The sequence below is a fragment of the Gossypium arboreum genome, chromosome 7 (assembly GCF_025698485.1).
Source record: "Gossypium arboreum isolate Shixiya-1 chromosome 7, ASM2569848v2, whole genome shotgun sequence".
Lineage (NCBI taxonomy): Eukaryota > Viridiplantae > Streptophyta > Magnoliopsida > Malvales > Malvaceae > Gossypium > Gossypium arboreum.
The window spans coordinates 71401801-71473889 of NC_069076.1; the positions used below are offsets into that span (position 1 = coordinate 71401801).

The 72089-nt window shown below is 34.0% G+C and overlaps 3 protein-coding genes and 1 long non-coding RNA gene across 7 annotated transcripts in view; 1 reads left to right on the forward strand and 3 right to left on the reverse strand.

The window, feature by feature from the left end:
- The first annotated feature begins 24706 nt into the window (after positions 1-24706).
- LOC108484094 (transcription factor MYB17-like) lies at positions 24707-26496 on the forward strand. The gene is made up of 3 exons (XM_017787751.2): positions 24707-25189; positions 25399-25528; positions 25603-26496. Exons 1-3 carry the CDS (start codon positions 25057-25059, stop codon positions 26225-26227), a joined length of 888 nt encoding a protein of 295 aa, XP_017643240.1. The 5' UTR covers positions 24707-25056; the 3' UTR covers positions 26228-26496.
- A 24853-nt stretch (positions 26497-51349) lies between these two features.
- On the reverse strand, positions 51350-55727 carry LOC108467584 (tRNA ligase 1-like). 2 transcript variants are annotated; one of them, XM_017768283.2, is made up of 7 exons: positions 55531-55727; positions 55092-55436; positions 54393-54475; positions 53720-53819; positions 53020-53098; positions 52610-52769; positions 51350-51775 (listed from the first exon to the last, which is right to left on the reverse strand). In XM_017768283.2, the coding sequence occupies exons 1-6, from the start codon at positions 55543-55545 to the stop codon at positions 52756-52758; spliced, it is 636 nt and encodes a 211-aa protein (XP_017623772.1). In that variant the 5' UTR covers positions 55546-55727; the 3' UTR covers positions 51350-51775; positions 52610-52755. The 2 variants fall into 2 exon arrangements, with proteins under 2 accessions (XP_017623772.1, XP_017623764.1); XM_017768275.2 differs by having other exon boundaries at positions 51350-51821.
- Positions 55728-68669: 12942 nt separating this feature from the next.
- On the reverse strand, positions 68670-70866 carry LOC108472879 (60S ribosomal protein L36-2-like). Of its 3 annotated transcripts, none has more exons than XM_017774473.2 (5): positions 70770-70866; positions 70634-70677; positions 69458-69562; positions 69022-69221; positions 68670-68915 (listed from the first exon to the last, which is right to left on the reverse strand). In XM_017774473.2, exons 3-5 carry the CDS (start codon positions 69557-69559, stop codon positions 68885-68887), a joined length of 333 nt encoding a protein of 110 aa, XP_017629962.1. In that variant the 5' UTR covers positions 69560-69562; positions 70634-70677; positions 70770-70866; the 3' UTR covers positions 68670-68884. The 3 variants fall into 3 exon arrangements, with proteins under 3 accessions (XP_017629962.1, XP_017630029.1, XP_052887094.1); XM_017774540.2 differs by having other exon boundaries at positions 70638-70677; positions 70770-70861; XM_053031134.1 differs by having other exon boundaries at positions 70662-70677; positions 70770-70802.
- A 1063-nt stretch (positions 70867-71929) lies between these two features.
- LOC108472814 (uncharacterized) overlaps positions 71930-72089 on the reverse strand; it is a 931-nt gene continuing 771 nt past the window's right edge. The window contains exon 2 of the long non-coding RNA XR_001869609.2: positions 71930-72089. This exon is cut by the window's right edge and continues 332 nt beyond it. This is a non-coding gene — a long non-coding RNA (uncharacterized LOC108472814).

Genomic DNA, 72089 nt, shown 5'->3' on the forward strand with positions numbered 1-72089 from the left:
ACTACCTTATGATTTAGTTCAAATCAAGCTCACATATAAACTTGGAGTACATACCTGTTTAACCTTTCGCATTGAATATATTTATAAGCAATTCTTATTACGAAGTCTTATAGCTTTAACCTCTACTCGGATTATCGGCAAGACCTTTAGCTTAGACGAAATCTCCACACGAAGTTATCCGGTCTTACCCGGACAAAATCTCCACACGTAGTCATCGGGTCTTGCCCGGACATACTCTCCACACGTAGTCATCGGGTCTTACCCGGACATACTCTCCACACGTAGGCATCGGGTCTTACCCGGACATACTCTCCACGCGTAGTCATCGGGTCTCACCCGGAATATATTTCCAAGTTTCATGTACATTTAATCACATGTTACAACATTCACATCGACTGTCATATTCGTAATTCATTTGCCTCATCAAATATCTAATAATACACACCTTTCACATTTGGTCGTTTGGCCACAATATACGCACATCGCCTACATATTTCACACTAGCCATTCGGCTTTACCACATATACATATCTCATATATATATTTCACATTGACCATTCGGCTTTACCACATATATGCATGTTCATATTCACCACATTGGCCATTCGGCCTTATCACACATATGCATGCTCACATTCATCACATAGGCCATTCGGCCTTATCACATATATGCATGTTCATATTCACCACATTGGCCATTCGGCCTTATCACATATATGCATGCTCACATTCATCACATTGGCCATTCGGCCTTATCATATATATACACATTCACATTCATCACATAAAATCCTAAATCAAAATATAAATTTTCATGCATTCACATCACAATTATCCACATATACTTCACATACCACATATACTATCATGTATACACTTTGTCTTGGCCGAATCTACATCAATCATTTTCCAATGAATAATTCAATTTCACGCCATACTATCATTTCATATTCGAATACTCATAAACTTACAATTTCACAAATTTTAATATCGAAGATCCGTCTAACACTCATATATCGTTTTACAATATCACGATTTAGAATTCACGTATGGGTTTAATCAATAGCTTATGAGCAACTAAAACAAGTTTTATCCATGTTTACAACAAAATCACATATTCACTACGAGCTGTTTTCCTGAGCAATAGTCACTAAATTATTTACAACTGGATCTACAAAACTCCAAATCACTTGCCGTTAATTTTTCCTGAATATAGACTCGTATATCTTCCATCCATAAAATTTCCAGAATTTTACGTTTGGCCAATCAGTACCAAATTTTTCTTAAAGTTTCCCCTGTTTCACTGTTTGACTAATCTGACCACTCTTCACTACGAATCAAATTTTTCATTGTACAGAATTCATAATGTGTTCTATTTGATTTCATTTGAAACTAGACTCATTAAGGAGTCTAAGCATATAAATCTTATCTTATAACCATTTTTTACAAATTATAATGATTTTCCAAAAACAAAATAGGGATTTCGAGTCATTCTCGACACGTCCCACACAACTTTAAATATCTCTTTATAGGAAATTTCTTTGCTTCCACGGTCTCTTTTATAAGAAACTAGACTAACTAAGATTTGATTACATATTTTATTCATCCTATAATTCCACAATTAAAATTTATAGTGATTTTCTAAAATCACGTTATCGTTGCTGTCCAAAGCAAATTATTACAATTTGCTCTTAAATTTCCAAGTCCAAACACTTATGAACTTACCATTTGAGTTTAAGACATATCATGGCCACATCATATCTTATTAAATCAACTCATTATGTCCTATTATGATTGAATTTACTCAACGTTTAATCACTTAAAACTTACCTCGAAGTGGTCGACGATTAGATGTCCACGGCTATTCGCTTACTTTCTCTTTCCCTATCCGACTTTGATCCTCTTTGCTCTTAAGCTTAAGTAAAACAATAGATTTGCTTCAGTACTTAACTAATATTATTCACTTAACAATCACATTTGGCAATCACATATCATTTAATCTTTGATTAACCAATTTAACACATACCAAAATCCAATCATACATCTAACCTTTATCTCAATACCAAACCGAGTTATAAGATCATACATTATACTAGGCATATCATTAAACATACCTATTCAATTTAGCTAATTTCATAGCAGATTAATCACCTTACCCCACATTACTCAATGCCGAATATTAACCCAACATCACAAGCATAATCACCATGAAACTTACCCTAATACACATTTTATCCCATTGCCGAATACATATATATATATCATCAAACAAATATTTATTCACATAACAACAATTCATTCACATCTCTATAAATGATCATAATCGGACATTATAAACAAATCAACTAGTTTAGCATTCAAATTCTTCTAACCATTCCTCAATCATTTACTCAATGAACAACAATCCAAGCACATCAAAGCATAGTCGAATGTATCGTTCTTCTTAAATTCAAAAATAAATACATGGGCTAACTTCAAAATCTATTTAACAACTCAACTTTATAAACACATATTCGGCTAGGAAGATTGATAATTTAACAACCTTAGCTTAACATATAATTTGTTGTGACGCATCTTTAAGCATTCTTTTATTCCATCAACTCAAAACACATTCATCACTCTCAACAACTAAATTCATATTCGGCAATGGCCTCCAATATAGTGACCGATTCTTCTCAACTAGCACCTAGTGTACACATATGATCATTTGTTTGATTCAAGCACCTATCCACCAAAAATTCATCCAAATTAACAAGAACAACAACCACATTCTTTGTTATCTACCATGACCGAAACCCATATTCATTCACCAAATATCAAAAATTTATCATCAATTTGACATATAAGGACATAACCGAATGTTTCTTGCAACACAAACTCAAAAATTAACACATGGGTCATGTTATGAGCACCAAAACAAACTCAACTTCACAAAAATTCCAAAAGAATCACATGATATCATACCTTAATTCCCCACACAAGATGGCCGAATGCCTTAGGTGTGCTTTCTTCCATTTCTTGGTTAGTTTCGGCTTGAGAGAGGTAGGAGAAGATGATGAACATTTTTTTCTTTTCTTTGGTTTTCTTCCTTCAATTCACGGCAATGGAGGGGGGGCATGGATGAGACAACTTTGTTTTCATCACGCCTCTCTTTTCATTACTTTATTACTAACCTCTTATTTTATTCTTTCTAACATAACACACTAACACAACATGTTTCCAACATGTTTCACCCCATAGCATGGCCGGCCACTAGCTCTAATTTTGGGTAATTTGACATGCAAACCCATCATTTTCATAACATGCATTAATAGGCCACTTTACATTTGCCTAGCACATTTCTAAATTTTCTCACATAAGTCCTATTTAATAAAATTCACTTACAATTAACAAAATTCAAACATGAAATTTTCACACATGCATATATACATATAATAAGCATCAACTATGACGGTTAATTATTTTTATGACTCGATTTTGTGGTCCCGAAACCACTTTTCGACTAGGGTCAAATTAGGGGTGTCACACGATGGATCGTTGAATTTTACGATGCCCATCTTGATGAACCTTTTGATTAACTTTTTAAATGTAGCGTAGTTTTCAATTGAGTGTCCTGTTATTCCTGCGTGATACTCATATTAGGCATTTACGTCATTCTATTTTGGGAATAGAGGTTGCACGAATTTCTAGTAGAACCGAGATACCATATGTGCGCCAAACAGATTCTGATACATCTCTGTATATGTTATCGGGATGGGTGCAAACTGGAGTCTTTCCGTATTTGGCCTTGGATTGGATTCTTACCTTGAGGGTCCTTGATAGCTAGTAGTTACGGCCCCCGGCTGGCCTACAATGACCGATTTGGGATACCCTTTAAACACGCTCATGTTATTCACTTCATTTTTATTTTTTTTCGGGGTTGACCTTTTGGCGCTTTCTCCCGCGTTTATCTTCCCACTCCTTACTGCATTTTCAATCATCTCGTTAGACATTAGTATATCTGAGAAGCTCATGGTAGCGCTTCCCAACATATGATTAATGAATGGGGCTTTCAGAGTGTTGATGAACGGCAATGTGGTTTCTTTCTCCAGAAGAGGCAGCTGGACTTGCGTGGCTATCTCTCTCCACCGTTGGGCGTATTACCTCAAGCTCTTATTTTGCTTCTTCTCTATATTCTATAATGTGAATCTGTCGGGTGTTATATCCGTTACATGACTATACTGTTTCATAAAAGCTTGTGTCAGATCTTTCAATGAATTAATTTTGGCGCGACTCAGTTGGTTGTACCATTTAGTGGCAGACCCAATCAGACTGTCCTAGAAACAATGGATCAGTAGTTGATCGTTATTAGCATATCCTATCATCCTTTGACAGAACATCGTAATGTAAGGTTCAGGATAAGTAGTCCCGTTATATTTTTCAAACTCTGGAGTTTTGAACTTAGGAGGGAGCACTAAATCTGGGACCAAACTTAGGTCCTTGGCGTCAATTTTGCAATGATAATCAACATTCTCCATTGCTCTGAATTTTTCTTCCAGCCATCTGCATCATTCCTCAAGTTGTTTTGGCAGTTCCACTCTTATTTTTTCCATTTCTGCCATATCATCTAGATCAGGAACAACAAGCTTGGTTGGATTACCCTTCGAATTAGAACCTAAGCTTGTTTGGTAGTTCATCGGCACCGAGGTACTGATTTAATACTGTTGAGGTCTGATTGTAACGGGCCCTTTGTGGGTACATCTCTGGTTGTGCCTGGGCGTTTATTAGGGTAAAAATCAGGGGATAAATAGGATCCTCATTATCATCCCCTGAGTTGGCCGCAGTGCTCTTCCCTTTTTCATGTTCTCCAGTCAGTAACTGCGCCAATTAGCTCATCATGTTTCTTTGGGATTCTAGTATCTGATCCCTCATCTCCTGTTGTACTTTCACTAACTGTTCTTGCAGTTGCGCTTGTAACTGGTCTTGCATCTCTTTTTGAAACTGTTCCAATCTTTAGTCCATTTCTTTGGTTTTGGCACGAGTACTATAACGATATTCGGTTGGTTGAATCTCGTTGGTTTCTAGATTGACTGAAATAATTTCGTTTAATTAGGGCCTTTTTGTGAAATTTAATACATATAATGCAATGTAATGAAATGCATGAAATGAATGCAAAAAGAGGCATTGACTCTGATTTAATTCTGTTAGAACAACTTTACAAGAAAATAAATTCCTTTACATAAAATAGATTATGTATATGGCTTTGCCCTAATACTTAAAGCCTTAATCTCCCTAAGAAGCCAAGCTAACTCCTAACCTCGATTCGAATCTAATTCACTTCAAACTTAGCATGTCAGCCTGAACTGCTAGGGTTTGCAAATGATTGGCCACTTCTTGTATTTGAGTCACTAATTCTTTCAATTAAGAGTAGTTCTCAGAGAATACTCGATAAGAAACCTTCTCTACCCTCCAAAAGTGGCTATGAAACCATGCTAATAGAAGTTGCGCACACCCGATGAACCTACCTTCACCTCTTCTCCAGCATGCATTCAAAGATATGAAAGTTCCGACCAAGATTGTCAGGACGGGTGTGACCCTTTTATTAAGCCGGTTAAACAAGCCTGAAACTGCCTCATCTATGTGCCCCAATGCTTTAGGGAAGATTACTAACCCGTAGATACTTAAAGCGAAGATATCGACCTTTTCTTTGCGTCTGGATACGCCAAAATCAGGTCTCGCAACTTTCTCAAGGGATATATTCGCTTTCTCCTTTTTGCTTGATCCGAGCCACGACCCATTGCTCACTCATCCCCATGATGCTCATTAGTTCCTTTAGAAAAATTGAGATATTAGCAGTTCTAGAGTAGGCCTTGTTAGCTTGAATCCTCGGGCATCAAAATAAAGTGGTATACTCTTCCACTGTAGGTACCAAATCAACTTTTCCAAAAGTGAAGCAACTGTAGGTTGGATTCCAAAATTGAGCTAAAGCTCGAAACAAATACTTGTTCACTTTGATGTCGAATAGATAGGGCAACTCACCATAATTACAGTAAAATAGCTATATGATTTCATCATTCCATTGGACCCATATCTCTTTCAATTCTTGGAGATTGTACTGGGTCATGTCAATACGAGTGAAGTCCCACAATTCTGATACGTACCTCTCTGTCAGACTATCACCTTTCTCTAGTTGTGTTTTCTCGAACCGTATTCGAACAGTCGCACTATCTTCCACTTTATCAAAAGATTCGTTTTCCATGGCAAGCTCTCTATTCAGTAATCGAATGTGAATCAACACCTCTTTTTTATGATGGAAATGCAATGCAATCATAACCAAAACAAAATGAAATAGGTTAGTACAAAGCAAAAGCAAGCAAAAATAGAGCACTTATTCGGATGACCATTAGGGTTTAGTATGGCTCTACCTAGGGTAAGTTTTCTAAGACTCATTATATGCGGTTTGGTTCTACGGTAAGGGTACCTGAACCGGCAGATTCTTCTATCCTCACCCATTATAGGCTCTTACAGACCGAGTTCAATTTAAGGGAATACATTTCCCTATGGCTACACGGAGATGAAAATCTCACAAAGACATAGGTATGAATGTATCCCGAAAGCGATCCACTATCCTACACGGAGGTGAGGACCTCAAGAAGGAATCATTTCTCACACCCACTTAAAAAGGGTATAATCGAAAGGTCGTGTAATGCAATATGCGAGAATATATTAAAAGACTCAAATAAAGCAAATATGTACAAAATGATAAAAATTGTAACAAAGACGAATGAAATAAAGGGATCGTATATTTAAACCAAATTTTTAATTTTCAACAAAAAGATAAAAGTTAATCAACTTGTGGCTTAACTTTCTTATTTTGTTCCCTAGCGGAGTCGCCAAGCCGTCGAAACCATTTGTTGAAAAGTGAGGTCGACTTGATTTTGAAAATGAAAATCGAATAAAAACGGGAGTCGCCACCAATCCTTTTTTTATGAGGTGTGATCGGGTTACCTCGTAAAAGTGGTTGTTTTTAATAAACAATTTTATTTATTTAAACAACGATTTTGGCCACGAAATTCAGAAAGACGGGTTTGGGAGTCAGTTACGCACGAGGAAGGATTAGCACCCTCGTAACACCCAAAATTGGTACCTATTTGATTAATTAGTATCTTAATATCAAAAATTGGAGAACTTTGAAGAAAAAATACTATCCATCGTTAAATTATTGCTTAATTGAAAATTTTCTGAGAAAAAAGGGCGTATTTCACTTTAATCGAGGAAAAGAATTATGTCCTGCAAGTTAGGACACAATATTTTAAATCTCCGACACGAGAATAAACATCAAAAATTATTTATTTTTTTTGAAAGATATTTGACTATCTCGGTTTTAGAAAAAAATCATATTCCGTAAATTAGAATACAATCTTTTCTTAATACCTTAGAATATTTAAAATTCGGGATTCAAAAACGTTTGTTTATTTGGATTTATTGAGAAAATCGAAACCCCGTAAGTTAGGGAACAACTTTTCGAATTTCCAATTGTGTGAAAATGAATATAACATTTGAAATGCCCTTTTTTTAATTATTCGAGACATGATAGAAATGAATAAATATTTAAATACGGCTCATGGCATGATTGTAATAATAATAAAGTTGTAGAAATTAGAGTAATTCTCTATATTTTCTTATCATTTCAATAGAACATATTACATCTTTTATATATACAAACTATGTCTCTAATTTAGGAAACTCTAAGTTAAGAAAGATACTAATATTAGGAGATATGATTCCTTAAAATAAGGGATTGTAATTAAAAAAATATTTACAGAATCCCTTAACTGAAGGGATGACAATAGTTCATATATTTCTATAATTCCTACACTCCCCATCAAGCTGGAAGATATACATTGTATAATCCCAGCATGAATAGGAATTTATTGAAAACAGGCTTAGGTAAAACTTTAGTAAGAATGTCTGCAATCTGTCCTTCTGAAGAAATGTATGAAAGAGTGGCTGTCTTTTTGTTGACTTGGTCAGTAATAAAATGCCTATCAATCTCAACATGCTTTGTTCGGTCATGTTGAACTGGGTTCTTGGCAATCTGAATGGCAAATTGATTATTACACAAAACTTCAAAGTGATCCTCTGATTAGTGCCAAGTTCTTTTAGTAATTTAAGTAGCCAAATTTTTCGCATATCCCCAAAGCTAGTGCTCTAAATTCAGCTTCAAAACTACTTCTTGAAACGACAGATTGTTTTTTACTTCTCCAAGTTGTAAGGTTACCCAAACAAAAGTGCAGTAGCCACTAATGGATCTTCTTTTAGTGAGACCTCCGGCCTAACTAGAGTCTGTAAAAATCTTAACAGTTTTGTCTTGTGTCTTCTTAAACTTTAAGCCGTGTCCAGGAGTTTTCTTCAAGTACTTGAGAATTCTATTTCCTGCTGCCATATGCTCTTCATGTAACACCCAGTACCCGAGACCGTTTCCGGAGTCGAACACGAGGTGTTAACGGACTTAATTCATTAATTAAACAGCTCATACAATTCATTTTAAAATTTCCAGACAAGCTGGCTAACTGCATCACAGTCGCTTTAAAAATCATATCTCGAGTTACGAAACTCGAAATCAAATTCCGTAAATTTTTCCTGAAACTAAACTCATATATATATCTACTAATTTTTTCTAGAATTTTGGTTGGGCCAATTAGTACAGTTTATTAGTTAAAGTCTCCCTGTTTCAGGGTTCAACTACTCTAACCTCTGTGTATTACGAATCAGATATCTCCCTATACAGACCTTCAATGACTATGCCGTTTGTCTCTAATAAAACTAGACTCAATAAGGAATCTGTACATATAAAGCGTGACTTCTAATTATCTTTGTAAAATTTATGGTGAATTTCCAAAGTCAGAACAGGGGATCCAGAAATCGCTCTGGCCCTGTTTCAAAAAAATTTAAACATCTCATAAAATATAGCTCATATACCTATTTCGCTTAATCCATATGAAAATAGACTCATCAAGCTTCGATTCCATAACTTATTCATTATTTAATTCCATTTCTACTATTTTTAGTGATTTTTCAAACTCACGTCACTTCTGCTGTCTGAATCTATTTTATGGTAAATTTTACCTATTTCATGGTTTCCATGGATTAGCTAGCAATTTGACATACATAATACCAAATATGATCATGATTAGCCATTCCAATGGCTAATCATTACCAAGCATTTCTATTTCCATACCACTCAATAACCATATCATAAGACCATACATATAAAATGATTATAATGCTATACATGCCATACTCAAAATATACAAGCCATTATGCCAAGATGGTATACTGGATAGTGTGAGCGTGCCTCCGACCGCTTCCGATTTCCGAGCTGGCTTTTCAACACTACAAGGAATGAAAAGGAGGAGTAAGCATAAATGCTTAGTAAGCTCACATGCAAATAGCAAGTAACATAACCATATAAGCAAACATAAAACATCATTTGCATAATCATCACCAAGAAATTCATATCACCTTTTCATTTATCATCTTACCATATTGTTGTTATATCGAGTTTTCAACCCGAGGGTTAAGTACATACCTGTTCAAAGTATCCATTTCACAACACTTACCAATACGTCCCTTTCATCTTGAGTATTCCTCCATTTGAGTAGAACTTTACCCGTTGAACACATCGGAATATAATTCGGATACATGGAAAGTTTGCACATAAGTGCCACATATGTAGCCAAGCTACCATGTAACCCGCCCATAAGTGAACTCGAACTCAACTCAACGAGCTCGGGCGTTTGCATCCATAAGTGAACTCGGACTCAACTCAATGAGTTCGGATGCCTAGTTACATCTCACGAACTCGGACTCAACTCAACAAGTTCGGACGCTCGCATCCATAAGTGAACTCGGACTCAACTCAACGAGTTCGGATGCTCAACCATCCTAGTGACATGTCACTTGTATCCTAATCTATTCCTAAGGTCCAAACGGGCTTTTTTCCTCGATCTCACATCTTTGCCGTCTTCCACGGAATATCGAAATCGATACTTCGGTGATAGTTCATACTCATCAAGTAATTCACATAATTACATATTATCAAACGATTATCACAAGTATAATATTTCATAATAATTATCATATCATTTAAAAAACATTAAAACATTTAAAATAATAACTATGTTACCAACATTTACATATGAACTTACCTCGTATGCGAAAATGGTTATTTTTACCATTTCGTCCACAACTTGGTATTTTCCCCATTTTAGCCCAAATTTCAGTTTTCCTTGCTCTATCATTTAAAATATAGTCTAATTAGGACTCAAATTATTCAAATTGACCCAAAATCATATTTTGGAAAAATTACAATTTTGCCCCTAAACTTTTGCATATTTACACTTTTGCCCCAAAGCTCGTAAATTAAAATTCAGCCTATTTTCTTATGTTTTATGACATGCTGATCATTTTTCCCTTCTATGGCAACATCAAATTCTCACTCTAACATGTACTTATGACTATTAGGTATTTTTACCGATTAAGCCCTTTTGCTCGTTTTCACTTAAAACCGAGTAGCACAAGTTGTCTAACATAATTTAAAACCTCACATTCTATCATAAAACACTAAAATACACAAATTTCACCTATGGGTATTTTTCCACATATAAACCCTAGGTTAAATTATTGCTAGAATAAGCTAAATCGAGCTACGGGACTCCAAAACGTAAAAATCATTAAAAACGAGGCTAGAACGGACTTACAATCGAGCTTGGAAGCTTGAAAAACCCTAGCCATGGTTTCTCCTTGCTATATTCGGCCATGGGGTTGAAGATGAGCAAAATTGGCTTTTAATTTTGTATTTTAATTCATTTTACCCCTAAATGACCAAAATGCCCTTACTACTAAACTTTCCAAAAATTCCTTCCATGTCCTAATTTTTGTCCATAGACTTAGAAATTGGTAAAATTACTCTTTAAGGACCTCTAATTAATAATCTAATTCAATTTTATGCAAAATACTTCTAGAACACAAGTTTTGCAATTTATTCAATTTAGTCCCAAATTTCAAATTAAGCACTTTATGCATAAAATTTCTTCACGAAATTTTCACACAATCATGCAATCATATCATAGACCTTAAAATAATCATAAAATAATTATTTCTATCTCGGATTTTGTGGTCACAAAACCATTATTCCGACTAGGCCCAAAATCAGGATATTACACTTCAGTAGGATTAGTCATGTGTTGACTTTTCACATTTACGAGAAAGGCTATATTTGGCCTCGCCAAGGATAAGTAAATTAGTTTCCCAACTAATCTTTGAAATTTCTCTCTGTCTACTAAGGACCATCTTCTTTGTTGAATCTCAAGTTTGCCTCCATTGGTGTATCAGCTGGCTTACAACCAAGAAAACCAGTTTCTTTGAGTAAATCAAGTACTTACTTTCTTTGGTTGATCATAAGTCCTCCTTTTGATCTTGCCACCTCCATTCCTAAGAAATACCTTAGTTTTCCCAAGTCATTGGTTTTAAATTCCCTGTTTAACAACTTCTTCAAATTGCTAATCTCTTCCTCATCATCTGCAGTAAGAATTATGTCATCCACGTACACAATTAGGATAGCTTTCTTATTTGTAGAAGTTATATTGATGAAAAAAGTATGATCGGCAAGGGACTGCTTGTAGCCGTTTTTAAAAATGACTTCAGTGAACATCTCTAACCAAACTCTGGGTGATTGTTTTAATCTGTTTAGAGACTTGTTAAGCTTGCAAACCTTGTTGTTACCTTCAACAAACTTTAAGCCAGGTGGCAATTTCATATAGACTTCTTCTTCTAGCTTGCCATTAAGAAATTTGTTTTTAACATCAAGTTGGTGTAATTGCCAATTGCAATTTATAGCCAAACTTAGGAGTACTCGAACAGTGTTAAGCTTTGCCACAGGTGCAAAAGTTTTTGTGAAATCTATCCAATATGTTTGCATAAAGCCTCTGGCCACTAGTCTAGCTTTGTATCGTTGGATACTGCCATTGGAGTTATACTTTGCAGCAAAGATCCATTTACGTCCAACAACCGTTTTTCTTAGAGTAAGGTCTGTAACGGTCCAAGTAACATTTTTCTCTAGTGCACAAATTTTCTCTTTAACAGCCCTTCTCCATTTTGGATCCTTTAGAGCTTTAGCTATGCTTGTGGGAACCTGTTCTTTATCCAACGTTGCTGTAAATGCTTGAAAAGAAGGCATCAATGAATTATAACCAGCAAATTTTTCAATAGGATGATTGGTGCACTGTCTAACCCCTTTCCTAATAACAATAGGGAAGTCATCTAGAGTAGTGGATTTACTGATTTCTTCTTCCATTTTGGCAGCTGGACCCAAATCCAATTCTCGGCAATAATCAGATTACAAAACAGTCTCGGGGATATAATTTCTTTTTCTTGTGTAGACACGAAGCTGTTTGGGTGGTGTTATTTTTGGAAGACTTTCAACGAGAGTAGGTGTATTTTCAAGAACGGTGTTTAAAGTAAGTGTGGTTGAATTAGTGATAGGTATTACAGGAGAATCAATGGGAGTACTCACGAGTGACAAATCTACAGGTAAAGGCGAAAATGGTGACAATTCTAAAGGTTGAGAATGAAGATTAGAAGTAGATACCTGATGTGGCTGATAGCATTTATAACCCTTCTTAAGTGAAGAATACCCAACCAGTACACCTTTCAAAGACTTAGGATCTAACTTGGACTAATTAGGAGCAAAATTTTGGATAAAAACAGTGCAGCCAAAAATTTTAAGTGGCAGAATGGAGGAGAGAGACTTAAAATGGGGAAAGTGCTGCAAAAATATAGATTGAGGTGTTTGAAATTTTAAAACCTTACTAGGCATTCGGTTGATTAAATATGTGGCAGTTAATAAGGTTTCCCCCCACAAATATCTGGAAACATTAGTGGTAAATAGAAGAGAATGGGTAACTTCAAGGAGGTGCCTATTTTTTTTTTTGGCAATGTCGTTTTGCTATGGGGTTCCAACATAAGAACTAAGCTGAACTATGCCCTTTTCCCTGAAAAATCACCCAAAAACCTAGCAAAAAATTCACTGCCATTATCAGATTTAAAGAGCTGGATTTTAGACCCAAATTGAGTGAGAACCATGTTATAAAATTGTGCAAAAACACCAGCAGTTTCAGATTTTTCTTTTAGCAAATAAGTCCAAGTTATCCTACTGTGATCATCAATGAAAGTGATAAACCACTTACAATTATCAGCATTCTTCACCCGAGAAAGATATCAAATATCACTATAGATCAAAGCAAAAGGGGAAGAAGGCTTGTATGTAGAAGGAAAATAAGATAATTTAGTATGTTTGGCAAGAGAGTAAACTATGTAAGAAAAAGAATTTGGCCTTTTATTAATGAATAGAGCAGGAAACAATTTTGCAAGGTATTGGAAACTAGGATGGCCTAAACGAAAATGCCATAACATAACAGTATCAACTTTTTTTAAAGCGGTGAAAGATTTGAAGATCTCAGTTTTAGGAGAGGAAAGGAGGATATAGAGACCATTCTGTAAGCTGGCCTTACCAATCATCTTCTTCGAGTTTAGTGCCTGCAAAATACAATCAAGATCATTAAAAATTACGGAGCAGTGCAAGTCTGTGGAAAGTTTACTAACAGAAATGAGATTTCAAGCCAGATTTGGTACAAAGAGAACATTTTTAAGTGCAATCTGTTCATTGAGAACAACAATGTCATGTCCTTCTATTTTGCACAAGGAACCATCAGCCGTTTTGACAGCTTTACCAAAGGTTTGGAAAAAATTGCAAAACAAGGCCTTGTTATCAGTCATATGATCCATAGCACCAGAATCGAGTATCCAATTAGGAGTGAACTAGGAGGAGAAAAATGTTGTAAAAGAAGGGTTACATTCTGGTTCTTTCATAACCAGATTACCCTCACAAGACCCCTGAAACTTTCCAAACAGTTTTTGAAGTTCAGCAATCTACTCTTTAGTGAAGCTAGTGACAGTTGTGACAGCGACAATGCTAGATTTATTATCTCAAGATTTCTTGGACTTCCAATCCTGAGGCTTACTATGAAGCTTCCAACACTTCTCCTTGGAGTGGCCGGGCTTTTTGTAATAATCACACCAAGGTCTCTCCTGTTTGGAAGAGGGAGATGATTGATGGGTCAGTAAGGTAGATCCTTCAGGAGTGGAATATGGTTCATCAGGTTGCATCACACACCATCGGCTTTCTTCTTTCTTGACCATAGAGAAAGCCTCTCGAAGGGAAGGAAGAGGAGAAATAGCCAGGACCCTGCCGCAAATCTCATCCAGGTTCTTGTTTAAGCCTTGGAGAAATTGAAAAATCTTCGCTGAGTAACAATTTGCTGATAAAGGGCAGAATCTCTTGGATCTACCCAATCATGTTGTGCATACAAATCTAATTGTTGTCAAAGAGTGGTAAATTTATTGTAGTAGAGAGTGACGGGCATGGTTCCCTACTTAAGGGTGGCTGCCTAATCTTCAACATGATAAAATTTGACAATGTTATCGCATAGAGTAGGTTTCATGATCGCACTCCAGATTTCAAAGAATGTGGTGTAAAGAAGAAAGTTTCGCTATACTGTGGTCATGGAATTAAGGAGCCAAGTCATAACTTGACCATTGTCACGCATCCACTTAGCAAAACCAGTGTCAGTCACAGCAGACTTCTTGATTTCACCAGTAACATAGCCCAATCTTTCTCTGCCCAAGAGAAATATCTTAACCGATTGGGACCATTCAAGAAAAGTGTTGCCATTCAATCGGTGATAGGTGATAGTTAGACCATACGAATCTAATTGAGCATTAGAACCAGAAAAATTTTCTGGATTTAAAGTAATCTCCGGAGTAGGAGAAGAAGATGTAGAAGAAGAAATGTCGGACATGGTCTAGGTTGGAAAGAAACCGTAACCTAATCTGATACCATGTAGAAATCAGAGTAATTCTCTGTATTTTCTTATTATTTAAATAGAACATATTACATCTTTTATATATACAAACTATGTCTCTAATTTAGAAAACTCTAAGTTAGGAAAGATACAAATATTAGAAGATATGATCCTCAAAATAAGGGATTGTAATAAAAAATATTTACGTAATCTCGTAACTAAAGGGATGACAAAAGTTCATATATTTCTATAATTCCTACAAAAGTGATGATACATACACATGAAATGATAATATAACTAAAATAATAAATAAACAATGGCATTAATCAATTAAATTTAATATTAATCAAGTAATAATAGTAATAAAAAATAAAAAATGAAATAAAATAGTGATAAGAAAATAGATGAAATGCATATACATGAAGTTAAATTTAAGTATTTTGAAAACGAAAGAATGAAAAATAAATAAATTAGTATAAACAAATATAAAATTTAGGTAAAAATGAACATAAAATATTAATAACAATAATAATAGTAAAAATAATAAAAATAAATAATATAAAATTTTGAAAGTATATAAAAGATATAAATAAATAGATAATAAAATGATAATAATAAGGGTAAAAGTAAAATAAAACCAATCTATAAAAATAATAATAAATAATTAAATAAACAAACAAATATTAAATATTAACTAAATCAGTTTAATAGTATAATAATAATAATAATAATAATAATAATAATAATAATAATAGTAGTAGTAATAGTAATAATAATAATGATAATAAATAATAATAGTAATAATAATAATAATAATAATAATGTTAAAATTAATTAATTTAATAAAATAGCCGAAATAACAAAAAAAAGACTGAATTGAACTTAAAGCAAACGTTTAGGGCAAATATGAAAATGAATAAAAGAGACAAGGAAAAAATTGAGTTCGCGAATAACAAGGAGGGACTAAAGGGGAAAATGCCTCCGCCCTCCAAAATGCAGCACTTTACACGGGGCTAAAATGAAATCAAAGCAAAATTCTAGGGCAAAATTAGAAATAAAAGAAACTTAATTGTAAAATTATAAAAACGCGGAAGGGCTAAAAGTGCAATTATCCCTTCTGTTAAAAACACGCTGATCCTAGGCCTGGAGTGGGTCAGGTCGCGGGTTAAGGCTCAAGACGACGTCGTTTTGGTACCTGAGGGAGTTGGCCAAAATGACGTCCTTCTGACTCCATATTTAAGTAAAAAATTTTCACAAAAAATCATTCCAACCTTCAAAAATAAAAATAAAAAACTGAAAAACTCTCTCCTCCTCTCTCTCAAAGCTCTTAAGAATCCTGCTAGAGGTCCACCATCAATCACACGCCGGTCACGGTCATCGGTGATCTGCATCATCACTACGGCTGAAAAATAATTTTTTGGGCAATCAAAAACAGGTAAAATCCCTTTTTTTATTTTTGTTTATTACTATAAATATATAAAAAAATCGTAAAAATAAAATAAAATAGAACACTGTTATATTTTTTAAACTCTCTTTTTTTTATAGTGATCGTAAAAAAGAACCTCCCTTACATTGGATTTGTAATGGCTTTTATAGCCATTTTACAATGTTTTTTTTTTAATTTATTTGTCTTTTCCGTTGCAGGCAAGTGGGCGGTGCAAGTGGCAACGTGACAAGGCGGCGTGGCAGACTGCTAAGGCTGCTGGTCAAAAGACCCTAGGTGCGACGCACCTAGGGTTTTGTTATTTTTGTTTTTTTCTGTTAACTTTGGGCTAGGGTTAGATTGGGCTTGGTTTGGGTTGTTTTGTTTGGGTTTTAATTGGGTTGATAGGTTTTGGGTTAGGTTTAGTTTAGTTGGGTTTAGGTTTGTTTTGGGCTTTGGGTTTTGTAATTGGGTATTGGGTCTGATTTGGTTTTGGTTTTGGTTTTGGTGGTTTTTATTGGTTTCGAGGCCTAGGCAGAATTTGGGCTGTACAGCCATGGCATGATTTAGGGAGGTACGCTAAAACCACCTATAAGGTATAATCTGGGGAGGTCCACTAGATTCACTTACAAGGCATAATCCAGTGGAGTTCCGAAAGATAGATCGCATATGTGAATCTGTTCCTATCTGTATTTTATGAGTCTATATATGAAAGATATGACAGTCCATTAGGACTATCTTACAAAAGGACAATCTTGCAAGTGAGAGTCGATCAGGACAGTCTTATAAGTGAGAGTCCGTAAAGACTATCTTACAAGTATGAAGCTGCCTACGTGTATTCTATTTCTAAGAGTAGGCCACTATATATGGGCTATCTGCTATTGCGAGACAGATGCAAATTATGACAATTCGCCAAATCTGTTCTTTAAGCTTAGTGTCAAAGTTGGACATGAAATTCTATCTTATGAATGTTCGCGGAACCACTCACATATTGGAATCCATTTCTATATGAAGATCTTTTCTTATAAATCTATATCTACATATATGAATCTGTAAGTCCGTATCCATATATTTATTACCTTCTAAGAAGATGGGAATTCGTAAAAGGGTATATTCTCTAAGATGGTCTATCTTTCAAGTGGAAGCTGCAAAAACTATCTGCCAAGGGAGTGTCTGTAGGATTTAACTATCATACGCTAATTCTTCATAAAATGGTCAGTGAAGGTATTTTGCATTTGTACTAATGGTAAGCCGTTAATACAATGTTAGTTATCTAATAATTAAAAATGGACAAGTGAAAATAATCCACAAGGGGTTCCATAAAGAGTAGCGATGAAAAGGAAGTTCATGACATAGAAGATAACATACCAATCTACGAGAAGTGGTGGTATGTGTGATGAGAAGTCTACGCTAGCAGGATTGATAAATTGTTCCAGTGCAGATAAAGTTAAACATGAAATCTGAATCATGAATTTCAAGCTTGCTAGTGTTACGCTAATACAATGTATGAACCACTCATTAAGTTGATTTGAACTTATGTATGTGTTATTATGTTTTTTAGGTAAAAAGGGAAATTCAAGGATTCAAAGAGGGACCAAGCCAAAATTTGTCGTGCTCAGGCAAGCTTGCTTTTTAGTTGTAATATGCATACAACAGGACGGCCTAAAGGTAAATCCTCAAGGTCATAGTCTAATTTGTACTTAGATATGGTTAGAAGATAAATTTCAAAACTAACTAAATATTCAATATGCCAAAGTTTGTGAAATTTTTGTATCTTAAATTAAAAGTGTATAATTGAAATAAATTTGTGTATATGGCAAAGTCAATTAGCTAATCGTGTTTAAATAATATTTGTATTAAGTGAATATGAATTGCGGAAATATTAAAGAATATGCTAGTTAAATTTGGACATGAAATGTAGCACCCTGTAGTCCGAATCCGGCAATTGGGTCGGGTATGGGGTGTTACATTATGCTTACTCAACAAGACCAAGACTTATCTCAAATGCAACAAATGTTCAGTCCATGTAGATGAATATACTAAGATATCATTAAAAAAAAAAAACAAGAATTGGCCTTCTTAATAGAGGTTTGAATACAACATTCATAAATGCTTGGAAGTTGGAAAGAGCATTGTTGAGGCCAAATGGCATTACCAAGAACTCATAATACCTTTCATGAGTTCTAAAAGCAATCTTGTGGATGTCAAGTTCCCACATCTTGATTTGATGGTGACTAGACCTCAAATCAAAGCTTGGAGAAATAAGAAGCCTTCCCTAATTTATCTAACAATCCTTTAATCACAGGAATAGGAAATCAGTCCTTGACAGTGAGCTGGTTCAATTTCCTATAATTGATGCATAATCTCCAAGAACTATATTTCTTTTTCACCATTACAATTGGTGAAAGGAATTGTTATTGTCTTTAATGATGCCAACCTGTAACATTTCCTTAATCGTTTTCCCCATATCAGTTTTCTACACTGCAAGATATCTATAGGGTTTGACTTTCACCACTTGTTGTTCATCTATCAATGGGATATTGTGGTTTTGTAGTCAAGGGTGAAGTAACCCTTTAGGCTTTTGAAAAAATTCAATGAACTCATCCAAAAGGAGCTGTGAGTCCGGTTGAAAAGAAGAACTTGAAACATTCAAGTCTACTTGAGCTTTAATGGCCATAACTATATAACATGGTCCCACTTCCTTTCCCAAAATGAAAAGACACCTTATTATCTGCTTCTTATACGAAAGATGTAATTGGTTCAAGAGACTTGCAAAAGAGTTATGGTAACTATAAACAAATCCCTTTTGCTTCAAGGAGATCAGATAAACTATAGGATCCTGAAATGTTTATGAACCAAATTAATCCCTCAAACTTTGAGCATAGGAATCCCAATCGAGCAGGTGAAATCCCCATTGCTATTGAGTGCAAAAATGGTGCTAGTCCAATGACTTCCCCTTAAGATGTAACATGATTGTATGAACATTGGCATTGCCAAGTACCTTTTCCCTTTTAAAATACTATTCCATCTTGGTTAACCAATATTGAAAACTAGTCCCATCAAACTTGGGATAATCCAACTTGAAAGGATAAGATCAACCCTCTAAAAATCCATACTATAATGAACCCAAACCCATATCTTCCTAGAAAATAACATGAGTAGTGGTAGGATTTTTAAGAGGAAACCTTGGAGGAGCATCCCCAAGAATGCCTTTGCCTTTATCCTAAGCAACACGAGAGCCAACATCAATGTTTGATTTGCCAATGTACTACTCAAATAGGGTCTTCATCTTATTTTTAAGTTCAATGTGGAAATCATCCTTGAAGCTAGCCAACCGAGCCTCTAGCTTCTTATCTAGATCGGTTTACAGCTTAGAGAGCTCTTGTTGCAATTTTCCCACCTTCTTCTGAGTATGTGTGGTAACCCCATCACCCACCATGAAGAATTAAGAGGCTCTAATACCCTTGAGTTGAAACTTTCTTGATATTTTTTCTCAATAACTTGACCAACAACATGTCAACCCCCAAAGTTTACTACAGTTGTTATAACAACCCTCTTACACCCTTAAAACACGATGTATTACTTAAATTATGCTAATGTCTAAACGCATCGTTTCATTAATGTTATTAAACAAAAATCCAATAATAGAAAATAACTAACTTTTAAATTCTATATCACATAACTTGTTTTTGGAAACCAAATTTATGAAAAGGTTAAAATATGCCATAAGTTTCTATATTTCTTGAACATTTAGAATTTAGTCTTTATATTTTTATTTTAGAAATTTAGTTCATCTATTTTTAGATTTCAAAATTCAAGTCTAACTGTTAAAATCGTTAAACTTTTTTTTTAAATTTATTGTTGTGATATTTTAAAATAAAAGAAAAACAACTCATTTGGTAGGTATGTAATTAAAAAAAATGCCATTGTAATTAACCTGAATTTAACAAAAAAAAATTAAGAATGTTAAAAGTTGGACCTGAAATTTGAAAAGTAGAGAAACTAAATTCCTAAAAATAAAAGTATGGAGACTAAATTCTAAAATTTAGAGGAGTGCAAGGACTTCTAGCATATTTTAGCCTTATAAAAGTATATGAAAACTAAATGTGACTTTAGTTGAAATGGTAGATTTGAGGGAAGGAAGATTATGGAGCCTTGGATTTAAATATTATTATGTGCATATGTTTTTAAATTGTATGTGAAAAGATAAAAATACTCAATTTTATATTTATTGGTTTATAAAAATAGATAAAATAGCCCTTGTTCATTTTTAGTTAGATTTAACTCTAAACCTTTTAAAAAGAATTAAAATTGACTATCAACTTTTCAAAAAAGTTTAATTGTTATTTTTTAATGAAAATATTGACTAAACCATTAAATTTTCAAAATGACAATTCATATAGCAATTCATGAGTATGTCATATTAATTTTTAAAAGGTTTTTATGAACTTTTATATTTTTTTGAATTTTGAAAATTTTTAATTATTTGTTGATGTGACATATAAAGTAAAGTGTTGTGTCAATCTACAGTACACGTGGACTGTTATGCGAGTTATCATGCCAACATCATTAAATAAACTAATATTTTAATCAACATTTATTTTAAAAAGTAATTTAACTATTTTTAAAAGGATAATGACCAAATTTAACTCTAAAAAAAGAATAAAAGCTAAATTGACAAAAAAAAAATATTGAGGACTAAATGTATCATTAATAATATCTTTTCTAAAAGCTAGTATATTATAACTTCAGTTCCACTATTTGGGCCTAAAAGGATGCAAACGTGGAATGGTACTGCTTTAGATGTGCTTATTACATTTAAGATTAGTATATATGAATGTACTTAAACTTGCTAACTTATACCTACATGATAATTAAACCTTTCTTAGGATCTAATTGGTACCTAACTTGGAAACTTTAAGTCAACTTTAGGTACCTAACTAACATCATTAAAATATGATGTTGTGCCATTGACAACCAATAGCATGGTGACATGTGACACCCTCACATTTTGACAGGTGGCAAAAAATAAAATTTAAAATTTATACAAAAAAAAAAAGTATACCTTGTTACATATAGGGAATGAATCTAGGTAAATAGTTGTTTAGGTTTATTCGAATTTCGACAATCATTTGGCCCATTTACTCTAGACATAATTTTTTTAACATACCATTTTTTATATATTATTGTTTTAAAATTTAAATATATAAATCTAAAAAAATAAAATATTGGAAATATTATTTAACATTGGAATGGACCAGGACAATTGGTTGTCAAAATAGATTTGAATTAGGACAACCATATATCCATATTCATTTTCGACATGTTTTTTTTAGTAATTTTATGTTTTTTTTCTAATTTTTCATGAAATATTAGATTTTATATTATTATGAAATTAAAAGGACCAAAAAGGAGAAAGATGGGGAAGGAGATGGAGAAAACGAGAAAATAAAAGATGGGGATGAAAGGAAAGGGAAAGAGGGATGAGAGATAAGAGATGAGAGATGAAGGACAAGCTTTTTAGAATTCGACCGATTAGGTCATCGGTTTATCGATCCAATTGGTCAGACTGATTTGATCAATTTGGATAGTTCAATTAAATAGATCATTAGAAAATTTAGAAAAAGATTAAAATTGGTTCCATCAATCCGTACTAGTTTTCGACTCATCAATCCAAAGTCTTTTCTCGAACCGGTACCCCAACCAATTCTTGATTCAACCGTTTCAATCTGGTTCCAATAACATTGATTAAGGGGCTAATGAGGAGAGAAGTGCCCTAAATCCCAAATTCAAGTATTAAATTGGGCCAAAATAATTTAGGGTAAACTACACCCAATGTCACAAAACTATTAATAAGTTTATTTTTGGTCACTCAACTTCAAAATGTTACTAAATGATCATTGAACTAATTGAAAGTTTTCATTTAAGTCATTATGCTATTAAACACTGTTGTATGACCTTTGTTCTCTCCACTTGAACCAATCGAAAGTTCTTCTTCCCCTTCTCTTCTACATTTCAATTTTTTTTCTTGAAATAGCTTTGAAAGTCATAAATCTGCAAACCAAAATCCAAACAATTTTCTTTGTTATCTTAAATATTGATCGCCAGATTGATTTGGATCTAAGATAAGTTATTCTACTCGTCAATGATATTGATCCACTGTACTGACCGTCGAATTATTGCTTGGAGCTCACTAGTAAGACTTTTTTTTTAGATAAACTACATCGTTGGTCACCCAACTTTTAGGGCACTTTCATTTTGGTCATCCAAAATGAAATCCTTGTGATTTCGTCGCCCAACTTTTAAGGCGCTTTAATTTTAGTCACCTAAGTATTAAATCTCTAACAATAGTTAAATGTACATGTTACATCATGTTTAAAACTTGTATTTTGGTCATTAAACTTCTAAGTTGCTTTCATTTTGGTCACCCAAAAAATATAATTTTCAAGTATTGATTGGGGGTAAAAGCACATTAAGAATTAAAATGAAAAGTGATAGAAACTAAAATAATCAATTAAAAAATCAAATTGTACTTGTATACCCCTTTGTCGGAAGTTTTAATTTTTTCAATATTAAAAATTTAAATTTTAAAACATCAAAAATCAATTAAATAAATTATTTAAAAAATTAATCCCTTAATTGTGTCAATTGATTTGTTACTATAATATTGAATTAATTAAATTAATCTCCTTCTAAAATTTAAAATTTTATTTTATGTTTCAACTCAAATAACTAATACTTAATGATTGTCTACAACGCCCAATTTCTTTTTTCTTTTGTTATTATATGTTCTTGAATATTCCATGCTAAGATAAAAACAAAGAAAAATCATTACAATTAATTAGTTTTATCTTTCATGCTAAACAAACCTCGAATTTTTATCACTTCTTTACCCAAATGAAGAATAAATAGTTAATTTAATTAAGTGTAAGGATTTTTCTTTGCTTTTAGCTTAGCATGGAAGATTTAAGATAATATAGTCAAAAGAATTTTAAATTTTGTAAACAATTATTAAATATGAGTTATTTCAGTTAATTTTGTTAAGAATAATCTAGAAACATATAATAGAATTTTAATCAATTTCAAAATTACAAGAACAAATTGATTGGCATTATGAAAGATAAAAAAATTCAACAATTAATTTAATTGATTTTGATGTTTGAAATTTAAAATTTAATATTTTTAAAAATTAGAATTTTTGGTAACTAGATAAATAAGTATAATTTGACAAATTTTAATGTATTATTTTAGTTTATACCCTTTTTTCCACTTTAGTATTTATTTACCCGATTAATACTTTAAAAAATATTTATCGTGTGACACAAATGGAAGTAACTTAGAAGTTAGGTGATTAAAATGAAAGTATAAACATGATGTGATGTGTATAATCAACCATCGTTAGAAAGTTAAAGCTTGAATGACTAAAATGAAAGTGTCATAAAATTGGATGACTAAATTATAAAAATTTTATTTTGGGGTAAAAGTTAGATGACTAGCTAAGTAGTTTATATTTATTTTCTTACAAAAAATTAACAATCAAACAATTTAAATAAAACTTTCGTAGCTCAAACTTTTCTTTTGAATATGATTGGACTTATAACGAGAGTGATAGAAATTGGTAAATAACTTAAATTAAAAATTTAGAATAATTAATGATTTAAAATAAATAATTAAAATATAAATTTATTAATAATTTATAAAAAATTACCTAAAATAATAATTTCTAAAGTTAGGTATAAATTAAACGAAAAATCAGTAAAAGAGACATGGGATAATATCATCTGCAATGAGATGTAATAATTACAAACCGACCTGATTTCACCCCCAAATTATATTCTGCTTGCCATTGACCAAATTTATTGCCATTTCTATCTTCAACTTTTAAAAGAAAATGAAAAACATTTCATTTTCTCACAATATCCACACAAAGCTAATAAGAAAATGAACCCTTCAATTCAATCTCCTAGGCTTTTGCTCCCCAAAAATAAAATCATTCCCTTTCTCCATTCATTAGTTTGATTTTCCAAACTGAAAAGTCCACCCCCAGGAGCCAATCCCACCCCTCTCTCTGCCCCCAATTCCCACCCAACACTTGGTATTTATGTGGGGTGAGTTATTTCATGGCCAATGTCATTGTCATCGCCATTAATCCCTTGCATATATTTTTGTCCTTTCTCTCAGAGAATCCATTATTAATGCTTTTCCTTCCATCTTCATTGCACTTTCTTTCTCTCTCTTTATTTCTTTTGATTTCTTTCTTTCTATTTCTCTGCAACTCAGAAACCTCAAAAACAGGAACCCCTCATTAACTCTCTTCACTGTTTGTACAATCTTTTTCTTGTTTTATTATCTCCTCTCAATGATAAGTGTTTTCAACATTCAAGTGTTTCTTCAATCAACATAAATACGTGCATACGTACACTGTTTTATATTACCTCCATATTAATTGAAAAGCAGTGCAAGTCAGCTTGAAACTCGCTGATCCTTGTTGCTTGCTTGTATGAGCCCTACTTTTATATTTATTACATAATAATCACTTTCAATTTGCCTAGATAACATCAAACTGCCTTCTTTTAAAACCCATCTCTTTTCACCGTCTTCTTGTACTTCTTTTTATGATTCTACTTTATAGCATTTCATCACTCAGAAACACCCCCACTCAGCCTTCTTTTTCATTCTGAAAATTGGTGTTGTTTTGGCATTCTGAAATCATAAATTAGGGAAAAGGGAATGGGGAGGACGCCATGTTGTGAGAGGAAAGGTTTGAAGAAAGGGCCATGGGGTCCTGAAGAAGATGAGATACTTATAAATTACATCAACAAACATGGCCATGGAAGCTGGCGTTCTCTTCCTAAGCTTGCTGGTGATTTTGACTCCATTTTTGCCTCCTCACTTCACTCCTACAAAACCCCTTTTTCTCATAAATTCTATCTGCTTCTTGTCAATATCTTGTACTATTTTGTATATATATAGTTTGTACACTTTGTTTGAACTTTGAAGCACTTAGGAAGTTTCTATTTTGTCGTGTGAGTCCTCTACAACCCATAAAGGGACTGATTTCGACATTGACAGGTCTTCGTCGTTGCGGCAAGAGTTGCCGGCTTCGGTGGACAAATTATCTTAGGCCTGACATAAAACGCGGCCCCTTCACTCTTGACGAAGAGAAGCTTGTCATCCAGCTTCATGCCATTCTTGGAAACAGGTTTTTTTTTCTTCATTTCTTAGCTTATTAATTTCTTAAAAGAGTTTCATTTATTTCATCTTCGTGGAATCCAGGTGGGCAGCCATTGCTTCTCAATTACCAGGACGAACTGATAATGAGATCAAGAACCTATGGAACACTCACTTGAAGAAACGCCTGCTTTGCATGGGTGTTGACCCACTGACCCACGAGCCGGTCACCTCTGGCGGTCCAACCACCAGACCACGTTCATCTCCTGCCACCCGTCACATGGCTCAATGGGAGAGCGCTAGGCTGGAAGCCGAGGCTCGCCTTTCCAAGGGGTCACTGTTCTTCAATTCACCACCAACGTCGGTGAAACCTGACCCTGACTTTTTCCTACGCTTATGGAATTCCGAAGTCGGTGAATCGTTTCGGAAATTGAACGGAGAAGCTAAAACCGATTGCAGAAGCCCTATTTCGCAAGCCTCTTCATCCACAAAATGTGGGTCGGTTTCGGGTGTCACCGTTGATGTTGGGCCCATCGCAGCAGGGTCTTCAACCCCTAAAAGCAGTCGGACTGAGGATCCCATCATGTTCGATGCATCTTTTTCATCATGTTCGAACGAGTCCGAAGATTCATCAGACACTGCGCTGCAACTGCTGTTGGATTTCCCCATTAACAATGACATGAGCTTCTTGGAAGATGTTGATACTTACGCTACACCCCTGCAATGTTGACTCAAATATCAATCTCAAGGCATGATTTGTATAAATATTTTTCCACTGAATATTGAACCCAGTTTTAGAGCCTAAGGCAAACTATATGGTAAATTTTATATTGCCTATTAAGGTGATGCCATGATTGAACCTAGTGTTTATGACACATATATAGTATAATATAACTAGTAGTTATAACGTTTGGAACTTCTAATATGGGATTTTGCAGGTTGTTTGCTTATTTTATTAACTGTAATGGAGGAAATGTATGATTCCCTTGTGCCACAGAATTCTGATCATTGAGCCTATGCTATTGACAGCGTTGAGAAAATCAGAAATCGATGGTCTGAATCGGAGTCGGAGTCGGAGTAAAAAGAAAACAAAAACCTCTAATTGAAGCTGTCAAATATCACTCTTTAAAAATACTTCAAAATTATCAATCTATTTATACTCCTATACTTTGATTGAGTTGTAGTATATAAAATTAATTCAGTTAAAGAAATTATGAATATAAAAAAATAAGTAATATTATTATACGAAATTTTAATTTTTTTATATTTTTAAAAGATTAATAAATAATTTGTATATGGAGAGATTTAAAATTTATCATATTTACATCGATAAAATTTTTAACTTCGAATAAAATAAAAATTAGTTCTTTCTTTGAGATGTTTTGTACATTTTAATATTATTATGCAGATTTTTTATCTCCTCAATTGTATGTTTATATTTTTATTTAACCCTTAATTGAGTTAGTGAACGAGACAACCTAAAATTAATTTAATTAAAAAATTATAAAAATATCTTTCAGTATTAAAAATAAACTATATTATTCTAAGGCTCTTTAGTCTTTTTATTTAAAAAAATAATAGATAATTTTAACATGGTGAAATTCAAACCCATGATCGTATGCTAAATTAGAAAATCTTTTAGGGTTAAAATTAAATTGTAATTTTTACGATAAAAAATTTAATTTCATCATTTTAATATAATATCTTTTTATAATTTTTAAATGATTAAATCAAATTTTTATATTTTTAGGAGGCTAAAGCACAATTTTACCTTTACTAATTTAAAATTTTAAAAACTTTAAAAGGGTCATATGAAAAAATTTCATTTTAGGAGGGTCGGCCCTGCTAGCCCCTAATTTTGCCACTACCCATGACTTCTACATCAATAAAACTTTTACTTCTCCTCTCAAACAAAACTTTACCTTGAAACGTTTTGTACACTTTAATTTTATTATGCAAACTTTATTATTTCATCAATTGTATATATTTATAATGTTGTTAATTGAGTTAGTATTACAAGTTAACTCGACATTAACTCAATATTGATGGCAACACCATTATCAACAATTGTATTATGCTTAATATTTTTAATCGATATATTTACATGTTTAAATTTTATTTTACTCATAATTTAATCTAATATTTTCATTTTAATATTGTACATATGACATGTGTTATTATTAATTAGTTTCAAAACATATATTTCATTATTTATTATATGAAACTTTTAACCATACCCTTTTATTCTAAATACATAATTACCACACGCATACTAGTGTAATAGAATTTTAATTTATCATTATTTCCTGAATTTTTAGTCTATTATTATTTCCTTAAATTTTAAAAACATATGGGATCTTTTAAAACTCTTTTATGGAGTACTTTTTTTTTGCTAACAATGATTTTAGATTCATTTTTGGTTTATTCTTCGGCTATGTAACACCCCCAAAATTTTTAATATAATACATGATACTATTCCGAGATTGGGTATAGTGAATTTGCAAGAAAATTTAAAATAAGAGTCAAAAACATAATTTTTATGAAAGAAAAAATTGTATTGAAAATGGAAATCAATAAAAAGCATTTTGGATGTGTAAATGAGGCAAAAAGACCAAATTGAAAATTTAAAAAAGTTAGAAGGCTAAAGTGAATATTTGACCAAAATAAGAAAGTTGAATTGTTGTTGATTAATTGTCATAAGAATAAGTTGGAATATGTATTGGTGTGATGAAAATCACTTTTGGGATAAAACTGGAGAGATTGGAAAGTACATGGACTAAATCGTAAATTTTACATTGAGAAGAGAGAAAAAGTGTAATTTTTACGATCTCAGAATTATTATTAAGAGTTAAATGTCAATTTTGAGATTTGGATTTGATACTTACACATTGTTGTGAAGAAATTGTGCAAAGTGACAAAAAAAAAAGGGCAAAATGATAATTTTATTACATAAGGGGATTTTGGTCAATTCTTAAAAATCAAGTTTTGGAAATATTATTTTGATGAGATATTCGATATTTAGAACTATTTTGGACCATTGGATGTGAATTGTGGTGAGATGAGTTGTGGACCACACATTTAAGATGTGTGTTGACTTTGACTTGTTATAATAATATTTTTTAAAATGGTTTAAAAAGTGGGAAAAGATGAAAAACTCATCCCTATCAATTTGTTGCATGACCACCCCTTATCTCATGGAGTCTCTCTTCTTCTGTTTAATTTTTCTTGCTTTTTCTTGAAATCTCTTTAAAACCCAATACTCAAATCTTGAGTTTTTGTCAAAATCACTAGGAAACTCATCTCCAAAACTCATTTCCACCTTAAATCTCTCCATTTTCAGCAAAGGTTGAGTCTTGAAAGATAAAGTTTAAGCTAGAGAGAGAAAACTTTAATAAAGTAAGAAATGGTGTTTCTCAATCCTCCTAGATTATTATTTGATCTTGATTGCTTTGAGAATTCTTGGAAAGTTTAATTACTAATATATAGTTAAATGTTTGTGTAAGATAAAATTAGGAAGTGTTGGATATTGGTATTTCAAGCTAGGATTGTAACACCCATCATTTGTATCAATGATTGGTACGGGCTAGTGATGCCATATTGAAAAGATACTTACACTTAAAAAACTTCCTTTGGAAAAATTTCATTGTAAACGAATTTAGTTGTAACGCTCCAAAAATTTGAATATCTACTCGTTGAATTCTGTCATAATAAAGTCTTTGTATTTGTGGCTATGTGTTTTGCTAATGTGTTCAAGGTCAGGAGTTTGAGTCGTGTCTTAGAAGTTTTGTTAATTCAATTTTAATTAATCTATGTTATTGAGTCGTTGACTTAAACTTAATTCTGTGTAAACCTATGTTAAGAATGAGCCTGTTGATTTACTAGTTAAGCATTTGTTTACCCTCTGGTCTTGTGTTCGAGTCTTAGTGTATGCGTTAGGTAATATTTTTGCTTAATGTCAAAATTTCGATTGGTGGTTAACTTAAATTAAACATTTACTTCTCTTGCTACTATACATTTCTTTCCTTTTATTCTTTCTTTTTCATTTCTTTCTTTTCTTTTCATTCATCCAATTGTTGCTTGTATTCACACGTTTTGATTGTTGCTGCTGTCGGGTAAGTACGAGTATCTTTAGTGTCAACTAGATTAATTGTGTGAATGTCGTTAATCATAGGACTTTTGTTAAACGGTGGTTCGTTTGTTTTTGTCAGAGTTGTTTACAACTCGGATTGGTTAAATCTTATTTTAAGCAACTGTTTGGTTTCTTTTTAGGTGAGAATATTTGAAGTAATGATCTTCAACAGAATAACTCGAGTAATCGCTGTTGATTTTGTCGGTAAGTCTGAAATTGTTGAAGGTTTTGCGTTGAAACTTTTAACATAGTTTTCTGCACGTTATTGGGTATTGTTGTCAATTAAATTGTTTTATTGTGTTATTGAATGGTTGTTTTAGGCTTCGAGAGTCTTCTATGTTGCTCCTACTTCAAAACTACTTCAGGTGCACAGCAACAACCTAAGTTTTTGTGAATTTTGGACTTCGAAAAATATGGTTGTTGACGTCACACGGCTGTGTGACAGGTTGTGTGGTAGGCCGTGTAACTCGCTGTTTACCCAATACGATCCATACGAGCAAGGGACACGGAAGTGTATCCATGCCATCTGTGATTAGGTTAGTGCAGGGTTCACATGGGCCAAGGATATAGAAGTGTGTCTAAACCGTGTAACCTACTGAATACAAGATAAGGATCATACAGGTTAGTTACACGAGCGTGTGACCAGGCCGTGTGACTCATTGTTTGCTATTTGGGACCACAGGTGTAACACCCCGTACCCGAGACCGTTGCCGGAGTCAGACACGAGGGGTTCGCAGACTTAAATCACTTATTGCACCGTCCATTTTAAATTTCCAGATGAGCTGGCTAACTGCATCACTGTCACCTTAAAAATCATATCTCGAGTTCCAAAATTTGAAAACCAGTTCCATAAATTTTTCCTGAAACTAGACTCATATATCCATCTACAAATTTTTTTCTATAATTTTTGGTTGAGCCAATTAGTACAGTTTATTAGTTAAAGTCTCCCCTGTTTCAGGGTTCGACCACACTGACCTTCAGGCATTACGACTTGGATATCTCCCTGTACAGGGCTTCAATACTGATGTCGTTTGTTTCTATAGAAAGTAGACTCAAAAATGAATCTGTACATATATGGAAGAACTTCTAATTATCTCTGGTTAATTTATAATGAATTTCCAAAGTCGGAACAGGGAATCCAGAAACCGTCCTGGCCCTATTTCGCGAAAACTGAAATATCTCCTAATATACTATTCATATGATCATTTCGTTACTTTCCTATGAAAATAGATTCATCAAGGTTCGATTACATAATTTATTCACTATTTAATTCCATTCATACTATTTTTAGTGATTTTTCACATCCATGTCACTGCTGTTATCAGCATCCATTTTTAAGGTAGACTTTACCTATTACATAGTTTTCATGCCTCTTAATGAACATATACATTCAAGATGACTATAACATTATGCTCAAAACGTATATAAGCCATTTTCGCATGGCTATCCAAAGTTTTACATACCAAAGTTAAAACAAAACATAATAGCCTATACATGCCGAAATGTTCACTTAGACCAACTAGGAAGAAGATACCAAAAAGTTGCAAGCTGGTGTGATGACTTGACGATGGTCCCGAGCACACAAAATGGATCAAAGGAACCTAAACAAGTGACAAATAAACACACCGAATGAGTATATAACTCAGAAGTCACAAGCATTACACTACTGTCCATTTATAAAATATCATAAAAGAAATCAAATAATGCAAGATTAGGTACTCCATCCATACCGACTATGCCATAATTTCACGCACATTTATGATTACACGCCTCAACTAGCCAAGCCTCCATTGACATCTCGTATGATATTCGATATGATATTTGATGCATCTCCACACATCATTTTGTTTTCATTTAGATTATACTAATAATAGCATTTCATCTACTCCACAATAATATTATGTTCCTACTTCAAATATAATCACCACATAGGTTCAAGACTTACCAAGCTCGGTTCCAAATATAAACATAACATCTATTCCTTATGAACTCAAAATATCTACTCGTTCGCTGTCTATGATCTACTCGATAAAGTCGCACACTTAACGTTAATGATTATTCAAAATATACAAGAAGTCCGCACACTTAGTGCTTAATATTCAAACTCGCACACTTAGTGCTATACAATTCAAACTCGCACACTTAGTGCTATACAATTAAACTCGCACACTTAGTGCCAATGTCATTATAGTAAACGCTTATACCCGCACACTTAGTGCCAAAATCAGCAACTCAATACATCTCACTTCTTTTTTTACACTCGATAAATTTTGTCACTTCATGCGCTTATATATCATTCCATTCGCATAAGTACATAGGTATTATGATTATTTATATCAATACAAAATATATGCTTAATAACTTACCTTGTGTTGGGTAAAACGGTTCTAACTCGGCTACTCGATGTTCTTTCCTTTGCCTTTGCTTGATTCTCCTCCTTTAACTTCTTGAGCTTAATCAACAAATTAACTAGTTTAACTGCCTTGCTAAATATTTATATCAAAATATTAATGATTTCATATCATAGGAGATACATGACTAATTCTTATCTTCCTACCATATGTTTTTGAGCTATTCGACTAATAACCATATGCTATCGCCTACTATCAATAATCCAATCACACATGCATATATATATATATGGTCAATGTGCAAAGCTTAGACTCAACATCACCTATGCTCTTAATTTGATGGCCGAATATGCATACATATATATATGATATCAACTATACTATCATCTTTAATTCACCTAAACACAAAATTTCATCTCATGAACACTTGACCGAACTCTTCCTAATCTAGCATGGCTTCACATATATTTGTAACATCCTACAAATCCACATATACCACATTTCTACATAAATTTTTTTTTACTTTTCCACTACTTCCATTCACAACATCAAAAGCACCATACACATGTATCATTACAAAGCTTCACACTTAGCATGCAAATGACATCAACACAAATCCACCTTAGCCAAACTTAACTCATCTTCATGCCTCATCACCACAACATCAAACATCAACCAAGAAGACAACACCCATGGCGAATATCATCTCCATCCCATAGCAAAGATTTAAACCATGGGCTAGGTAGAACTCAAACTAACAACTAAAAACATGCATGAATCTCATAGACAACATCAAACATACCTTAGTCTAGCAAACTACCATAGCTGATTTTCTCAAGCTCTTCCCCCCCTTCTTCTTAGAACATTCGGCCAAGGAAAAAAATGTGAAAGGATGGACACTTTTTTTTCCTTTGTTTTCATCATATTCCTTTTTTCATTATTTTATTCTTTCTAACATAACCACTAACCCAACATGTTTGCAACATGTTTCCACTCATAGCATGGCCGGCCACCATGCTTAAATTTTGGGTAAATTGACATGCAAACCCATCATTTTCACAACATGCATTAATAGACCACTTTACATTTGCCTAGCACATTTCTAAATTTTCTCACATAAGTCCTATTTGATAAAATTCACTTACAATTAACAAAATCCAAACATGAAATTTTCACACATGCATATGTACATATAATGAGCATCAACTATGACGGTTAATTTTTTTTTTTATGACTCGGTTTAGTGGTCCCGAAACCACTTTTCGACTAGGGTCAATTTAGGGTTGTCACAACAGGCAGATAACATGAGCGTGTGTTAGGCCGTGTAAGACACACGGGTAGGCACACATGCATGTACCAGGCTTGTGGGGTCGCACAAGTATTGTTTAAAACGAACGTAGGCCTTTCGTAGTGCACTTATGATCTGTATTAGACCGTATGAGTTGCTATCTGATAATCTGATACTGAGCTGTAAGTATATAAACGGATACTAATTGTGATGACTACTAATGATATTGATCTGTACCATCTGAATATGAATTGAATCTGAATGAAGGTGTATGCATTCTTGATATTTGTAATTTGCATTTGCATTGGATGGGGATTGTGTAAAAAAAGAAGTCATTTGTTTGATTCAGTGGCTAAGTTGCAAGTTATATGTTAATCTGGCGTTCTATTATAATTGATCTGGCAGCCAATCTGCAATTACATTGAATGTGTCGAACTGACACTATATGGTATGTAGGGTTGGAACGGTTATAAACTCCCTTATCGGTGAATCGGGTTGGTTTGAGATAGTGTGTAGCGGATGAGGATAGGAATAACTGTACTTGTTTCTGATCTGTTCTATATCTAAACTGGAATTATTTTGCCATTCAAATAATGTGTAAAACCGTACTGGATGATCTCTGATTTTGAATGAAACTTGAGTTTAAGAGTTTATTATTATAATTGTACTTCTAATTGAATCTATATTAGTCATACATTGAGCCGGCATAGTGAAAGCTCGGTCAATCTACATATTCACCTTTATTTATATTATCAATAGTTTCAGTATTTCTTAGTATTATGACTTTCTAACGCTGTTGAATTATCGGTTGGACTTTATGATTGTTATAAGCTATCAGACGATTTATTTTACTCTTTATATAAAAGTTGGTATTTCTAGTAATGTTAATGTAACTCTTCGGACTTGGTCTTAACGCCTAGGCCGGGTTTGAGGTGTTACATTAAGGATATCAATCATCCATAATAACCCATTTATAAACCCATTTGGTACATTTTCAAACTTTAAACAAACTGATTTTCAAGTGTTAGGATAAGGTAAAAAGATAAAACTAGTTTTTGTTTACTTATCCGATTTAAAAGGCACACTTCTGGAGGTAAAACAATAAAGCAATCTATTGAAAATTTATTCAAATTTCACTTTGATTTATTAAAAGGTCATTTTAAATGTCTTAAAACACTTTTCAAATCATTTCTAAGGTTTTGTTGTAAAACTATATCATTTGGACCTTGTTTGAAGTTGTTTTTGGCTTGAAAAACACAAATTTAGGAATACATGTGCAAAGGTATCGATACATAGACCCTATATTTTGGTACCTAGCCTTGATAATGTAGCATTTTGGCTACTAACTTGCCAAGTATCGATACCTAAAGGCAAGGTACCGACACTTAGGTGTAGGGGACTTGAAAATTAGCTCAAAAAACTGCAAAGCACTCCCGAACATCGTCAAAAGATATCAATAAGTTCCAAATCGTTTTAAAACATTATAAAAACACATTTGAACCCACATCCATCAATAAACATGTTTAAGTCACTATTAAGATAATCATTTTAATATTAAATTAATAAAATACTATCAGGATAAGTATTAAAATTAAATTTATTAAATTAATATTATTTTTGGAATAATTAATTTGAAATCAAATTATCCAGTAGAGTCCCAGTAAAAGTGTGATTCCTCCACTGCACAACCGTCATAGGACCACCCACCGACAATTGAAATGTCGTTGTCGCCACCACTAGCACCGTCGTGTTCGGTGATGCCATCGCAGGTGCTACACCCTCACAGCACTTCGAGTCCGTTTGATTGTTGCTGGTTTGGTTCGGGTCAGTGACAGCCTGATTGATTCGGTCCAACCATCAGTTGGACCGTCAACCTAGTTTCACATACCAGGCTTGGTTCGACCAATTTTTAGGTCTAGATCTCGGTTTTGGATTCTTAGGCCCAATTTTTGATCTTAGGTCTATCTTTTAAGTTCAATTGCCCATTGGGCCAATTGTCTGATTTGAAAATTAGTTTTCAAACATATCATATTAAATTTAATTAATTTGATTAATTTAATTGTACTTGATCAAAATTAATTTTCCAAAAAAATCACTAAGATTTTTCAAATTAATTTTTCAAGAAATTTTTTTAATCAAAATTTCTAGTTGAACAATTCTCACGATTGCCTAATTTAATTTCACATCAAATAAATCGACTTAATTAAATTATTTCCAAAGTCATAGAATTTTCTTCTGATCTAATTTCAGTTTGGTCGAGCTTTTGTTGAACTAGCAGAGGGACCAATCGGGCATATACAATTAAGCTCTAATAATTGTTGTAACAGCCCTGTTTAGACCCTAGTCGGAGTAGTGATTTAGGGATCACAAATTCAATTCAGAAAAGAATTTTAATATTATTTTCCGTATTTATTATATATGAATTGATATCTGTGAAAATTTCATATGAAAATTTGATCGTTTGTGTGATTAATTTGATAAAAGGACCTAATTGTGTAAAATGAAAATTTTGCATTCTATAAGTTAAAAAGTGCCTATTTGCTATGACTTTTAAAATGTAAGGTCCTTATGTTGTAAATGGGCCATTAACATGGTTAATGGACATTAATGACCATTTATTATGTGTTTATTATATGTTTATAATAAGGTTAAAATGGTAAAATGTATATTTATGTTAATATTAATAAAAAAACATAAATTTAGTGTTTAATTCATCATTCTTGCCAAAAATATTAAGAAAAAGAAGGAGAAAAACTCAAGTTAGGGTTCGGCACTAATCTTGGCTATTTAAGATCAAGAACCAAAGAAAACGGAATTAAACCAGGGGAAAGTCGAAAGTCATCGAGTAGTTAATTCTATTTGTTCGAATCCATATGAGGTAAATCGATATACAAATAAATGTGTTTGAATCAATTTAATTATGCTTATATGTTATTAAAATGAAAATAATGGCTTGAAAGATGAATATGTGGAATTGTGAAAGCATCAACAGTGTTTCAACGTCCGAAAAGCCCCGTACGAACTATAGGAATAGTTAGGATACATATGTCATGACATAGGATTCGATATGTGTTTTCGTGTAAAACCACGTCTAGGACATAGGCATCAACTTAGGTTTACGTGTAAGACCATGTTTGGGACATCTGCATCGTATTTGATTTCATGTAAGACCCTGTCTGGGACGGTGGCATCGATATTTGATTACATGTAGGACCACCTTAAAGATGTTGCCATTGTACGAGCTTTCCGAGCTATTCGAGTATCCTTATAGATTCTGAACGGTTCAACGGGTATTTCGAGAAAATGAATGACTATGTGAACATGTAACCGATTCAGGTATGTTTGAAATGTATATTAAGATTTAGAATGAAAGGTAAGCATATGTATATATGTGTGAATATATGAAATATGTTTGTATTATGTGGAAATGTGATGTACATATGAGCAAATGGTTATGAGTATTTGAGCTAAATGAGAAATATGAACTTGATATTTAGTTATACCATGATTCATACAAATGAATTGGTTTATAGTTGTGAATTGTGATAAATTTATTTGTATATGACTTACTAAGCTTTTGAAAGCTTACTTTGTGTGTGTTTTCAATTGTTTTAAAGATATCGTAGCTATCGAGAGCTCGGGGATCGTCGAGGATTATCACCATACTATCGACTCTATTTTGGTACCTTTTGAAAATGTATATATTAAAGTATGACATGTATAGACTAGAAGTTCTTGATTATGTTTTGTAAGTGTATATCATGCCATGTGATATGGCTAAATTTAAGTTGATATTTGATTTGGTTTTGGTATATTGATGTGTTAAGAAATGGTATGTATGATGTGTTCTTAATGGCCAAGAGAATTGGTCAATTTGGTAAGTTTTGTATATGTTTATTTGAGGAATTGGTAAGTTCATGGTATGAGATTGAATGAGGTATATTGAAATTAGGAAATATATGTTTTGGTGTGTTTTAGGCTTATGATTTCACATGTTTTGGTTTGGATTGAAAGTATGAAATGGGTTGATAATGATATGGCATGAATGATGGTTGTTTTGTGATTGAAATTGGTTGAATTTGAGGTGTTATTGATTCTTATTTGTTGCTTGTAGGGAAGACCCAAAATGGGTGGCAAATTGGCCTTGTAAATGGCCTATTTTTTCCCACACGGGTAAGGACACGGTCGTGTGCCTCAGCCGTGTTGCTCAATGGCCATTTCAAAATGAGCCTAGCCAGACCACACGGTCGCACACACGAGCGTGTGCTAGGCCTTGTGTCCAAGTCAGTTTCAAACACGAGATAGACACACGGGCGTGTGACTGGCCGTGTGACCCAAGTCAGTAGCCTCCCTAATTTTCACACTGTCTAAGACACGAGCGTGTCTTGTGGCTGTGTGGATAAGTCAGTATGTATGCCTTGTTTTGCCACGGCTTAAACACACGGGCGTGTCTAATGCCGTGTGAGGCACACGGCCTACTCACACGGGCGTGTGACCTTTATAACTTTGAAAAATGTTCAAGTTTTGAAAAATTTTGTATGAGTTCGGTTTAGTCCCGACCCCTTTCTAAAGCATGTTTAATGTCTCGTTGACCTATGTAAGAGACTCAGTAATGAGGAGTGACTTTAATGTTGTGATGATTATGAAATGTTTGTGAAATGTTTCGATATGTCTGGTAATGCCTCTTAACCCTAGTCCGGGGACGGATACGGGTTAGGGGTGTTATATTTGGTTGGTATCAAAGCTACAGTTTAGTTAATTCTAGGACTAACGTAGCATATGTGAGTCTAGCTATACATGCCATATTTATGAACTGCGATAGTGTAATGAATCCTGACAATGAAAATGTGTTTTCCTATAGTAAATGGATCCCGAACGAGCCGTAGCTGACAATTTTGAGAGTAATGCACCTGCTCCCACTAAAGGGGCAGTGCAATCTGATTCTAGACCTGTTACGAGTAGTCATGAGGGAGAGGCTAAACAAGCCTTCTTCTAGATGATAATCGATTGGTTCACCCAATATATCTGAACTAATCCGGATGTGCCGCAACTTTCACCCCCGGTCAATCCTCCACAAGTTCCTATCATGCCGCAAGCTAATCTGATTCAGTTGAATAAGCCTCCAGTTGATAAAATTAAAAAACATGGGGCCGAAGAGTTTTGTGCTACTACTAATTATGATGCCAAGAGAGCCGAATTCTGGTTAAAGAATACAATACAAGTGTTCGATGAATTGTCATTGACTCTAGACGAATGCATAAAATGTGTCGTTTCACTTTTGAAAGATACGGTGTATCATTGGTGGAAGACGTTGATATCCATAGTTCCATGAGAACAAGTTACCTGAGATTTCTTTCAAGCTGAATTTCGAAAGAAATACATCAATCAGAGATTTATTGATCAGAAACATAAAGAGTTTCTTGAGCTTAAAAAAGGCCGTATGTCTGTTACAGAATACGAGCGAGAATTTGTGAGATAAGTCAGTATGCATGAGAATTTGTCTCGACTGAAGCAATTATGTGCAAGAGATTCGAGGATGGTTTGAATAAAGACATCAAATTGTTAGTCAGGATTCTGGAAATAAAAGAATTTGTAGTGTTGGTTGAAAGGGCATGTAAAGTTGAAGAACTCAGGAAAGAGAAAAGAAAAGCTGACTTAGAATCTAGAGATGTGAGAAAGAGATCCGCAAGTAAATCATTTCAGTCTGCGACAAAGAAGTTCCAAAATGATTTTAGCCATTCAAAGGCTAATGTGGGGCATTCAAGTAGAGATCGTGTAAGATCACATTCAAGCTTCAGAGCTCCAATTACTTCTGTTGCTAGTGTTGGAAATGTCTGATCTGATTGACCTAAGTGTAAACACTATGGTAAAAGACATCCTGACAATTATAGACTATATGATCGGGCTTGTTTCAAATGTAGATCTTTAGATCATTTTATCCGTGATTGTCCTGAGTCTGTTGAGCAAGAGATTGTGCAAAATTCGAGACAGAGTAACACCTTAACTCGAGGTAGACCGCCCAGAAATACAGGTAATGTAAGTGGCAGTCAGAGGGGAACTAAAGATACGACTGTTAGATCTGATGCTCGTGCACCTGCCAGAGCCTACGCCATTCGAGCTTGTGAGGAAGCTTCGTCTCCAGATGTGATTACGGGTACTTTTACTCTTTACGATACATCTGTAGTTGCTTTGATAGATCCTGGATCAACGCATTCTTATATATGCATGAACTTAGTGAACAATAAGACTTTGCCTGTAGTGTCTACTGAATTTGTAATTAAAGTATCGAACCCCCTAGGCAGATGTGTTTTGGTTGATAAAGTCTACAAGAATTGTCCGTTAATATTTTGAGATATTTGTTTTCCGGCTGATCTGATGTTATTACCTTTTGATGAGTTTGATATAATTTTGGGCATGGATTGGCTAACTTTGCATGATGCTATTGTGAATTGCAAACAGAAAACTATTAATTTGAGATGCAAGAATGATGAAATAGTCCGAATTGAATCTAGTGATTTGAATGGGTTATCGGCTGTGATTTCGTTAATGAAAGCTCTGAGTATTGTGAGAAAAGATTGTGAAGCTTACTTTGCTTATGTGATTGATTCGAAAGTAACAGAAAAGAAAGTGGAATCGGTACTTGTTGTCTGTGAATTCCCTGATGTGTTTCCTGAAGAACTTCCAGGATTACCTCCGATTCGAGAAGTTGAATTTGGCATTAAGTTAGCACCGGAAACTACTCCGATTTTGATAGCTCTGTATAGAATGTCTTCAACTGAATTAAAAGAATTAAAGTCTCATTTGCAAGAATTGACTAATAGAGGACTTGCAAGACCGAGTTTCTCACCTTGGGGTGCTCCTGCTCTGTTTGTGAAAAAGAAAGATGGCACGATGAGAATGTGCATTGATTATCGTTAGTTGAACAAAGTGACTATCAAGAATGAATATCCTCTGCCCAGAATTGACGATTTGTATGATCAGTTGAAAGGAGCAACCGTATTTTTGAAGATAGATTTGAGATCAGGTTATTATCAGTTGAGAGTAAAAGATTCAGATATTCCGAAAATTGCTTTTCGAATGAGGTATGGTCATTATGAGTTTTTAGTTTTGCCTTTCGGATTAATGAATGCACCTGCTATCTTAATGGATTAGATGAACTAAATTTTCAGATCATATTTAAATCGATTTGTCATTGTATTCATTGATGACATTTTGATTTATTTGAGTGATGAAAATGAACATGCCGAGCATTTGAGAATAGTGCTATAGACTTTGCGAGATAAGCAATTGTATGCGAAGTTTAGCAAATGTGAATTCTGGTTACAAGAATTTGGTTTTCTGGGACATATTGTGTCAGCATCAGGTATTTGAGTCGATTCGAGCAAAATTTCAGTTATTCTGGATTTGAAGCCTCCGAGAAATGTTTCTGAAGTTCGCAGTTTTCTTGGACTTGTTGGTTATTACTGAAGATTTATAAAAGGCTTTTCTATGATTGCAACTCCGTTGACGAAACTACTTCAGAAAGATGTGAAATTTGATTGGTCTGAAAAGTGTCAGAAAAGTTTTGATCAGTTGAAAGCCTTATTGACTGAAGCTCTAGTGTTAGTACAACCAGAATCGGGTAAAGAATTTGTGATCTACAGTGATGCTTCATTGAACAATCGAGGTTATGTTTTGATGCAAGAAGGCAAAGTTATAGCTTATTCCTCGAGACAGTTAAAGCCGCATGAAAAGAACTATAAGACGCACGACCTTGAGTTAGCTACGATTGTATTTGCTTTGAAGATTTGGTGCCACTATCTGTTCGGTGAAAAATGTCATGTTTATTCTGATCATAAGAGTTTGAAATACTTAATGACTCAGAAAGATTTTAATTTACGACGAAGATGGTTGAATTGTTAAAAGATTACGAGCTAGTGATTGACTACCATCCGGGAAAGGCTAATGTTGTGGCTAATGCTTTAAGTCAGAAATCTTTGTTTTCACTACGTGTAATGAATACTCAGATGACTCTATCTAGTGACGACTCGATTGTAGCTGAGTTGAAAGCGAGACCATTATTTATACAGCAAATTTGCGAAGCTCAGAAAGTTGATAATGAATTGTTAGCAAAATGGGCTCAATGTGATTCAAACTCTGATTCAGAATTTTGAGTTGATGTTGATGATTGTTTAAGATTCAGAGGCCGAATATGTGTTCCGAGGAATTCAGATTTGATTCAAATGATTTTAAATAAAGCTCATAATAGTCAGTTTTCAGTTCATCTGGGAAGTACAAAAATGTAGAACGATCTGAAACAGCTTTATTGGTGGCCTGGTATGAACCATGATATCTTTGAATTTGTTTCGAAATGTTTAATCTGTCAGCAAGTCAAAGCTGAACATCAGGTACCGTCTAGGATACTACAGTCGATTATGATTCCCGAGTAGAAATGAGACAGAAGCACAATGGATTTTGTTTCGGGTTTGCCTCTGTCACATAGTAAGAAAGATACAGTCTGGGTAGTGGTTGATAGACTGACTAAATCGGCTTATTTCATTCCAGTATGCACTGACTAAATCGGCTTATTTCATTCCAGTATGCACGGATTATTCACTTGATAAGCTTGCAGAGTTTTATATCTCTGAAGTTGTGAGATTGCATGGAGTACCTATTTTTATTGTTTCTGGTAGAGATCCGAGGTTTACATAGCGGTTTTGGAAGAAACTACAAGATGCATTAGGTATGAAACTACACTTCAATATTGCCTTTCATCCGCAGATAGATGGTCAATCCGAGCGGATTATTCAGATACTCGAGGATATGTTGAGATGTTGCATTCTTGAGTTTGAAGGTACGTGGAAACGATACTTGCCATTGATTGAATTTACATATAATAATAGCTTTTCAATCGAGAAAAAAATAGCACATTATGAAGATTTGTACAGTCGCAAATGTCAAACTCCTCTATATTGGACTGAGCTCAGTGAGAATAAGATACACGGGGTCGATTTGATCAAAGAGACTAAACAGAAAGTGGAAGTGATTCGCAATAGTTTAAAAGCAGCGTCAGATCGTTAGAAATTATATGCAGACTTGAAACGAAAAGATATTGAATTTTAGATCGGGGACAACGTGTTTTTGAAAGTCTCACCATGGAAAAAAATACTTCGATTCAGTCGTAAAGGCAAATTGAGTCTGAGATTTATTGGGTCGTATGAGATTGTTGAGCGTATCGGGCCGGTTGCTTACAGACTATTGTTGCCACTTGAGTTAGAAAAGATCCATAACGAGTTTCACGTATCGATGCTTCGATGATATAGATCTGATCCTTCACATGTGATTTCTCCGTCTGAGATTGAGATTCAGTCTGATATGACCTACAATGAAGAACTGATCCGTATCTTGGCACGAGAGGTTAAAGAATTGCGAAATAAGAAAATTTCGTTAGTAAAAATAATGTGGAATCGACACGGTGTTGAAGAGGCTATGTGGGAGCCTGAAGATGCTATGAGACAACAATATCCTAATCTATTCAACGGTAAGATTTTCGAGGACGAAAATCCCTAAAGGGGGAGAGTTGTACCAGCCCAGTTTAGACCCTAGTCAGAATAGTGGTTTCGGGACCACAAATCCTAGTCAAAAATATATTTTAATATTATTTTCTATATTTATTATATGTGAATTGATATATGTAAAAATTTCGTATGAAAATTTGATCGTTTGTATGATTAATTTGATAAAAGGACCTAATCGCGTAAAATGAAAAATTTGCATTCTATAAGTTAAAAGTGCCTATTTGCTATGAATTTTAAAATGTCAGGTCCTTATGTTGTAAATGGACCATTAACATGGTTAATGGACATTAATGACCATTTATTATGTGTTTATTATATGTTTATAATAAGGTTAAAATGGTAATATGTATATTTATGTTAATATTAATAAAACAAAACATGAATTTAGTGTTTAATTCATCATTCTTGCCGAAAATATTAAGAAAAAGAAGGATAAAAACTCAAGTTAGGGTTCGGCACTAATCTTGGCTATTTAAAATCAAGAACCAAAGAAAACGGAATTAGACTGGGGAAAGTCGAAAGTCGTTGAGCAGTCGATTCCATTCGTTCGAATCCGTACGAGGTAAGTCGATATACAAATAAATGTGTTTGAATCAATTTAATTATGCTTATATGCTATTGAAATGAAATGAATGGCTTGAAAGATGAATATATGGAATTATGAAAGCATCGACAGTGTTTCGACGTCCGAAAAGCCCCGTACAAACCATAGGAATAGTTAGGATACATATGTCATGACATAAGATCCAATATGTGTTTTCGTGTAAGACCACGTCTGGGACGTTGGCATTGACTTATGGTTTACGTGTAAGACCATGTCTGGGACATCGGCATCGTATTTGATTTCATTTAAGACCTTGTCTGGGACAGTGGCATCGATATTCGATTACATGTAAGACCACGTTTGGGATATTGGTATTGTATGAGCTTTCCAAGCTATCCAAGTATCCATATTGATTTCAAACGGTTCAACAGGCACTCTGAGAAAATGAATGACTATGTGAAAATGTAATCGATTCAGGTATGTTTGAAATGTATATTAAGATTTAGAATGAAATGTAAGCATATGTATGTATGTGTAAACTTATGAAATATGCTTGTATTATGTGGAAATGTGATGTACATATGAGCAAATGGTTATGAGTATTTGAGCTAAATGAGAAATATGAACTTGATATTTAGCTATGCCATGATTCATACAAATGAATTGGTTTATAGTTGTGAATCGTGATAAATTTATTTGTTACTAAGCTTTTGAAAGCTTACTTTGTGTGTGTTTTCAATTGTTTTATAGATATCGTAGCTATCGAGAGCTCGGGAATCGTTGAGGATTATCACCACACTATCGACTCTATTTTGGCACCTTTTGAAAATGTATATATTAAAGTATGGCATGTATAGACTAGAAGTTCTTGATTATGTTTTGTAAGTGTATATCATGCCATGTGATATGGCTAAATTTAAGTTGATATTTGATTTGGTTTTGGTATGTTGATGTGTTAAGAAATGGTATGTATGATGTGTTCTTGAATGGCCAAGAGAATTGGTCAATTTGGTAAGTTTTGGTATGTGTTTATTTGAGGAATTGGTAAATTCATGGTATGAGATTGAATGAGGTATATTGAAATTAGGAAATATATGTTTTGGTGTGTTTTAGGCTTATGATTTGGCATGTTTTGGTTTGGATTGAAAGTATGAAATGGGTTGATAATGATATGGCATAAATGATGGTTGTTTTGTGATTGAAATTTTTTGAATTTGAGGTGTTATTGATGCTTATTTGTTGCTTGTAGGGAGGGCCCAAAATGGGTGGCAATTTGGCCTTATAAATAGCCTATTTTTGCCCACACGGGCAAGGACACGGGCGTGTGTCTCAACCATGTTGCTCAATGGCCATTTCGAAATGAGCTTGGGTAGAGCACACGATCGCACACACGGGCGTGTGCTAGGCCGTGTGGCCAAGTCAGATTCGAACATGGGATAGACACACGGGCGTGTGACTGGCCGTGTGACCCAAGTCAGTAGCCTCCCTAATTTTCACACGGTCTGACACACGGGCGTGTCTTATGGCCGTGTAGATAAGCTAGTATGTATGCCCTATTTTGCCACGACTTAGACACACGGGCGTGTCTAATGCCGTGTGAGGCACACAGCCTACTCACACGGGCGTGCGACCTTTATAACTTTGAAAAATGTTTAAATTTTGAAAAATTTTGCATGAGTTCGGTTTAGTCCCAACCCCTTTCTAAAGCCTGTTTAAGGTCTCGTTGACCTATGTAAAGGACTCTGTAATGAGGAGTGACTTTAATGTTGTGATGATTATGAAATGTTTGTGAAATATTCTGATATGTCCAGTAATGCCTCTTAACCCTAGTCCGACGACGGATACAATTAGGGGTGTTACAATTGAAATTATATCCAGAAGCATCGTTTCGATAATTCGCAATTAATTAATTTTGGAGTTAGTTCACAAGAAGTACCATGATTGGAAACTTTTTATTGTATATTATTTACAAAAGCAATTCATCCAATTGCTTTGCCCAGTGACCTCGTCATGTGTGTGTTACCCTCATATAATATCCTTAATTCCTTTGCGTTAAATTCGTTCACTCAATACAATCTTATTTTATCTCATTATCACCATTGTGTCTTCTTAATGATTAATATGATCACTATCAACAAATGACTGTGATAAATTGTTCGCTCATGAACGAGCAACCCATTGCCATGTTTCATATTTATCAATCCACATAATGTCAATGAGAGGATATCGTTAACTCTTTAATCGAGCTATATATTCCATTGTTGCTAGTAAAGCAATGTCATAAAAAAAGTTATGTACCCAACATACCGCCTATAAGCTCAATTATCTTTAGAGTATAAGCCTCTACTTATATTAAAGCACATGAGTTATATACGTATTGTCAGTGACTAACTCAGGATTTATGTACACATCATGAACGTCACAAATTAATTAATTCACAAACTAATTCAGAATTAATTCATTTGGGGTCCAGTCTAATATATCATTATTCCAATGAATACATCTATGTCTCTACCTATGGAGTCAACTACTCCGATAGCCAAGACTAGTCATCTCCCCAATTGAAATTGTAGACGACATAATAATCCTTCTAAGTATTTAAATCAAATGTTCACTTTGATTCTTTTACGAGATTACGGACTCGTTTAGATTATCTACTGAAGTAAATTGTCTTTCTTGCAAGGCAAACTTTTTTACAGTGTCACTTATCATCAGTTTGAACTTAGACAATCAATGAGCTAATATTTGTTTGTTATAGTTTTGTTATGTATGCAAAGCATGAAATTCAAAAACACAAATGACATAATAGTAAAATATAAAGTTAACTTTATTTATTTATGCATCATTCAAATACATAGAAAATAATTACATGTTTACTATAATATGGACACGTTTCCCAACATTACCCTTATAGGATATCTTTAATCTCTTTGCGATAAATTTGTTCTCCCAATATGATCCTATTTTATCTCATGGTAACCATTACATCTTCCTTCATGAAAAGTCAATTACTATCATATGGTATTTAAGTCATTCAACACAAAGACAAACGACTCATGGCCACGTTTACTTTTCATCTATCATATAATGTCATTAAGAAGATATCATTTACTCATGTCGTGGGCTATGAATTCCACTATTGTGAATTATGCTACATGTAACACCCCTCACCCATATTCAACGCCAGAATAGGGTTACGAAACATTACCGAACTTATAAAACATTTAAATGTTCAATTCACATATAATTTCACATTTCATGAAAACATTATTCAAACTCAAGCACAATGCCCCTATAACAAGCCTACGAGGCCTTAAACATGCTTTGTGAGTGGTTCGGGACTAAACCGATAACTTAGTAAACTTTCACAAAACCTTTAAATTTTTTCTCAAAACAGGGGACACACGCTCGTGTCACAGGCCGTGTGGACATTCGAAATGGGAGCACATGGTCATGTTTCAATCTGTGTTTGACCACATGTAACTCTCTGACTTGGGTCACACGGCCAACACACACGCCCGTGTGTCTAACCCGTGTGCCCTAAAAATAACCGTACACGTCCGTGTGCTAGGCCGTGCCAAACCTGTAGGATACACTGACTTATGCCACACAGCCAAGTCACACGCCCGTATGTGAGGCCGTGTGGAGCATACTGACTTGATTTTAATTTCAACACCAGAGGACACACGACTGTTTAACATGACCGTGTGTCACACACGGCTGAGACACACACCAGTGTCTCTGCCCATGTGGACAAAAAAATAGGCTATTTACCAAGCCATTTTGCCATCCCAAATTGGCACATACCTACATCAAACCAATTGATACCAATACAAGGCATATATAAGCATTCAATTAACTTCAACCAAGCATTATTTATTCTATTACAATGCCAACAAATACAAGAGTCCCCATACCACAATATGCAATTCAAATGCATACCAAATTTTACCATTTTCATTCATCAATATGGTTATTTTCAAACATGCATCAAATTACCTAAACTCATAAACTTACTAATTACCAATTCATCAACCATTTGATATTCATCATATCCATTTTCAAAAAGCATCAAATACCATCATAACTAGCATTTATAAGGCAATTACTAAACTCAAACAAAGGTCATTTGCACACTTATATACATCATCAAATTCACCATTATAAGCCAACTCATATGGCGCTATATATATAAACCAAACCTAATATTTAAAAGCCAACACAAATGGCCAAAATACATATACCAAAAAGACCAAGTCCCTATACATGCCATATACTTAAATACCAAAGTTCATAGGTACCAAGTGATAGATGGATAGTGTGAAGCGATCTCCGACGATCCCCAAATCTGAGCTAGCTTGATAGCACTATAAAATATGGGAAAATAAACAAAGTAAGCTATAAAGCTTAGTAAGCTCGTATACCATAAACTTAATTCAATCTCAAGATTATAAATCAACATTTTGAATATATCAACATTTAGCATATATTAGCTAACAACTCTTTCATATACACAATTCTGATATTAATCACAGTCTTTACAAGTTTCTTCACACCAAAGCTTATATATGTCACGTACGTACCTGTACCATTTCATATCATTCTCATACTCAATCACATCTTTTGTTTACCCGATGAACCATTTGGAATAGAAGTTGAATACTCAAGAATCTCGCAGACTAAGTACCTATACCATGGCCTAAAGCCAAACCAAGGTAGCTTATATCCAAAATACTGATATCATGGCCCAAAGCCAAATCAGCCGATATTCATGGCCCGAAGACAAATTGGTATAACTCGCACCCAAAGTGCTAATATCATGGCCCGAAGCCAACTCAAGGTAACTTATATCCTCTAATGACATGTCACTAGTATTCTAAACTATTCCTAAGGTTCAACCGGGATTTCGGTTGTCGAATCTTAGTCAAATCACTACCGGTCATATCCATAGTTTCGTATTCACAATTTATGCAATATCAAAGCATATGAAATACATTTGTATCGAAACTTATAATATACGAACTTACCTCGGATGTAAAGACGATGAAGTAGATTGATTAATCCGAAACTTTGTTTTTCCCTCGATCTAGATCCAAACTTCATTTTTCTTGATCTAAATATAATTAAAATTAACTTATTTAATCATCTCTCAATTCAATTTAACCCAAAATTCACATTTAAGAAAATTTACACTTTTGCCCCTAATATTTCACATTTTTCACAATTTAGTCATTATTTCATAAAATCACAAATTCATGCTATTCAATATTAACCCATGCTAGGCGGTTTACCACTTAGTCCTTAACAGCCCATATTTTTCGTTTATTTCACATTTTAACTACTAAATTTCTATATTTTACAATTTAATCCCTATTTTACATTTTCACTAAAAATCACTTAACAAAGCTTATATATCAATCAACAAGCATTCATAATCTATCAATAAACTTCAAAACACATGCTTATTCATCAATGGCAACATCTAAAATCTTTAACAGTTTTGCAAAATAGTCTCTGGGCTAGCTAAACCTAGTTGCAACGATCTCAAAAACATAGAAATCATTAAAAACGGGACAAAAACTGTACCTTAATTAGCCATACTAGCTTGGCCGAATGAAGAACACAAAAATGGTGTTTTCTAGCCCTAATATTCGGTTATGAAAGATGATATGAAGACTAAATTTTGTTTTGTTTTATTTATTTTAAGTTAATTACAATTTACACATATAACCTTGATTAATAACATTTTAAACACTTAATAATATGTCCATATATGTCCACTCACAATTAAAATGGTCTAATTACTACTTAAGGACCTTAACTTTAAGGTTTTATAGCTATTAGACACCTTTAGCTATTAGAACTCAAGTTTTATGCTTTACGCGATTTAGTCCTTTTTGTCAAATTTACCAATCAAACGATAAAATTTCTTAACGAAATTTTCACACCAACATAATATCATATTGTAGACATTAAAATAATAATAAATAATTATTTCGAATTTGGATTTGTAGTCCCGAAACTACTGTTCTGATTTGACTCAAAACGGGCTATTACAACTCTCCCCTATCAGGAATTTTCGTCTCCAAAAATCTTACCAGTGAATAGGTTAGGGTACAGTTTTCTCATAGCTTCCCCTTCCTTGGGCTCTCACGTAGCCTCTTCAACACCATGTCGTTGCCAAAGTACTTTCACTAAAGTTATTCTTTTATGTCTCAACTGTTTAATTTCACGAGCTAAAATTCTGATCGGTTCTTCATTGTACGTCATGTCAGGTTGAATTTCAATTTCTTCCAAAGAAATTACATGTGAAGGATCTGATCTATATCGATGCAACATCGACACATGAAACACATTGTGGATCTTTTCTAACTCGACCGGTAAAGCTAGCCGGTATGCCTGGACCTATTCTTTCAATGATCTTATACGGCCTAATAAAACGTCAACTCAATTTGTCTTTGTGACCAAATCTAAGTATTTTTTTTCCAAAGAGATACTTTCAGAAAGACTTTATCACCGATCTGAAATTCAATATCATTCTGTTTCAAATCCGTGTACGATTTCCGTCGATTTGAAGCTGCTTTCAAACTGTCACGAATTACTTTCACTTTTTCTTCTGTTTCTCGGATCAAATCAACCCCGTGAATCTTTTTCTCACTCAACTCAGTCCAATATAATGGAGTTTGGCATTTGCGACCATACAAAACTTCATACGATGCCATCTTTATACTCGACTGAAAGCTATTGTTATACACAAATTCAACCAACAGTAAATATTTCTCCCAGTTGCCTTCGAACTCTAAAACACATCATCGGAGCATATCTTCGAGAATTTGAATTACTCTCTCAGACTGACCGTCAGTTTGCGGATGAATAGCAGTACTAAAGTTCAACTTAGTATCCAGAGCTTCTTGCAATTTCTTCCAAAATTGAGATGTAAACCCCAGATCTCTATCCGAAATAATCAAAACTGGCACTCCGTACAATCTAATGATCTTAGCAATATACAATTCAGCTAATCTATCGAGTGAATAATCTGTACGTACTGGTATAAAATGTGCCGATTTTGTCAATCTATCAACTACAACCCAAACAACATCTTTCTTTTTCGGAGTCAAAGGAAATCCCAATACGAAATCCATCGTAACTTTGTCCTGCTTCCACTCTAGTATCATCAAAGGCTGTAACAATCCCGAAGGTACTTGATGTTTAGCTTTGACTTGTTAACAAATCAAACACTTCGATACAAACTCAGAAATGTATCGTTTCATACCCGACCACTAATACAATTGTTTCAAGTCATTGTATATTTTGGTACTCCCCGGATGGACAGATAGGCAACCACTGTGTGCTTCATGCAAAATTTTCTGAATAAGCTCGGGATTTCTCGGTACACAAATTTTGTTTCGGAACATGAAACAATCATCAGCTCCAATCTGAAATTTTGAATCACTATTCGACTCACAGTGCACTCTTTTAGCTTGCATCTCGGTATCACACTTTTGAGCTTCACAAATTTGCTGAAAAAAAACTGGTTTAACTTTCAACTCCGCTAAAATAGAACCATCATCGGACATACACTACAGCAAAACAGGCTTTTAGCGGCTTTTTTTGGGCCTATAGTGGCACTTAAAACGCCACTAAAACAATAAAAACGGCGCAAAAAATGCCACTATAGATAACGCCGCTAAAGAACATGACATTTAACGACACTTTTCCCAAAAACACTGTTAAAGAACATAACCTTTTGCGGCGCTTTTTCCAAAAACGCCGCTAAAGACATGACCTTTAACAACACTTTCTCCACAAATGCTGCTAAAGACATTACTTTTAACGACGCTTTCTCCAAAAACGAACTAAAGACCATATCAAATTCAACTTCCTTTTTTATCATCTCATTTACATTCTTACCTTAAATGATTATACAGCATTTAAATGACCTAACAATGGACACATTTTAAATTGTTTTTGAGTTCAAAAACATTAACAAGAGAACTTTTCATAATATTTGATCAAAATGTTAACATAATCATCTTTGAAAACCTAATCTAATGACTACAATACACTTTCTTCTAAAAAGTAAAATCTTTGAAACTTCTGCCGAATAAACAACATGATGTTCACTATAAGAAACTTCAACTACAAGCATACTACAATAAGTTACTACAAAAGAGTTCTTTCAAAGTTGTTACCACTGCATAATAAATTTCTTCACCCCATCCGAGCTTTAGATTTGTTAGTTTCTCCTGAAAATTGGATGTCAATCTGGATTCTTCAGATTCTCCTGCCATGATGAGCATAGAGTAGTGGCCTGAATTTCCGCTTCATCAGGAGTTGTCAAAGTTGACTGAAACTTACTTAGGACCACAATTAATTCCCGCAGAGCTTCTTTATTGACCTGCTCCAGACCTGCACAAGTACTTGTCAGTTGAAGCTGCTGCACCCATGATCATACCTAAAATTGCAAAAACATAGAATCAATGAACTCATACAGAGTATAACAAATCATCTGTGAGCTTTGAAATTCTTAAAATGCTACACAAAGAACTTACATAATTTATACATATTTATTTCTCATTTTTTTTCCTGGCTACAGATTTTTCAAAATAATCATATCTAGCATACAAACAAATGGTAACTGCAACTTTGTCTTACTCAAAAGATGAGTTTAAACCATTCTTGACGTTTTTGAAGTCTACTTTGGGCTTTGCAACAAGCTGAGTAAATTTCAATTTTGTTCCCTTCAGAAAGGAATCATGATTTAACAACAGAACTCTTCAATAAAATTATAATAAATTCCACTTTTAGCATAAATTCAAGGGCTTATGCAGCCAAAAAATCTTAAAATTTACCCTTAAATAAATCCATAGATCCCTATATTACTCCTATTAAATCCTTAAACCTTTAATTTACATTCAAGTAAGTTCTAACTTTAGTTTGTATCCTGATAAGCCTTAACCTTTATGTTGCATGCAAATAAGTCCTTCAGATTAATCAATTCAGTGAAGTAAGTGCTATTCAAATGCAATAAGAATATAAAGATTTACTATAGAATAATTTAGGTGTTTTTTAGTATTTTACCAAAGGAAAAACATTGCATTTCTTTTCTTTCTTCTTCATAAAAATCTTTACATATTTACTTTACCTAATTCTAAAGTCACACTTGTTCAAATGTAACAATTTCATCATGCCATTGCAAAGATGTTTTAAGAAAAGAAAAAAAAAAAAGAAAGAAAACCTTACATTTTGAAATAGCTGTTGCAGACTTTGGATCAAACCCAACAATAAGGCTAAGCATGGGAACAACAATGCCACCTCCACCTACCCCTCCAACACTCCCAAACGCTGCCCCACAAAATCCAATAGAAGTTCCCAGCACAGGTTGCCAATTAAATTCCATTTCCTACAATATCAGCCTTGCAAGTCAACAAGAAAGGTAACAAATAAGTAGTTCCAAAGAAAAAAAAAATTATCGTAGAAAACTTCATGAATGTAAAACTCATCCATGCTACATATCAGATGAAAGGGCCCGACACAATGGTATTTTTAAGGATAAATAGGCATGGCATTAATGCTATTTTAGGGAAGATATATACTTAAATCCGGTTTATACTTAAAATGTTAATCATAATAATAAGAGACAAACACTTAACCATAGTCTTCTCGAGAGCGCTGTCCATGGTCTCCAAGAACTGCAGTTACCAACTCCATTGATATGCAAATACGATTCCACTGGAAAATATTAAAGATAGTAAAACTATCAATTAAGAAGTCAAGATAAATTTTAATAACCATTGAAATTGAAATTGGTAGAATATTCATCTAGAATAAAGAGAACTAGACAACCAAAAGAGAATGGTGTCCTAGAATACCTTTTTGCAGCAGAAAAATGCTACAAAAGAGTGAAATTCAATCAAGCATCAAATGCACTTAAATTGCATCTTACCATATAGTAAAGCAACCACATATAATCAGTTCTTTGATATTTATTAAAGTTTTTAATGTCCGAGAAACAAGCCCCAAATTGAAAGGCATACAAGTAAGAAGTTACTACGTTTTGCCTGTTTAACATCTAATTAATCAAACAAAAACAAGTTCATAACATATTGCATCTCCAACATCTGATTAATCGATCATCACTTTTAAATTAGACCATCACCACATCATCAACTTCCACTGCATTAGCAATATTTATATAGATATATGCAAATTAAAAGCTGAAATAGCATGCAGAAGATAGATAGAGATAAAGCAGATTCTAATTGGGTAGAATAATATGAATTAATATAATTTTCATTTTGCAGATTTCCTTTGCACTTTATGCTCATCCACACTAGTTACTTAGAATGCTACCTCAATGAAATCATTGAATTGCACTTGCTTCTCTCCAGCTTTACTTCCCCAAGCCTCATGAAACATGCGCCCAAGAACAAAAACACCGACAGCAGTGTAACTGTAGCATAAGAGTAAATCTATAAGCTGCAAAGAACAGAAGAAACCATAACAACAAGGGAGAAAAATAATATGCAGATTTTACTCAAGACCTCCAGGGGCCCAGGCACTCATTTCTGCTGCTTCAAGATGATAGATGCCCCCCCTTTACAAAGAATCTGGCCTCTGGCACCTATGCTAAGCATGCATTTTTCTAAAGGAGAGAAACATCTAAAAAGCAATCTCATTGACACATCCTCGCATGCAATTTTTATATTTGAATAAATTGTACTTTGCAAAATGGGGCATGCCTATCTCTCTGCAATCTATATTATAACTAATACTTTCTCTTTTTCAGCAATACATTGTGCATGAAATTCTGATTTTTACACTACATCACAAGTAATCACTGATAAAGAGAGAGAAAAAACAAAGTATATATACCTCAAACGTGTAACAATACCACACCCACTGGTTAATGAAATATCTAGAGTATGTGCTTAAAATCATTAAATAAGAAAAACAAAAGAAAGAACAACAAATTAAATTTAAAATTAAGAGATAGAGAAGAGGATCCAAAATTGTTTGAGCATACATATTTCCAAAGCTGTTTTTAGCATATGCTCCACCCTCATTGCCCGCATACATAAAAAGAGATACAGAATGTTTAAGTGAAACCTGCAGAAGTTTGCAATGTATAAGAAATACAAATTTATACGCTTTCAGCGATAAGGATTAAAATCTAACTTCCCATTTAGTTGTTACTTTCTACGTACTTTTTGCTTTTGGAAAATTTGAAACTAAAATCTTGTGAATATACAATGTGAAATTAATTTAATATAGAACAATATAGTTAGTATACGTACATCTATAAGGATTTGCGCACTTTAAAACAAAATACCACATATAATTGTAATTTGTTTCTACTCTTTTCATTTCCATTTTAGTAGCTTTCGAGGGAAGCAGCAAAATCAACACAAAGAAGAACTTAAAACAAGCCATCTTAAAGTTATTATGTCAATGGCCTTTTTGAAATGATCTACGAAACCGTAAAACCTAAAAGAAGCTTAAAGAACTTTACGACTATTCTCTTCTCTTTTTTTTTCCCAAACAAAGATTAAAAAGTAGCGTGTTCCGTACATCCAAAGTAGCCAAACCTTTAGACACCACCTCGATCATCCGTATCCTAATCTAAATGCATTATATATCAATAATCAAAAGTAATAAACAAAGAAAGAAAATCAAATTGTTCCGTTATCCAGAAAGATGGAAAAATTTTAAATAAACAGTCTACCTCTTGATCAGACTTTTCGTTTTCGAATTTCGGATAAAAAGTAGCTCTGATTTGTGCAAGTGAATAAGTCGAATTATCAACTTTGAAATTTTCTAACAAATGAGGCTTCAAAAAAATTCTACTCAAATCAACATTGTTCTTCTCGGTTTGAACATCAGTGGCGGAAGCGGCGTTGGATCCAGTCACGGTTCCATAGGACTTCGGCTTCCAAACTTGCCCGTCAGAGATACTCAAACCACCGAGCTTGGAAGTAACAGCTTCATCGACCGATGCGGAAGCAGATGTAACCGGGTTCGGCTTTGTCTTCGGTTGCCATTTTTGTTCTCTATTTCCAGAGCCCCTTCGCTGTATCAAAAAATTCAAAACATAAACTTATTTGCAGCAAAAGAGGGAAAAGAAACACTTTCTCACAATTAAATTCTAAAGAAAGTTATATTACCTGTTTTTGGGACATGGCTAGAGTAGAAAAGTAGCGAGTCCGGTGAGGGGAGTAAAAAGCAGCAAAGACGGAAGAACGAGCAACGAAGATGACGGAAGGAAGAGGGAAAGAGAGAAGTAAAAAACTAGGGATTTGGGGAAATTTTAGGTATTTGGGTAAATTTTTTAGGGGAAAAAAATGAGCTGCGGGTATATGGTTGGGATAAAAATTGAGTAGAGCAAATCGACGTAGTTTTGTTTAAAACAAAATGACCATTTGTGGCATTTTCCTCGTAGTGTCACTAAAGCTCGATTTTTTGCGACGATTTTAACAAAGCACCCGCTAATGCCACTAAAAACCCCATTTAAAACGGTGTCGTTTTCCAAAGTAAAATGATTTTTGCGGTGTTACGCCGCTATTGCTTACCTTTAGCTGCGTTTTTCTCATAAATACTGCTAATGCTTGACTTTTTTATAATTTTTATATTAAATTTTTATATCTTTCATATCAATTTTAAATAAATAATTTTTAAAATTTAAGTAATATTTAAAAGAATTAAATAAAATTTGTAATTTTTATATATATTTTTTTATGTAAGAAAACAAAAACAAAAACCTTACATAACCCCTAAATATAATGTCTGCTAAAAATAGGTCACTACCCTAGCACGTGTCTGTCTGCTCTCTCTGGCAGAATTTAGTTTTTTTTTTAGTCATTGTTTGGGTTGGACGGCGTGGTATTACCTAGTGCTTCTTTTCGTTAGCAAATAGCGATTTTCAACGTGGTATTACTCATTGGTTCATGTTCGTTTGCCAATTGTGATATTCAACGTGGTATTACCCATTGTCTTTCTTTCGTTCAAAAATTGTGATAATCAATCAAATTTGGTCTGAGATTATGGAGTCAGAATTTGCTGGATTAACAATTAATAATGAGGAAGAAGAGATCTTGCAAATACAAGTAGAGCAAAGTGCAGAAAGTGAGATAGGAGTTTTTCATCTAATGGGTTGCTTCTTAACAACCAGTATCATCCACTTTCCAGCAATGAAAAGTACCATGGAAAATCTGTGGCATCCTGTACGGAGTGTCCAAATTCGAGATCTGGGAGAGAAAAGGTATTTGTTTCAGTTTTTTCACGTTATGGATATGGAAAGGGTTTTGAAGGGTCCTCATTGGACTTTTAATAATCATTTATTGGTATTATACAAGCTACAGTGGGGGGAGGATCCATTGAAAGTCCCTCTAATTCTTACTCCTTTTTGGGTTCAGACTCATAATATCCCTTTTAGGTTTTTCTCTGAACATCTGGCTTCATAGCTTAGAAATTTTATAGGGGTTTTTATGGAGTATGATGGTTTTAATTTGAGGAAAGAAAATCGTAATTATATGCGTATAAGAGTCCAAGTTGATATTTGTCATCCTTTGAAACGAAAGAAACATCTTATGTTTAAGGGACAATGCTCATATGTTCATTTTAAATATGAAAGATTATCACTTTTTTTGTTTTTACTGCGGTAGATTAGGCCATAATGATTCTTTCTGTGAAGCAAAAATGGCGGCAGGAGTGGAAATTGCTGAAATGGGATGGGATTTATCGTTGAGAGCACAGTCCCGAAAAGCTCTTGCTATGAAAAGCGTTTGGTTACGTGAAGAAGGGGAAGGAGAATGGGGAGGAAGTCGAGTGGGCCGTCAAATCCCAGGAAACACGTTGGGGGTTGTTGGAAAAAATGCTGAAACCAAGAATAATATTGATCCTGTTTTAGGTTTTAATTTGGAAGGGAAAGTGTATAATTCTCATCAAGGGGGCGACAATTCCTTCCCAGTTTATTTGCCCACTACTATAGATCATGATCTTGAAGATAGTGTGTTAATTGGAGAGGAAGGTAAAAAGAGAGCTAGAAGGGAAGGTGAAGATTTAACAGAAAGTGAAGAGGTCAATTCTAAGGTGATACGATGTAAGGGAGTAAAGGAAGTTAACTATTTATCAGTGGCTGCCACAAGGCATGCCGACCGGAAGTAATGAAAATCTTAAGTTGGAACATCCGTGGATTGGGGAGTCCACAGACAGTTTGTAGGCTTTGGCATTCATTGAAGTTATATAATCCTCAAATAGTCTTCTTTATGGAGACAAAAGTTTGCAGAAGTCATATGGAAGAGTTCATATAAGTTGTGGTTTTCTTAATGGAATTGGCGTCGACTCAAGTGGTTCTAGGGGTGGGTTATATTTGGCTTGGAAAGGAGATATCAATGTTTAACTCCAAAGTTTTTTGAAAAGGCATATTGATGTGGTAATAGAAGATGTGGATGAATGTCATAAATAGCGATTTACTGGATTCTATAGATTACCTGACCATCAAGATAGAGATGCAACGTGGAGGATTTTAAGACAATTGAGTCATGCTGAAGAACTTCTATGGATGGTATGTGGAGACTTCAACGAACTTCTATATGGGTTTGAGAAAAAGGTGGTTTACTTCGTAAGGAAAGGAGAATGGAAGGTTTTAGAAAAGTGCTGGAAGATTGTAATTTATCAGATTTGGGTTTTTCTGGGAACTGGTTCACATGGGAAAGGGGTAATTTTCAAGAAAATAATATCCAGGAGCGTTTAGACAGAGGTGTAACTACTGATAATTGGGTGTTTCTCTTCCCAAAGTATCAAGTTCGACATCTTCCTCATTCCTTCTCAGATTATTTCCACTGATTATAACCAGAGTGCGTGAAGTTAAGTGGCAAGTTGAAAGAAAATTCAAGTTTGAAGCGTGGTGGGTTATGGAGGAATCATTCTTGGGAAAGATTAAGAGTATTTGTGAAAGCTCAACTGGGGACTTACTTCATAAATTAGATTGTGTTCGAATGGGGTTATAGAATTGGGTTGATGGCATTCGGCATAGTAGAAAAATTAAGAAGGAGGTCTTACATTTAAAGTTGGCGAAATTGTTAGAAGAAGACATAAGTGACGACAATTTGGTAGAACTCATTGACACAAAAGTTGCACTTAACTTAGATATTGAAAAAGATGAGTGGTATTGGGAATAAAGGGCACGTATTAATTGGCTGAAATTAGGTGACAGGAATACTGCCTTTTTTCACAAGCAAGCAACACAGAGACGACAGAAGAATCTTATTAAAAAATTACAAATTAACTATAGTAGTGAAACAAAAGTTTTAGAGGAAATGGAAGAAATAGCAAGATCATATTTTCAACATCTGTTCTCGTCTAGAAGAATGGGAGATCATAATCACGTTTTAGAGGGAATTGATCGATGTGTCTTAGAAGAAGTCTAAAACTCAAGGCACGCTATTCGAAGGAGGAGATACATGAGGCATTAAAAGAAATGGGCCCAACAAAGGTACCAGGAGAGAATGGTTTTCCAGCACTGTTTTATCAGAAATGCTGGTCGATTATTGGGGAAGAAGTTTCATCTTATTGCCTTAACATACTAAACAAAGGTATGGATCTGAGCCTAATTAATAAGACAAATATTGTGTTAATTTCGAAAATTGTGAATCCCTTGAATATCACTCAATTTCAACCTAGTAGCTTGTGTAATGTGCTGTATAAACTGATTGCCAAAGTTATTGCTAATCATCTCCGAATTGTGATAACTAAATGTATTGATTCAGCACAAAATGCTTTTGTGCCCAGAAGGTTAATCTTTGATAACATGTTACTGGCCTAGGAGCTCCTTCATACTTTAAAGCACAAAAGAGTAGGGAAAAACAGGTTTATGACAGTGAAGCTGGATATGAGCAAAGCGTATAATAGGGTCGAATGGAGTTTTATGGAAAAAGTAATGAAGAAAATGGGATTTGATTCAGATTGGGTTGACTCGCTGATGAAATACATCACTACAGTGTCTTATTCGGTGGTTTTTAATGATTATATCGGCCACACTTTTCTTCCCTTCAGAGGTTTTCAACAGGGAATCCTCTGAGGCCATTTTTATTTTTGTTCTGTGGGGAAGGATTATCTAGTCTTATGAGGTCAGCATTAAAAGGAAAAATAGTTTGAGGAGTCAAGGCAAGCAGAAGCGGACCATAGGTTTCACATTTATTATTTTCGAATGATTGCATTCTGTTTGGGGAGGCTACAGAAAGAGGAGTAACCTCATTGAAGCAAATTCTTCATGAATATGAAACATGTTCAGGTCAAAATGTGAACTACTCAAAATCCATCACTTTCTTTCGCTCTACACATAAGAGGGGGAAAAAATAATGATCACCAGAATGCTTGGAGTTCGTAATGATCACCAGAATGCTCGGAGTTCGTAGTTCAACTGATCCAGAAAGGTATTTAGGTTTGTCGAATTTGGTTAGAAGGAGAAAGAAAGAGTCTTTTCAAAATTTAAAGGATAAATTTCGGGTGCGAATAGAAAATTGGAGCATTAAGCATATTTCTCAATGGGGGAAGGAGGTTTTTATTAAGGCCGTTTTGCAATCTATCCCAACTTATTCAATGGCTTGTTTTTTGCTTCCCAAGTCCCTATATGTCGAATTGGAAGGATTAATAGCAAAATTCTGGTGGCAAAAAAAAGGGGTAAGAAGGGCATTCACTGGTGTGTCTGGAAGGATATGTGTTCATTTAAAGAAAAGGGTGGTCTTGGATTTTGAAAACTTGACAAGTTTAATGTCGCTTTGCTAACTAAACAAGGTTGGCGTCTAATTACTTATCCGAATTCGTTGTTAGCAAAAGTTTTAAAAGCTAAATATTATCCATCATCTGATTTTTTTAAATGCTCAATTAGGCAACCTACCTTCGCTTACCTAGAAGAGTGTCTGGTCAGCTAAGGGACTGTTGGCGAAAGGTCTGTGTTGGAGGATTGGTAAGGATGATCACATTTCCATCTGGTCCGATTTCTGGCTTCCGGAATATGAAACAAACGAGTTGTAGAATTAAAGAGGAAATACAAACATGGAGTTAGTATTGGAGTTGATTGATGAAGACAGTAGAACATGGAAAGCAGATATTCTGGTTAATACCTTTAGGGCTGAGATTGCAAAAAATATTATGTAGATCCCTTTGGCAGGATCAGTACATGATGATTTCCAAGTATGGGGAGGAGAAACATCAGGCACCTTTTCTGTTCCTACAAACTATTACAGAAGTCTACTCGGATTCCTAGTGATGAAATTATACAGGCCGAAAACAAAAATTTCTATAGAAAATTATGGAATTTACATATCTCCTCAAAAATTAAAATTACAGTATGGAAGATCACTTGGAACTGTATCCCTACTTTTGCTAATCTTAAACTGAAGAGAGTGATTGTTGAAGCTAGGTGTCCCAGATGTAGACAAACAGAGGAAGATAGCAACCACGTTTTTCGACAGTGCCCTACAACGGAGGAAGTTTGGAGCCACTTAAGTTTTGCTTGGATACTTAATAATAATTTCAAAGTACATGGGAATGGCTCACATGGGTCTTTAATCAAGGGATAAATAAGCAGTGTCATCTATTCTGCTGTAGGCTCTGGCTTATCTGGTCAAACAGAAACCAGTTCCTTTATGAAAATAAAATCTCAAACAGCAGAGACATTTCAAGACAGATAATAAGTTATAATTCAGAATTGCATGGGTTAGAGGAAAAACTACGTATCTGTGAAATAGGAAGACTACGTATTTGTGAAATAGGAAGACTTCATAATCAAGATAACCGAAGGACAAACGTAATCATTCACTTCGATGCTACTTTTGACCAGTTTTCTTCCAAATCCACTACAGGGCTGGTAGTTAGAGACAGGCAGGGGGAAATTTTGGCGTCAAAGTCGGTCCTTCACTTAAACGTCACCTCATCGTTCGCGACGGGGGCATATGTCGGATTACAAGCAGTAAGATTAGGGATTTCATTGGGCCTCCATGCATGTGGTATATTTGAAGATTCAAGGACCGTTAGCAAAAAAAGTCAGAGCATGGAAAGGGACAAATCGATTATAGGAGGGATTATAAGAGATATTAAAGATGCGAAGCCGATTATAAGAGATATTCAAGATGCGAAGCCATTTTTTCAAGAAATAGACTTTCATTTTACCCTAAAAACAGAAAATGTTCTTGCGCATGTTATAGCAAAGGAAGCATTGAAGAAAGGTGTGGGTTATTACCTGGAGAACGGCATTTCAGAGCAGGTTCAACAGGAGATGGAGAGGATAAGGCAAAGATGTCCAGACTGATGATAGGATTTGGCCTTGGAAACGTATAGCAGAAGTCTAAAGATTTTCTGAAGATATGGATAGCTCTGCTTTTAATGGCTGTGACGATTCAGAGAAATGTCATTAAAGTGGTTCAGCTGTTTCTGTCGACCGAAGATATTTTAGGGTTTAAGTTTCCTGTTTTCTTTTATTTTGTTAGTTATATTAGTGGCCTGTGGTCCTTTTACTGCTTTTGGGTTTGTTTTCCTTTTATTTGATTTATTTGTGGGGTTTTAGGGCCTGTTTGTTTGAGTTTTAGGCCCAGTGACAAGCAAACTTTTATTTTGTTTTCTTATTTTATAAATCCAGTCGAATTTTCTCAAAAAAAAATAACAAAAACAAAAAAATTTCAAAATATGAAAAAAAATAACAAAAACAAAAAATTTCAAAATTTGAAAAAAAAATTGTTATAATTTGGTCCTGTCCAAAATAAATAGTTACCTATCTATAACAATTTGTTACTTTATTTATTAATTTTTTTCAAAATCTAATATTTTAATATATCAAATGGTTTAGATTAAATATTTTAAATATAAAAGCATTAATTAATTGTATAAAATTTCATCATTTAACAAATCTTAAGTAAACCTTAAATCTTAAACCATTTAATATATAACGTTTATCTATTATCTCTTAAATAGTTTAAACTATAATCATAATTTTAATATATTAAATTTAATATTATCTCTTTTACAATTATATAAGAAATTATTTAATATATAAATTAAAAAATACTAATTAATTAATCTAAACCCTAAATCCCTATCCCCTATTCTCTATCCTTTAAACCCTAAATCATAAAACATAAACCCTTAACCCTTAACCCCTAACACCTAAACCTTAAACCCCAACCCTTAAACCATAAACCATAAATCATAATCCCTAAACCCATAATCCATAAACCTTAAAATAGTAATTCATAAACCTTAAACCCTAAACAATATACCCTAAACCATAAACCTTAAACTAAAATGATAATTAATTCAATATTTTAAAATTAATATTATCTCTTTTACGATTATATAAGAAATTATTTAATATATAAATTAAAAACAATAAGTTATATACCCAAAAACTTTAAAATTATTTTAAATAATAGTATTTTAATTTTTTTCATTTTTAAAAATATTTTTCTATATTTTTACTTTCAAATTTCTTCTATGTGTTATTATTTTTTTGAAGAATTTAAATATTCAATTAAAAAATTGTATTTTAATTAATATAATTAAACCAATTAAATACTAAATAGACAAATAAAATGTTTTTTTGGGGCGTTTTTTAAAAAGTGTCGCTAATGTCACTAAAGCTCATAAAACAATGGCGTCTAATTGAATTTTTTGCGCCGTTTTTCAAAAAGCGCCGCTAATGCTCGATCTATAGCGGCGTTTTTTAAAAAGCGCCGCTAATGCCATTAAAGCTCAACATAAAACGACGGCCTTGTGCTTAATTTTTTGTGGCGTTTTTCAAAAAGCACGGCTAATGGTTGACCTATAGCGGCGTTTTCAAGAAGCGCCGCTAATGCTCGACCTATAGCGACGTTTTTCAGAAAGCGTCGCTAATGCTCAATCTGTAGCGGTGTTTTTCAAAAAGTGTCGCTAATGCCACTAAAGCTCGACAATGTTGTGCTTAATTTTTTTGTGGTATTTTTCAAAAAGCGCCGCTAGTGGTTGACTTATAGCGGCGTTTTTTAAAAAGCGCCACTAATGCTCGATCTATAGCGGCATTTTTCAAAAAGCGCCACTAATGCTCGATCTATAGCAGCGTTTTTTATCCAAACGCCATTAAAAACGTCACTAAAAACCTGTTTTGCTGTAGTGATAGTCAATCTCGTATTTATTACTCTCAAAGCAAACAGAGATTTTCTACTCAAAACATCTGCAACTACATTAGCTTTCCCCGAATGATAATCGATTACTAACTCATAGTTTTTTAGTAGCTCGAGCGATCTTCGTTGTCGCAAGTTCAGATCTTTCTGAGTCATAATATACTTTAAGCTTTTATTATCGGTAAAGATGTGGCATTTTTCACCGTACAAATGATGTCGCCAAATTTTCAATGCGAAAACAATAGCAACTAACTCCAAATCATGTGTTAGATAGTTCTTTTTATGCAGCTTTAACTATCTAGAGGCATATGCTATAACTTTTCCTTCTTGTATCAATACACAACCCAAACTGTTCAATGATACGTCGTTGTAAATCACAAATTCTTTATCCGAATCAGGTTGAACCAACATTGGTGCCTCAGTTAACTATGCTTTCAACTGTTTAAAACTCTGTTGACATTTCTTAGACCATTCAAATTGCACATCTTTTAGTAGCAATTTGGTCATAAGAGTAGCAATCATCGAGAATCGTTTTTCAAAACTTCGATAGTAGCCAACTAGTCCCATAAAACTTCTGACTTCGGATACATTTCTCGGTGGTTTCCAATCAACAACTGCTGAAATCTTGCTTGGATCAACTCGTATACCTTCAGCTGAAACAATGTGCCCCAAAAATCCGACTTCTCTAAGCCAAAACTCACATTTACTGAATTCAGCATATTGTTGCTAATCTCTCAAGGTTTGAAGCACAATTCTCAAATGTTTGGCATGGTTAGACTTATCATGTGAATAGATCAGAATGTCGTTAATGAACACAATAACGAATCTGTCTAAATATGGTCGAAAAATTTAATTCATCAAATCCATAAAAACGGCAGGAGCATTAGTTAGTCCAAAAGGCATAACAAGGAATTCATAATGTATGTACTTCTTTCTAAATGCAATTTTCGGCACATCTGAGTCTTTAACTCTCAACTGATAATAACTCGATCTCAAATCAATCTTCGAAAACACTGTTGCTCTTTTCAACTGATCAAACAAATCATCTATTCTCGGTAAGGATACTTGTTTTTTTATCGTAACCTGGTTGAGCTGTCAATAGTAAATACACATTCTCATTAACCCGTCTTTCTTCTTTACAAACAATACTGGCGCACCCCAGGGTGAAAAACTAGGTCATGCAAAACCTCTATCCGTTAACTCTTGCAACTGCAATTTCAACTCTTTCAATTCTATCGGAGCCATTATGTACGGAGCTATAGATATTGGCGATGTTCCCGGTACCAGTTCAATAGCAAACTCAACCTCTCTGACCAGTGGCAACCTAGACAATTCTTCTGGAAATACATCCGAATATTCACAAACTACAAGCACCGATTCAATCTTCATTTCAGACACTTTGGTATCTAAAACATATGCTAGATACGCATCACAACCTTTTCTTACATATCTCTAAGCTGACATAGACGAAATCACAACAGGCAATCCACTAGGCTCGTCTGATTCAATTCGAAGGATTTCACTATTTTGACATTTCAATTCAATAATCTTTCGTCTACAATTCACAACGGCATCATGCAGAGTCAACCAATCCATTCCCAGAATCACATCGAACTCATCAAACGGTAAAAGCATCAAGTCAGACGAAAAACAATAACCACAAGTTATTAAAGAACAGTTCTTGCAAACTTTATCAACTAGAACATACTTACCTAAGGGGTTCGATACTTTAATCACAAACTCAGTAAATTCAACAGGCAATTTCCTACTAGACACTAAATTCTCACAAACATACGAATGTGTCGATCCAGCATCAATTAAAGTAATCACATTAGTGTCATAAAGAGAGAATGTACCGGTAATAACATCAGGTGAAGACGCTTTTTCGAAAGCGCGAATAGCTTAAGCTTTAGCTAGTGCCCTAGCCTCATATCTCACCGTTGAATCCCTAGTCACACATTTTCCACTAGACACATTCCCCATATTTATCTGTGGTTTCCCTTTCGTAGTCATATTTCTCAGTCTTGCATTCTGAAATTTATCTTTCTCAGATAACTTTAGGCAATCTCGAATAAAATGATCTAGCGAGCCACATTTGAAATAAGCTTTATTACTCTTATTCCAACACTCTCCAAAATGTCTTCTCCCATATTGTTGACAGTCGAGTTTGTTGTTTGTCACACTGCCAACGCTCGAGACGGAAGTAGCTTGAGCTTTAGAACTCACATGTTGATTTCTACGATCTCTATCCTGGTATCCCACTGATGTATTCAATCGAGTATACAAATCTCGGGATTTCTTTGATGAAGAATGATAAGGTTTATTCATCGGTCTTTTTCTCGAATCTCTAGCCTCTGAATCAGCTTTCCTCTTTTCTTGGCTAAAGTCTTCGGCTTTGCAAGCTCGGTCAACTAACACAACAAATTCTTTCAAATCTAAAATTCAGACCAGAAGTTTAATATCCTCATTCATCCCGTTAAGAAACCGTTTGCACATGATTTCTTCAGTAGAAACATACTCCCGAGCATACTTGCTCAACCGTACAAATTTTCTTTCATACTCAGTTACAGTCATGCGGCCCTATTCCAGTTCTAAAAACTCTTTATGCTTTTGATCTAAAAACCATTGACTTATGTATTTCTTCCGGAACTCAGTCTGAAAGAACTTTCCCAGGTGACTCTCTCTCTCGGCACCACTGATATTAATGTATTCCACCACTGATACGCAGTATCCCTTAGAAGTGACACAGCACCTTTAACACATTCTGCTGGCGTACAAGACAGTTCATCAAAAACTCGAATTGTATTCTCAAGCCAAAACTCGGCTCTCTCAGGATCATCATCAACTGTAGCTCTAAACTCTTCAGCCCGTACTTTCAAATTTTATTAACAAGTGGTCTACTCATACATAAAGGTTCCAAACCTTGAGGAGATACAGGAACCGATTGGGGAGTAGGAGGGGGTGGAGGTTGTTGAGCAGCCGAATTTGTTCGGACATACTCAGTGAACCATTCGTTCATCATTTGGAAGAAGGCTTCTTTAGCCTCTCCTCCTTGGCTACCCGATACTAGTCTAGATTTAGATGACGCTGTCCCTTGAATGGGAGCTAGCACATTACTTTCAACCTCATCAGCTACAATTCGATTGGGATCCATTTACTAAATGAAAACACATTTTAAATGTCAGGAGTCATCACACTATCACAATTTATATATGGCATATATAGCTAGACTCACACGCACACACTACGTTAGTCCTAAAATCGACTAAACTGTAGCTCTGATGCCAATAAATGTAACACATCTAGTTTTATTCTTGATGATTTAATATGTCAAATCCTGGTTTATGATTCTAAGTTTTGCATTAAAGTTTTATGATTCTAATAGTTCATTTATTAAGATAAATTTCATCGTTCAAACAATGTTTGAGATTTTTAATTCAACTATTTAAAGGTGAAATTAGATATTAGTTTTCCATTAATGATTGTAATCACCAAACTTTGCCTTTTTCGGATATCGTTGATGTTGGTTAGTATGAAGGAAACATATATTTCCCCTTGTGGAACCATCCCTGTTAAAAGCGCGGCTACAAGTTCAATATCTAAATGGTATTGCTGGATGTTCTACCCAGAACTATCAAATTCTAAGGAAGCAACTTATATTTAAGGCTCCCTTCAAGGCTGATGAAGAGCAGTGAATCTGGTAATTTTAGAGTAACTATCTCAACACTGCCGCAAAACACAAAAAATCTCAAAGGCAAGATTTACGCTCGAACTTTAAAACCGAACAAAAAGCCTCTCCTTTAATCCATGACCCTAAACCACCTGGACCTTGGGAATCGAATGGGCTTTGGAACGACCCACTAGTAATGTTGTTTTACATTTTTCTTTTACTCATTTAATTTGTTAAATCTGTTATGACGTTAGCTACATGTTGCTTTTATATATCTGATTGGAAAATATCAGCAGAGTATGAATTTAACAGTTAAAAATTTCTCTCTTCTTCAATTTTCTCCTCATCTGTTCTTTTGCAATTTTCTTCCTTTATTTCATTGCTTCATCTAGTTCATTACAAATTTGTTAGATTACATAAGTTCATTTTATAAAATGTAGATTATTAATTGAGTTCATCACCATTATTTAAATCTATATCATTAAAATTATTATCAAGATCTCTTTTTTCAAATAATTTTTGAAATATAAATCATCCTAAATCCACTTATAAACGAAACTATGAAATATATAACATACTAGTATGATCCCATACTGTATTTTTAACTATACTAAGGTGATGTTAATACGAGAAATATACTTTTAGAACAACAAATATTCTCTTAACCACATTTTAAAGCATTTTGTATTTACATAATTAATATCACACATATAAATTTGAGTTAACAATGCAAATAGTTTCTAGCTTTAATCATAAAACTTACATAAACTTAATTTGAAAAAAAATTATACAAGTTACAACTATTTTTTCATATGTAAATTAAATAAAATAATATAAAATTTATAAAATATAACATTTATAAAAACTTTCCAATTAATTTCATAATATTTCTTATAAATTATATATTTTAATAATTTTAGAAAAGATTTACAAATAAGTTATGATGAACTATAACATTTTTTTAAAATTTATATATATTATTTTATAATATACAACATAGACCTATAGATAAATTATGTCCATAAACTTTATTATAAATAAAATTGTTATAAGACATTTTTAACATATAAATTATTTTTTATAATTTTATAAAATACATAATTTTTTAAAATTTATAATATAAATAAATACTTAGCTATAAGCATCCCAAACACTCTATATTCATAGAATCTAAATTTATATAAAAAGATTTTTAAAAATAAATTTTATTATAATTTCTTGTCTAATTACTCCAATGAGACTTAACAATTATCCAAATATGCCACCCTTTTAAAATTACAAACAATTACACCCAAACTCAATTATTAAATAAACTTTCATAACTTTCAAAACATTACTTAAGGAGGGTTGCAAAGATATAAGCTAGGAAAAATATTTTTGTAACATATCAGCTATGACAGTTGTGAAGAGGATGAAGAGTGCATTTCCAGGATCCAGAATCTGAAGCCTTGTAATGGCAGTATTGGATTATACATTCTACTTTTAAAAAGAAATGAAGGCCTATTCTCATTTCATAATCGAATCTAGATTGCAATTAAGTGATGCAAATTTCATTTTGTTTTTTTTTAAATATCCAACACAAGTAAAAGAATGCTATCCGAATCAGTACTCCAAACTCTCAAAACAAAACTGAAGAGAAAATTTAACAAATCTAAAAAACTCAATACTTGCTTTGAAGCACAACCGCAGGGCAACTCACTTCTTTTTCTCCCCACCTCCAGCTGACCTGCAAACACACAACAAATGCATCAACATATAAAGCCTTGGTCCAAATACAAATATTGATGAAAATAGTTACATGTTTTTATCCTATCATCATTAGCCTAAGTTACCTCATCTTGCGGAGAACGCTAGACATCTCCTCACGCTTCTTCTTGGCCCGCTTGTGAGTGCCTAGCTTTCTCTTTGCCACCTTCAAAGCACGCTTATCTTTCCCAACTTTGAGAAGTTCAGTTATCCTCTTCTCATATGGAGCGAAACCAGCAACCTCCCGAATTAGGCTCCTCACAAAGTGGACTCTCTTGCTGGTTTTCTGGAGCAAAAATAAAAATAAAAAGGCCATAAAACATATATCAATGATACAGAGTACGTCATTAAGACAATGTGGAGATAGATTGATATAAAAAACAAGAACATGCAGATATACAACGGGTTCAAAAGAAAAAGAAGCCACACCTAAAGTAGCTTGAAAAGACTTCATTACAGGTTTTAAAGGCGCATAGAATTGAGACTGCAACTTTATCAAAAGCTGTTATAATAGAAGCTTACCCCCTTTCTATTAGAAGGGCGGGAAGCCAATTCCTTCTTGGTAACAACATGTCCTTTGTTTAAGCCCACAGAAAGGCCAGTTTTAGGTTGACTTGGAGCCATCACCTGAGAGAATCATCACACATCACGACAAATCAGAAATGAAATCAGTCTAAGAAAGGCAAGTTAATTCTGTAATTCATGATAGGGATCCCAAACAAAGAGGTAGAGGAAAGTAAAGAACACATGCATTCCAAATTTACCAAACAATCAAGGAGAAGATTTATTTGTTTTTAAATGATGAAAAATGAAAGGGATGTTACAAAAATCAGCATATTCTGGTAAATCAGAATGCCAAAACCTAAAAAGAACACCCATAAGCATCAAGCAATACATCATAAATCAAAATTGTAGAAAATCACTCATGTCAAAGCTACCAGCACAAATAAAGACATCAGGCTTAGTTATAAGAAAATAAGGATTAGGACCAAAAGAAAAGTACCCTGAGTAGTCCGGACCTAGCAATCTATAGGCTTTCAAGATATTTCAACATAGGCAAATGGTTGGGAATTTGGGATCCCATAGCACATTTCTCAATTTCAAGAGTTTTAACCCTCCAACAGGATCATTTTAAAACTGCATAAAACTTGAAAAGCTAAACAAAATATAAAACAAACCAAATTATCTACTCAGTTTGAGAAATGATAACATCATTTGGCACTCAATGTTAATCAGATATGACAGATTCCACTAAGTATATCAACTTGGATCCTAGGATAAATTAATGCAGACATTTCCAGTACAATGGCAGGAGGCTAAAAAGGATCAAACCAGATGGTTGAAATTCAGCACCATCTTAAAAGTATGTCTCAATCAAATTTCTCAGTTTCACAAACTAGTAACTGCGTAGTACCAGTAGGGACAAATACTTTCTCAAAAACAAACTCGAGTGAAGTTTCAACTTAGTTTCAGAGAAAAAAAAAAAAGAAGACTTGGAATATGAGCTTCAGATTTTAATCTTGGAACCAGTGAAAATGTGTTAACCAAATCATTCAGGAAAACAATGCCTAAATTTTCAAATCCCAGAACGTCTAATCACTTATTGTTCGTTTTATCGAAACCAAAAAAGGAACAGAGCCCCAACTTCATGCTATTTACATAGGCAGAGGATGTAGCAGTTTCAGCTTATTTTCTCACCTACCGAACAGCCCTAACAGAAAATCACCTAAAAGAACTTGAAGCTGCAAAAAATAGAAAAACAGACATTAGCTTCTGAAACTCGGTAAAAATCTTAAGTTTCAATTTAGGCTTAGAACAAAGAAGGGCGGCCAACCTTCCCGACCGTGCAAGGGGAAAATAGCTAGGGTTCTGCATGATATGCTTATTTATAGGTGGTAAATCGGGTCGAGGCTTTTTTGGGTCCATTAACCCTATCGTTAAAAACTCAACTTAATTGGGTCCACGTTGAACCCAAAAGTTAAAGAAGAAAGAGGCTTCCAATTATTAGGCTCATGACCTGAAGACCCAAAAGACCAATAAGCAGACCGGTCTAATTTTTTAGGCTCTCTGTTTCAAATTCTGCATTTTCTTTCTTATAATCCACGATTTTCATTAAAGTTACCAATAAAGTTACCATATAGAGTATACATGAAAACTTTGAGTTTTGGGTTAGTTTTTTAATTTTAAAATATTTTTAAATTATGTTTAAAGTGACTCCTAATTTTTAAATTAAATTTTAAATAGTATTTTTTTACCATTAATAATAATATTTAAAATAATAAAAATTTTAAACATCATATATTCAATCATAATTAAAATTTAAAACTAAAATCTCTAACATATAATTGCATGCAACATTAAGGTATAACATCTTTTTTTTTAAATAACTTATATAAATAATAAGTTGGTGCTTCGCATTGATAAAGAAAACTAATTAACATATAATATCATATACTCATTCTGCATCAAATATTGTACCTCTAAAGAACTCGAGTCTTCCTTTATGGAGTATAATGTGACTTAACATTGTCTGATGTAACTATGACTGCACAGATGAACACAGAGGCCGCTCGAGTGAGTCCATCGGTTTATCAATGCCGTTATGTTGTTCAAAACTGGATAGGATTCATAGGTGTCTGTTCACAGCTGGTTGGGTTGGGTTGAAGGTTTGGACTTTTGGGGTAGTTCATGATTCAATTCATTGGTTTTGCAGGAAGAAATTTGGATGCAATGCTAATTGTAAACACAAAAAGGTGTTTATGTAAAAGAACATTGAACATCACACAATCAGCAGTAGTGGAAAAGGGTTATTTGATAGCCCCACATGGTTTGACAGAGGATAGTGGATAGCCAGTTCCAGGACGCACAATTCTGGTGTGCAGAGGAAAGGAGTGTGCCCTCAAATTGGGAAGGAATCCCTTGCCTCATAAAAAATACACCACTCTCCTAATAATAATAAAACTCACAAGCCAGCAGTGGCTATCAACTCTAGAGTTTTTCATCTTCTGAACTAAACTTTATCAAATTACTTCAGTTTTCACAAATTAAAACATGAGAAAATAAAGTCTACCGTCTTTTCATACACAACTAGAGTTTCTCAGATTACTTTCAACTACCATTTTCACAAATTTTGAAATTGTGGACTAAAACAAGC

Coding starts and splice junctions, on each gene's coding strand:
- LOC108472879 (XM_017774473.2), bottom strand. CDS start 69,559: ATGGCTCCAAGTCAACCTAAAACTGGCCTTTCTGTGGGCTTAAACAAA. Junction 69,222..69,457: donor GCCCTTCTAATAGAAAGGGG/GTAAGCTTCTAT, acceptor TTTTTGCTCCAG/AAAACCAGCAAGAGAGTCCA. Junction 68,916..69,021: donor AGCGTTCTCCGCAAGATGAG/GTAACTTAGGCT, acceptor GTGTGTTTGCAG/GTCAGCTGGAGGTGGGGAGA.
- LOC108484094 (XM_017787751.2), top strand. CDS start 25,057: ATGGGGAGGACGCCATGTTGTGAGAGGAAAGGTTTGAAGAAAGGGCCA. Junction 25,190..25,398: donor TTCTCTTCCTAAGCTTGCTG/GTGATTTTGACT, acceptor CGACATTGACAG/GTCTTCGTCGTTGCGGCAAG. Junction 25,529..25,602: donor CATGCCATTCTTGGAAACAG/GTTTTTTTTTCT, acceptor CGTGGAATCCAG/GTGGGCAGCCATTGCTTCTC.
- LOC108467584 (XM_017768283.2), bottom strand. Junction 54,476..55,091: donor ACGAAAAGTCTGATCAAGAG/GTAGACTGTTTA, acceptor AAACTTCTGCAG/GTTTCACTTAAACATTCTGT. Junction 53,099..53,719: donor AATTCAATGATTTCATTGAG/GTAGCATTCTAA, acceptor AATATTTTCCAG/TGGAATCGTATTTGCATATC.